Below are 71,585 nucleotides of genomic sequence, written 5' to 3'. Positions count from 1 at the left end.
TTGGTACGCTTGTAAATAATTGGATGTCACCGATAACCAAACTTTGGACCTAAAAAGTTGCACTGTGTCTTCTAATTCTATGCAAATGAGGAATGCATTCCTGGAATGCAATCCTGATTTGTTTGTTTGTTTGTTTGTTTGTTTGTTTGTTTGTTTTGTCGCATTTCTATGCCACCCAACTCCCAAGGGACCCTGGGCGGCTTACAACAGAGAATAAAACAATGCGAACAATCCCATAAAAAATGTTAAAAAGAAAAACATTAAAACATTAAAAACGTTAAAAACGTTAAAACACATGCACTCCAATTCGTGGCCGGGTCTCGCAAGATCATTATAACGAGATCAACGGCCCCAGGCCTGCTGGAAGAGTCAGGTCTTCACCACTTTGTGGAAGGCCAATAGGTTGGGGGCGGTCCGGACCTCAGGAGGTAACTGGTTCCAGAGAGCCGGGGCAGCCACAGAGAAGGCCCTCCCCTGCGGGCCTGCCAGCCGACATTGTTTAGCTGACGGGACCTGGAGGAAACCGACTCTGTGGGATCTTACCGGTCGCTGGGAGCTATGTGGTAGAAGGCGGTCTCAAAGATAGCCTGGCCCTGAGCCATGTAGGGCTTTAAAGGTAATGACCAACACCTTGAATTGCACCCGGAGACCAATAGGGAGCCAGTGCAGCTCGCGGAGAATTGGTGTAATATGGGTGTATCTAGGCGCACCCACTATAACTTGCGCAGCTGCATTCTGGACCAACTGATCCATTTTGTCTAAGCTTGAGTTCTGTAAAACCATAACCAGAAATGTTTGGCCTCTTCCAAGTTTCAGCTGAAAGAAAATTGAGATGGTCGAGGAGGGCAAGTCTAGTCCTCGTTGTTAATTAACATTTATTTCAGGAGTTTGCACATAGTCAGGAATTTGGCTGTCATGATGGTTGTCTTGATGATGAAGACTACCTACCTCTGACACTTCTCTGTTCATTAGTGACTATACAAGCCAGTATTTCTCATCCTTGGCAATTTAAAAATGTATGGACTTCAACTCCCAGAATTCTTCAGCCAGCCATGCTTGCTGGGGAGTTCTGGGAATTGAACTTTGCACATCTTCAAGTTGCCATGGTTGAGAAACACTGACATAAGGAATTATACATATTGTCTTGGCAACAAATAAGAGGGAATGGTGGTTGAATCAATGTTCATATTCTGGTTTTAACGGAATACCAGCTTTTGTGAAGTAACAGCCAAAAAAGATTCCTTGTCAAAATTAGAAATGGCATGGTGGCTTAAGATTTTTCTTGTCTGGCTCAAAAATCAGTCACGTGATTCTTGTAACTCTTTTAATCTACCTAGAGATGGGATACTATCTCCAAGAGCCAACTCAAGAATGTGAAAAAGCTGTGGCAGAGAGAGCAGCAGAAGAGTGAAGCCAGAGAAAAGAAAGAGGTAAGTTGGCAACTATCTTTTGCAATGCTCAAGAATGTCAATGTTCTAGATGTCCTTTTAATTTGTTTTTTGAAACAAATGAGAGAAGAGAGAGAGATTTAAATGAAGTTGGATCTTCTGTAGCATCAAGTAATGTGGAAGTGAACCATTGTAGATTAGTCTTCAAATTCACAGATTTCCATATCACCTTACAGGACAGGAGTTCTTGCAAAGCATCAGCTGGGTTGAAATATTGCCTTAAACCAGGTGTCTCCAAAGCTGGCAACTTTGTGGACTTTGTGGAATTCCTAGAATTCCCTAGCCAGCATGGCTGGCTGAGGAATTCTGGGAGTTGAAGTCCACAAGTCTTAAAGTTGCCAAGTTTGGAAACCCCTGCCTTAAGGCATCTTGGCATTTGTTTTCACTGATGTGAAATGTGATGTGATGTGTTGTGTGAATCTTATTAAACCCAGATAAACAAACCATAATCTAACATGAACGGGGAACCCAGTCATCTGCTGATCCTTGCATAAACCAGCATTCCAGACCAGTAGATCTGAATCCAAGTGGATTCCAGATCAGTGGATCCAGATCCAAGTGGATCTGAATAATATATAAGTCCTTCTGCAGTGTCATCACCATTCAGATTGTTAGCCCAATTTATCTTCTTATCTTGAACCTTCGCATTTATCTTCAAAAGCTCTTGGCAGATACATCAGAGCTCTTGAGTGTAACCATTCAAAAGGAAGCAACTTTCAAGCAAGAATCATCATGGTGTAATAAGTAGTTACAATTGGGCCATTTAGTGTCAGGTTTAAATAGTCACTTGTTCATTAAAGTTGTAGAGAAATATTTGGCAAGTTGACACAACTTGTTCGGGCATAAAATGAAGCAATAATGTGATTTATTTTGGCTCACAGTAAGGTGCAAACCATCCATTATGGGTTGTAACAAATGTGAGAACCAGCTTGCTATGGCTGAAGTTACTTTTCATGCTAAGCTAGTTTTCCCGCACTTGGCACTGTCAGCTCCCAGGATTCTCTGGTGAGCATGACTACCAGAGAATCCTGGGAATTGAAGTCCAGATATCTGAATGGCATCCATAAGACATGGTTTGTTTGAGTAAAAGTGACATTGGTTTCGTTCTCACATTAGGATAAGCCACATATCATAGATGATATCCATCCCCCAGTCTTTTAGGTCAAGTTTTTTTAATTGGATCCCCAAACCTAATCTATAGGCAGAAGATTTGTTGCGACGTGAAAAGAACTTGGAGGAAGCAAAGAAAATTATCGTTAAGAAAGACCTCAGCCTCCCGGAGCCCAAATGTGTGAGTAACATCCTCAGAAAAACAACACACATTGTGAACTTGCAGCATGTTGGGGGAAATGGTATATGATATATGTGGAAATTAGCTTGACGGCAGAAGGGTAGGTAACATGGTATCTGCATGCCCAAATCTGCCTCCATGTTCTTCCCTATCACGCTAGACTCTCATTTATACTTTTAATTTCCTTCCTTCCTTCCTTCCTTCCTTCCTTCCTTCCTTCCTTCCTTTTCCTTCCTTCTTCTTTCCTACCTTCCTTTTCCTTCCTTCCTTCCTTCTTTCCTTCCTTTCTTTTCCTTCCTTCCTTCCTTCCTTTCTTTTTCTTCCTTCTTTCCTTCCTTTCTTTTCCTTCCTTCTTCTTTCTTCCTTCCTTCCTTCTTTCCTTCCTTCTTTCTTTCTTTCTTTCTTTTCCTTCCTTCCTTCCTTCCTTCCTTCCTTCCTTTCTTTCTTTTCCTTCTTTCCTTCCTTCCTTCCTTCCTTCCTTCCTTCCTTCCTTCCTTCCTTCCTTCCTTCCTTCCTTCCTTTTCCTTCCTTATAAAACAGCCTCTGATCTACTGGCACTCTCCAGATGTCTAGGGCGGTTGAGGTGTTGAGATCGCATCAGATTTGGGAAGACTCTACTAGAGTATATTTCTAGCTCTGCAGCCCTTTGTAAAGATGAAAACCCAACTATTTTGAAAATATCCTTTCTTCATCTATTCCCACATATTCCTACTTAATCAACATATTTAAACACATTTTATATCTTATTTTATTCTATACATTAATTATTAGGAGAAACATGTCAGCGTGAAAATATCCTCACAGAGAATGTAAAAGCCTTTCAGATCAGAGTGCCCACCCCAGGGAGGACATTTAATAAGTCAACTGCAATTGAAAATTCAGCCTTTTTAACTGCAGCCGTCGCCATCTTGTCTTTTTTTGATCTTCCCCATATGGATGACCCTATTGACAGATTCTAAGCTGGCATGCTGGCAATTACTCAGATTAAAACTACATTGTGTGTATGCAGTGGAAATAACATGATCTAACTTTGATGGCATGGCTGGGTGATCTGGAGGGATCTTATGCACATTTACTCAGAAAACTGTAATTGGGAGGCTCTGTCAAATTCCTGTTGTGTGGTCTTTGCTGCATCACCCTGCCACAGAAGCTGGCCAACTGATCTTGTGGAAAATTTAAGAAAATCCATTTACCAGCTTAGCCATTTTTTTCTCTGTATCTGGAGCAAAGGCATAAAATGTGTGTGTATGTATAGGGGGTGGCAACAGTTTTTTTTTTTAATGAAGACCAGTGATAGTAATAGAGTAATAAATAAATAAAACTAAAATGATAAATTGATGGTTTTTCTCTTTTGATGATTCTCTGTAACCAAGTGAGAGGGATATGCATGTGTATCAGAAGATGTTCCAGTTCATCATCATCATCTTCTTTTAACGACCCCATAATTCCTTGCGGGGTGGAGTCTGAGCAACTGAATGGAGCTAGCAGAGTGTTGTAATAGCCGGATGCCCTTCCTGTTGCCAATGCAGAGTTTTGTTCAGCAGACATGTTCTCATTGGGCCCAGAGAGAGAAATATCTGCCTCTACCTAGGATCAAACTCACAGCCTCCTGATTGTGAGGCGAGAGCTCCACCTCTAGGCCACCGCACCACTCCAGAAGATGTTATGATATCTATTATGATAAAGATATCCCCCTAACTATAGTGCACCTCTCTGAACCTTTTTGCCACCTTGATTTTTCTCAGTGATTTCATGGAGGCTAACTCTAACCCAAAGTGGATTTCCATGCCAATGGGATTTTTTGCACGCATGTTGCTAATGGTTAATATGGCTATTATTGTGCCTGCCTGTATAATTAATGAGAGAAAATGCCCGATTCCTATTTAGGGCAAGTAGCAGTTGAAGCATCAGCATCCTAAGTTTTGAAAAGGGGTTGTTGAATAACCTCTGGCTAGGAAAACACCAGTAGCACCAGATTCTGAATACGTTTTAGAAGATTCTAGTTTCTTCTGGATTCTGAATCGGCAGCCTGTCTCTTTGTATGTTAAATTACCTGTCTTTTTACAGGTGAAGATTCGTATGCTGGAAGCCTACAGAGGCGAGAGAATAAAGGTGTTTGGCTGGGTCCATCGATTGCGTAGGCAGGGTGAGTACCATCTAGCACAGTGGAAGAGTCCTTCCAGAACAGGGGTATCAAACTGGCAGCCTGCGGCCGGATGTATCATGTGCAGGCTACGCCCACCCCAGGTCCGCAAATGTGAAAAACGTGTGACGGGAACATGATGCAGCACGTTTGACACCCGTGTTCCAGAAGATCTGGATGTTTTGATGCTTGCAAGTGTCACTGAGTCCCAACTGGAAAGTAATGTTTCTTTGCCCCATTAACTCTCCTGTGGGCTGCAGATGTGATGGAATATAAATTGGAGATAGATGTGGGTAAATAGTCTACTCAGCCACATGGCAAGAAATACAACTTTCTCAGAAAAGCTAAACCTATCTGTACAAACTATTTACTAAGTCTGCACTATTAATCCTCTCATCGTTCCCATCACCCATCTCCTTCCACTTATGACTCTATGACTGTAATTTTGTTGCTTGTATCCTTACGATTTATATTGATATTGTTTCCTGATTGCTTATTTGTACCCTATGACTATCATTAAGTGTTGTACCTTATGATTCTTGATGAATGTATCTTTTCTTTTATGTACACTGAGAGCATATGCACCAAGACAAATTCCTTGTGTTGGCCAATAAGAAATAGTGATTTAGAAGATCAAGGAGTGAATGTTAAACTGGGAAAAGATACTGAGAGATGCTCAGAGTTCTGGGGAAGCAGAAGGAAGTAAATTCCTAGAAAGAAACTCTCTCCATGGAATAATTACTTCATTATTATTATTATTTTTTAATTTGATTTATATGCCGCCCTTCTCCGGAGACTCAAGGTGACTTACAATGCGTTAAGCAATAGCCTTCATACTTTTGTATATTTATACAAAGTCAGCTTATTGCCCCCACAAACTGGGTCCTCAATTTACCTACCTTAGAAAGGATGGAAGGCTGAGTCAACCTTGAGCGGGGTGAGATTCGAACTTACAGTAATTGCAGACAGCTGGTGTTAATCACAATGCTATCAGTCTGCTGAGCCACCAGGCCCCTTATTCTTTCCGAAACCCACTGTTTTTGTAGCCCTGTCTACACTGCCTCATACTTACACCCTAATTGCCCCACTGATCACTCTAGGAACGTGATGAGTTATATCCAATCAATACTTGCTCTTTATATCCAGTGTGATCAGATATACCTTGCTGCTATATTCAATTACATGTATGCTTGTAATTTGCATACGTTTATAAAGAGGCCTTCCTTGTCAGGACTAACTTTGCCTCCAGTGGTGCCAATAAATCAATTTGTGCTTCAGTGTAATATGTTTTGGCCTCCAACCCTAACATGCCTCATCTTCTGTCAAAAATGTCAATGTGTTTGCCACCCATTAAAACTTTTCACCCCCTAGTCTAGTTCTTAGGATGCCAGCAGATTTTTTTTCAGCTTCTCCCAAAAGTAATAGTAACAGTTGGAAGGGACCTTAGTCCAACCCCCTGTTCACGCAGGAGACCTATACTAGGGATTCGAACTGCCGATCTTTCTGATCGACAAGCTCAGCGTCTTAGCTACTGAGCCACCTAGCCAGGCATATTTAGTATTTTATCTACTTCTGAAGGCTCTTAATAGAATGAGTTTTGAAATGATGGGTAGGAAGGGAAACAGTTTTCCACTAAGATAGAAATTAAATGATTATACAATTTATGTTCTTTCTCTTGTTATACAGGGAAAAACTTGATGTTTATTGTCTTAAGAGATGGCACAGGCTTCCTTCAGTGTGTCTTGTCAGATGAACTGGTAAGTTCCCTTTTTAGTCCCTTCTGAAACACGTCAAAATTTCATACCCTTGTTAATTTTATTCTAGCAGTCCTAAGATCAATTGAAAGTCAAACACATGGTGAAAGAAAGGTGGAAAAGTTTTCTGAAGGCAAATCATCTTTTCAGTTCTGTGGGAAATCTCCATGGTTATAGGAAGGATATCACTAAACAGCATGGTTGAAGTGACAACATTTTGTTGGCCATTGTGGGGCATAGCCTGGAGATCAGATCTATTTGACTTACAATCCTTATCCCACAAAGGCCAACCAGATGTTCATCATGCAGCCAGATGTTGTTCATCATTCAACCTTGCATCATCATCATGCAACCTTGCTGTCTTTCGTTAGTGACACTTCACCCATCCTTCCAACTTTTTATCTTCTCACAGCTTTTATTTTCTCCCAGAAGGTAGATTCTACAATGTTCCAGCTTTCTGCTAATGCTTTCGGCTTTAGTGTTTCTTCTTCTACATCAAATTACTTTGCATTCCAGTTTCCTGGGCAACATTTCATCCTTTCCTCAAGAGTTTTGGGTATAGACCCAGCACCCTTCCAAATTTGTCCCAAAATTGTAGTTTTCAGTGTGAAAGAACAGAAAAGATCCTAAACACATGAGGAGCAATCACATTATATTACATTTAATATGATTGCTCATTATATGATTAGAATCTTTTCTTTTCATTTTTATCTTGGTTTCGTGTTCTTTAGTCTTCAACTTACTGTAAAAATATTGATCCATTCTGTATACATTTGTATTCCTATATGAAGTTCTGTTTACTATTTTCCTTCCTAATTAGTGACTAGAGGGACTGGCAAATATTGTTACAATATGGTGTGACTGAATCCATTAAAATGAATAAGAAAACAGGTTTTTCCCTGATTATTATTTTTAAGAACCAGCTTGGTGTAATGGTTAAGGCAGTGTTTCCCAAAGTGTGGTACGCGTACCCCCAGGGGTACAGGAAGAGTTTGGTGGGGGTACGCGTTGCACCGGAGTTTGGTGGGGATCACGTGGGAATATCCACTGCACCGTGCTTAGCTGCGCCCACAGAACAAGGAAAAAAATAGGCGCGTATCGCAGTTTTTACACGGGAACTGGGGCCATCGTACATCGTATCGCAACTCATTATGGCGGGAACTTCTGCGCATCCTTCGCGCAGCTCGGGTTCGGCCATTTTTAAACTGCGGGAACATTAACAGTTGACGTTGAGCCGCGGAGCTGTTTAAACGCCGGAGAATTGCAGTGTTATCTAACGGTTAGAGTTAAAGCATATGTTTTTTATGAGGGGTACTCAGCGTTACGAAAATTATAGAAGGGGTACACATGTCAAAAGTTTGGGAAACACTGGGTTAAGGCATCAGGGCAGAAGCCAAGATACGGTGAGTTCTAGTGGTGCCTTAGCCACGGAGGCTGGTCACTTTCTTTCAGCCTTAGGCAGTGGTGGGATTCAAAAATTTTTACTACCGGTTCTGTGGGTATGGCTTGGTGGGCATGGCAGGGGAAGGATACTGCAAAATCCCCATTCCCAACAAAAGAAGACCCAGCCGATCACCTAGGAGGCAGCAATAGACCGACCATGCCAATCGGCTGGGAGTCTGAGAGGCAGCGAATAGATCGATTGGGTGCCCTAACCTTACAGGCTAGACTTCCCTGCAGCCCCCTGGGAGTGAAAATGGGCCGTGCGGGGGGGAGCACCGCACCTCATTTTTGGCCTAGACGGCTTTCCTGCAGCCCCCTGGGAGCAAAAACGGGCCACCGGGGAGAGCGCCACCCCCCGCACCCCGCTTTGGGCCTAGTAGGCCTCCCTGCACTTAACTGGGAGCCAAAATGATGGGCATGGGGACTCCAGGAAGGGGCGGGATGGGAAGGGGCGGGGCCAATCAGCAATTTAACTACCAGTTTGCCCGAACCAGCTGAATCCCACCACTGGCCTTAGGAAGAAAAGAAACAATGGCAAACAACTTTTGAAAACGTTGCCAAAAAAACCCTGAAAGGACTTGTCTTAGCAATTGCCAGAAGTCAAGACTGACTTGAAGCTTTTATTTTCTAAATCTCTGACAGAGTCTAAATGTTCCTTTATTTCTCCCTGTAGTGCCAATGTTACAATGGTGTGGTCCTTTCAACTGAGAGCAGCGTTGCTGTATATGGCACCCTCAGTCTGGTTCCTGAAGGCAAGCAGGTAAGTGCATTTTATTTTTACTTTTTTAAGGACTTTATGTTTGCTCGAAAGTTGCCCGCCATAAAGGCAGGGTGTTTGTTTCTTTACTCCTTTATTCTGTCATTCAATCAGTGAACAATAGGAACGTGCAAACTAGTGTGTCGTGTCACACTAGTTTGACACGACACACTTGACAAAATGAGGACTTTAGATTTTCTGGCATGCTGAACTTTTGAGTGGAATTTTTTAATGCTCAGGAAATATTCATTTTTGGAATTTTCTCTTGCTTGACGGCATGACTTATTTAGTAATCTGGAGATCAAACTTGTGCCAACTTTTTCCAGCAATATATCTTAAGTGACCTTGGTTTCAGAGCACAGCCAAATTTGCAAATTGTGCTGAGCCATGGCTTGTATAATACTGGTTTTTGCATAAGCCACAATTTGTCAGGTTTGTCCGTTGCAGTTAAGTTGCAAACCATGGTTTATGAAGTAATATCATTGGGTCCAGACCGACATTCTAAGTCAAAATAAACCAAGACAACTTAGTATGATATGTGAACTCAAACCCTGATTTGTGGGAAGGGGCTGTTTTAACTTTGAGTAAAAGTCAGTTTTAACTTATTAATGGGTCTGACTCTTGTGAATGGCTCTCATTTTCTTTCTCTTGTCAAGGAGTTGATTCAGTTTTCTTTGGGCTGGTTTGATTTTCTGTTTACAAGTTTTCCCTTTAAAGTTCCTGTCAGGCCTGGAAGCCATCTTTTTCGTTGCATCTTCAGGCCTGTTGGGGGTGTTACTTGGAACCCTGACATTTACATTGATTGTACATGTAAAAAGTTTATCGGTCTCTGAAATCCGCTGATCATTCCAGAAGGGAGAGATCAGTGACCGTCTCCTTTGGTTCAAGGTAGTCCTTGACTTACGACCACAATTGAGCCCAAAATTTGTGTTGCTAAGTGAACCATATGTTAAGTGAATATTGCCTCATTTTACAACTTTTCTTGCCCCTGTTGTTAAGTGAATCTTTGCAATTGTTAAGTTAATAACACGGTTGTTAAGTGAACCTGGCTTTCCCAATGACTTTGCTTGTCAGAAGGTCGCAAAAGGGGATCCCATGATCCAGGGACATTACAACTGTCATAAATATGAGTCAGCTGCCAAGCATCTGAATTTTGATCATGTGTCCATTGGGATGCTGCGATGGTCATAAGTGTGAAAAAGTCGCTTTCTTCAGTGCCGTTGTAGCTTTGAATGGTCACTAAATGAACTGTTGTAAGTCGAGGACTACCTGTAATTGCTAACACGCCTTTCTCACAGCGGTGAGTTTCAGATAGCGCTACGTGAGTGTTATTGTGGTAGCGTTCTTCTGTCTTTAAAAATCTGAAACTCCCACAGGCTCCAGGAGGTCACGAGCTGAGTTGCGACTACTGGGAACTCATTGGTCTGGCTCCAGCCGGAGGAGCCGATAACCTGGTCAATGAAGAGTCGGATGTAGATGTGCAGCTCAACAACCGGCACATGATGATCCGGGGGGAAACCTTGAGCAGAATCTTAAAGGTGCGCTCCACCGTCATCCAGTGCTTCCGAGACCACTTCTTTGACCGCGGATATTATGAAGTAAGTACGCCTCCGGCTTTGCTGCTCTTTAAGCCAGAAATCCTTGGTGTCTCATATTATTCCGTGTAGTAAAAGAAGCTTTTGCAAGTTGATGAGAGAATCATGCCAAAATACTCTTAAGTGTCAACTCGTAAAGCATTCCTGGCCTGTCTCAAGGCTGCATCCTAGGTTACCAGAGCCAGCTGGAGAGACGTTTTCTCTACAGCCCGCGAAAGTGCTCTGTTGGAGAATGTGATTTATGACACACCCTGGGAGGAGGGGGGAAACAGGGTCATAGTTGGGCCGTAAATTGCGTGGGGCAGACTTCACCTGGGTAGGTGCTGACATGTTGCTCCTAATAAATAACTGGATTTCTTTTGAAACTTGGCTCGAGGCTCATGAGTTAATTAATCCATCGGAACCCTGACATAGAGCAGAGTTCCCCAACATTTCTGGGTTGGAGGCCCAGAAGTGGGGCGAAAGGAAAGAGGGGATGGTTTTGTGGAAAGGGTGGGCATGTGTGTGTGCACACATGAGCATCCGTTGATCGCGCTAGTGGGGCCAAGAGCACTCTGGGTGGGGCTGAGCGTGCCCATGATGCTTGCACATCTTGACACCCTGCATGAGTGGGGCTGAGAGCGCCCACAATCCACACGTGACTGAGGCCCGAGCACCCGTGACGCTTGTGTGAGTGGGGACAAGAGTGCCTGCGACACGGAAGTGAGGCCCCAAGAAGCTATGATGCTCGTGTGAGTGGGGCTGTGCGCATGCATGCGTGCCTGTCAGCCAGGTCACCACATGGCCTGCTGGCGAATAGGCCGTGGGCCGCGGCTCACAGATTGGGGACCCCTGCTCTAGAATTTTTTTTCTCTCTTCCCTGCTGCCCTCACCTTCTAAGAAAGTATCTGGCTATTTGTCAGTCATCCAGGTCATGGTTGTCCCAAAGGTGCTTTTTCAGGAGGCAACTGGACTTTTAGCTATACAATTTGGGATGAACACCCTTTGAATGGTGTGGGAGTAGGAATGGATTTCCAGAGAAAAAAATTGCAGACTACAGGAACCAGGAGCACTATTTGAGTGACCCTGAAGACACAGATAAACCTCCAAGTGCTTCAACCATCCTCTAAAAAGATTCAAATCACCAGCTGTCTACAAGGAATATAAATCCCCACTACCCTGTCAGAAGCTGAAGAAGCTTCTTGGATGAGAAGTGAAACATCTTCAAAAGACGAAAAAAAACAAGAAAGTTCAGTTGCCTTCTGAAAAAGCACCTTTGGGATATTTCTGGCTATTTAGTTTTCTATTGATAAAGTCCCCAACAGGTGTAGTTTTTCTATCTTGAACTCTGTGCAAAATGGAATTCCTGTACAACGTTTTCTTTTATCTTTAGATCACCCCACCAACCCTGGTTCAAACGCAGGTAGAAGGAGGATCAACCCTCTTCAAAATGGATTATTTTGGCGAGGAAGCTTATCTGACACAGTCATCCCAGCTATATTTGGAGACCTGCATCCCAGCCTTGGGGGACACTTTCTGCATTGCCCAGTCCTACCGAGCAGAACAATCAAGGACACGCAGGCACCTCTCTGAGTAAGTGCCTATTTCACTTTTTCTTCAACCATAGCAACTTTTAAGATGTGTGGACTTCAACTCATGGACTGTTTTGGAATGGACCGTTTCCCATTTGAGATGAATGGAACAAGGTTAGGGAAGCAATTTAAAACTGAGGAGAATTTTTCTAACGGCGGGAACAATCAACCAATGGAACAACTTGCCTTCAGAAGTTGTGGGTGCTCCCTCACTGGAGGCTTTTAAAAAGAAATTAGACAGCCATTTGTCTGAAAGGGTATAGGGCCGTGATGGCGAACCCATGGCACGCGTGTCATCTCCGTGGGCATGCAAACCATTGCCCAGGTCAGCTCCACCACGCATGCCCACCTCCCGCCAGCCAGCTGATTTTCGGGTCTCTGCCGGGAGACACACGCACATGTGAGGGGTGGGTGGGGGATGCGGCCTGTTTTTGGTTCCAGGAGGCCTGCTAGCACCAAAACGGAGGTCATGCGCAGGGGGTGGGGGGAGCATGGGGGGGGTCGCACATGCATGCATGGGGGGCGGGGCCTGCAGGGGGGGCATTGCATTATGGGTGTCGGCACGCGTACTTGTGCGCACTTTCAGCATCTGAGGAAAAAAAGGTTCGCCATCACTGGTGATCTGTCCCCATCCACACACACAAACACAGCCAGTCGAGGGTTAAGAAAGTACTTGGCACGCACACAGGTCGTTATCTCAAACTTGGCAGCAATATAATCACCGTCTGCCAAGAACTTTTACTGCAACAGATAACAGAAAATTACATACGCATTGCAAATAGTCCAGCAAAACAATATCCCTTTCGGCAGCTTCAGACGTTGTTCAAGTGACTGGCCAAAGTTCGTTTTTGTTCGTCACGGAGTTTTACCAGCCACCACCCTCTCTTATATAGTCTCTGGGGTGTGGTCCAGTGACTCAGTTCTAATCCCTAGCACGCCTCCTTAACTGCTGCAACCGTTTATCACGCCTTCGTTGGCGTGCATCCAGGAATGACGGCTCTCCTTCGCTCTCATCCGAGACACCTGGCTCCTGGCTAATCTCCTCTCCCTCGGCCGGCACCTGAGGCAGTGCCAGAGGGGAGGGGCCTGGAGAGGGAGGCCTGGCTGACTCCTCTTCCTCATGTTCGGAGCTTTCTTCCTCCGATGAGATAGGCTCAGAGGGCGGGGCCACAACAACTGGTATAGGGTCTCCTGCTTGAGCAGGGGGTTGGAGTAGAAGACCTCCAGAGTCCCTTCCAAATCTGTTATTTTATGTTATTCTATGTTAATCTGCAAGATCTGCAGGTTGGGTGGTAGGGCTGGAGCCCAAAGTCATGAGACGTTTCTTGTCTTCTTTTCCTTCCCAACATCCTTCTCTTTCCCTCCCTTTGTTTTCTTTTCATGTGTGTCTTTCCTTCCTTTTCTCTATGCAAAACACCAAAGGAAGTGTCCGCTTGCTAAAAATCTGGATTGTTCGCTTAGTAGACGAAGCATTGGAAATAATGCAGGGGATGGCAATAAAATAACAAGAGTTGGAAATTAAATTAACGATCTGAAGTTCATACCAGAAGAGGAATATTGTGTTACTAGAAGAGGTTTAACTAGATCAAGCAGAAGGGGCAGGCTGCAGATCCCATCATCCAGAATGTTGGCTGTCCGGGGCCAGAAGACGAGCTTTTTCCGCATTGGCCCCTGCTCTGTGGAACATCCTCCTTTCAGAGATCAGAATGGCCTCTTAGTCTGTTAGTCTTTCATAAGGTCTTAAAAACCTGGCTGTGTCCCAAGCTTGGGGCATTGAAAGTGTCAAGGGCCCCATTCCCTGGCCATACTACTAATGGCCAAGTATCTTGCTCCTGTGTATATGTAATTTGGATTTTTAAAACATTTTTTATTGTTTTTACTATTGTTTTAAAAGAATAGAATAGAATAGAATAGAATAGAATAGAATAGAATAGAATAGAATAGAATAGAATAGAATAGAATAGAATAGAATAGAATAGAATAGAATAACAGAGTTGGAAGGGACCTTGGAGGTCTTCTAGTCCAACCCCCTGCTTAGGCAGGAAACCCTACAGCACTTCAGACAAATATTTATCCAACATCTTTTTAAAAACTTCCAATGTTGGAGCATTCACAACTTCTGGAGGCAAGTTGTTCCACTGATTAATTGTTCTGTCAGGAAATTTCTCCTTAGTTCTAAATTGCTTCTCTCCTTGATTAGTTTCCACCCATTGCTTCTTGTCCTGCCCTCTTTGGAGAATAGCTTGACTTCCTCTTCTTTGGGGCAGCCCCTGAGATAGTAGAACACTGCTATCATGTCTCCCCTAGTCCTCCTTCTCATTAAAGTAGACGTACCCAGTTCCTGCAACCGTTCTTCATATGTTTTAGCCTCCAGTCCCCTAATCATGTTTTTATTATTTTTAATTGTGATATATTTTTTGAATTGTAAGCTGCCCAGAGTCATTGACTGAGATGGATGGCGGTAGGGAGGTAGGGAGGCAGAGAGGCAGACAGGCAGGCACAGAGAGAGGAATGGATGGGTAGGTAGTTGGGTGGTTGGATGGATGAATAGATAGATAGAAATGGTGTCAGCGTTCCAAATTATGTTCTCCTCCAGCGCTGACATGAATGAAAGAAGGGAGAAGCTTTGCTTTAATGCTGAGATGAACCTTTACCTAGTTCCCTGCTCTTTAGTAGATAGCGTTACCTGGGCGACAGAGGGGGAGGGAATTCCTGTGAAAAGGAAGTGCTTGGGACGAAGAGATGGATCTGCACGATGGCCAATGAGACATTGGGGTTGAAGAACGGAAAGGGAGGGTTTTGGAAGGAGGGGCCAGTTTTGGCTGCACAAAGAGTTCAGGGATGTCGTTCTCCTATTCTTAAATAAAAAAAAAGATTCATTAGAGACCTTGCATTTGAGAATGAAGTTTATTTAAGATAGCAACGAAACCTGACAAATGGATGGAAAGATAGATGGATGGATGGATGGATGGATGGATGGATGGACGGACGGACGGACGGACGGACGGACAGACAGACAGATAGATAGATATTCTTCTCCCTTCCATCCTTTCATTCTGCCACTCTTCCAAAAATGGTTAACTGATGTGTGCAGACACATAATCCAGTCCAAACCTAAGTGGAGTAATGCTTTCTCCGGATGTATTTGTAAAGGAGCATTCACTGGTCAGGGTCATTCCTGGAGGGGATGAGGAATTGCATGGTGGTTCCCAGCCTTTTTTCTCATGAAGTCACTGGTTTCTTCTTCCAGGTATACTCACATTGAAGCGGAGTGCCCTTTCATGAGCTATGAAGACCTGCTGAACCGTCTGGAGGATCTCGTCTGTGATGTGGTGGATAGGGTCCTCAAATCCTCAGTGTCTGACCTAGTGTATGCCCTCAATCCGGTAAGTGGCTGAGACAAAAAACACAAGTTTTCCTGTTGCAGAACCAAACCTCTCTGTAAAAAAAATAACAGCTTGCCTTTGGAAGTTGTGGGAGCTTCATCACTGGAGGCTTTTAAGAAGAGATTGGACTGCCATTTGTCAGAAATGGTGTAGGATCTCCTGCTTGGGTTGGGGTGGGGGGATTGGACTAGATGACCTACAAGGTCCCTTCCAACTCTGTTAATCTAATCTAAATAATCCAGAATATGGCACAAGGGAGGCCTTAGAAATGAAGAGGGAGGCAGGCACAAATATATGAAATGTTTTTAAAGGATCATTTGTATAGATAGTCTTTGAGTTAGGACCCCAATTACGGCCAAAAGTTATGATCATTGTAAAGCTGGTCATCGCGTGATCGGATCTGATTTTATTATCTTTTTCTTTTCTTTTTTTTACAAAGGTTAATAATTGTTCATTATGCGGTGGGAGGGTTTTTTTTGTTCAGACATCAGAACGAAATGCCAGCTTCTGGGGAAAAATGTAATTTGCAGTCCTGTGAACACAAGGCCCTGCAAACAGCCATAAATGTTGGCCAGTAAAAGCAGAGAATATACCATCGGAGGGAGAAGTAATTAAAATTTTTTTAGATTGTGCAGAAATGAATAGATTAACTATGAAGATAAAAGAAAGGGAAGATTCAGAATATTTTAAGATATGGAATCAATTTTATTATTGGTTAGAAAAAAGATATAAATAAGATTTAATAGAGATAGATAAAATATGTTACAACTAGAATATTAGATTAGTGGGAAATTTTTGTAATGGACTTGGTGAGAACGAAGATCGAAGAGATAACAGAAAAGAAGTTTTTGGAGATAACATCGAGATGTCACATGGAAGAAATGAATGATGTACTAAATGTTTGTCTAAAAAAAATAAAAAACTTAAAAAAAAAAAATGTTGGCCGGTTGACAAGCAACCAAAATGCAGTCATGTGATCACAAGCGGGGAAGGAGACTGGAACTGGGTTTTTAAGTAACTTATGGAGGATCCATCATAGCTTCAAATGGTCACTAAGCAACCCGTCGTACATTGAGGACTATCGGTACGTTTTGGTTCGCTAGTGGTCAGAATGCCTGGCAGTTTCAAGATAGAACGTGACCCAAAGAGGATACAGGTAGTCCTCGACTTACGACCCCAAATTTATGTTGCTCTGTGACACATTTGTTAAGTGAATTTGGCTCCATTTTACGACGTTTCTTACCACGGTTGTTAAGTGAATCACTGCAGTTGCTAAATTAGGAACACGGTTGTTAAGTGAATCTGGCTTCCCCATTGACTTCGCTTATCAGAGGATTGCAGAAGATGATCACATGACCCCGGGTCACTGCAACCGTCATAAATATGAATCAGTTGCCAAGCATTTGAATTTTGATCACATGATTTTGAGGAGGCTGCCACGGTCATAAGTGTGAAAAGTGGTCATAAGTCACTTTTTCAGGGCTGTTGTAACTTCGAATGGTTACCAAATGAACGGTTGTAAGTCGAGGACTATCTGCAATAAAATTAAACCAACCCACTGGTGTAGTTTTTAAAGCCTTGCCATCTTTACCGGTGCATCTTTCACCTGTAATTTCAGAACTTTGAGCCTCCCAAGCGCCCCTTCAAACGGATGAACTACACAGAAGCCCTGATCTGGCTCAAAGAACATGAGGTGAAAAAGGAAGATGACACCTACTACGAGTTTGGAGAGGTAAGTTTCTGGCTTTGTTTTTGAGCACCCATGCTTTCTCTTGTACTCAAAGAAGCAGCAGCAGTAGTTAAGTATCTGGCCCATGGCTTAGGCCCAGGATATTTGTCGGACCATCTGCAACCAGCAACAGCTTCCCATCGTCAGTTGCGTTCTCACAGGGAGGGCCTACTCAGGGTGCCGTCAGCTAGACAATGTCGGCTGGCGGCCCCCAGATGTAGAGTTTTCTCTGTGGGCGCGCCCACCCTTTGGAATCAACTCCCCCTGGGGCTCTGGTTGGCCCCTGACCAACCGCGAACTAAAGACATGGCTGTTTAAATCGCCCAGGCTGGACTGATGGGCTTTGATTATTTTAATGAGTTTTAACATACGTTTAATTTGCATGTCAGCGTCTCAGCGCTGACATAGAAAAGGGAGGATGAAGTTTGAACTTTTGCCTGCTAAATCCCTTTGAAGTTTCGATCTCCTTGGGGATGAAGAGGGGAGGGGGAACATTCCTGTGAACTGACAGGAAAAGAAATCAGGAGAGTGACTTGGAAGATAGCCAATGAGAAGCAGAGAATTGGGGATCGGAAAGGGAGGGATTGGGGGGCAAAGGTCAGTACTGTCCGCGCAGAGTCATGATCCGGTTGCTGTACTCGAATAAAGAGAAAATTTCCTTAAAGATTGGCAATTTGGAAGGTCATTTATTTTGAGATAGCATTGAAGCTTGACATTGTATTTTAATATGTTGTTATCTGGTTTGATTTTAATTTTTGTGAGCCGCCCTGAGTCCTATGGAGATAGGGCGGCATACAAATCAAATTAAATAAATAAATAAACTGGGTAGCAGCATTTAACTGATCTTGGATGGTTTGGGTTACCTTGGATGGAAAACCACCAGATCAGGAGTCAGCAACCCACGGCTCTGGAGCCACATGTGGCTCTTTCATCCCTCTGCTGCGGCTCCCTGTTGCCAGTTGGCTCCACAATTAATAGGGCTTTCGGTTAGGGCAGGTAGAGGAAAAAGGACGTTGCGCAGGAGGAGACTCTATGGTGGGGGAACCGGACTTCCGGTTGGCCCCAGAATTGAACGGGGGGCTTCCGGTTAGGGCCTTTGTGTCTCTTTGAGTGTTTAAGATTGCTGACCCCCACACCAGATGATCCCAGGGTAGACTGGAAACTCAAAAAAAATCTCACTTGAAAGCAGTAAAAATAAAATTCCGCTTCTGTAAAATCACGTGAAGTATTAGTATCGCTTTATAAAGCCTTAGTAAGGCCACTTGTAGAATATTGCCGTCAGTTTTGTTCACCACACTACGAAAAGGATGTTGAGACTTTGGAAAAAGTGCAGAGAAGAACAATTTATTATTTACTGTTTTAAAAAAAAAATTATTATATGTATATGAAATCTTATTCTGTTCACCGCCTTGAGTCCTTTGGGAGAAGGGTGGTATAGAAATTCAATCAATCAATCAATCAATCAATCAATCAATCAATCAATCAATAATTAAGTTTAAAGGCCTGGAGACTAAACAGTATGATGAACGGTTGCAGGAATTGGGTTTGACTAGTCTAGAGAAAAGAAGGGCTAGGGGGGACATGATAGCAGTATTCTAGTATTTGAGAGGTTGTTATAAAGAGGAAGTGATCAATTTATTTTCTAAAGCTCCTGAGGGCAGGACAAGAAACAATGGATGGAACCTAATCAAGGAGAGAAGCAACCTGGAATTAAGGAGAAACTTCCTAACAGTGAGGACAATTAACCAATGGAACAGCTTGCCTTCAGAAGTTGTGGGTGCTTCATCACTGGAGGTTTTAAGAAGAGACTGGACAGTCACTTGTCTGAAATGCTATAGTCTCCTGCTTGAGCGGGGGTGGGGAGGTTGGACTAGAAGACCTCCAAAGTCCCTTCCAGCTCTATTCTGATTGAATTGAATTGATTGAAAGATTATCAAGTTCTTGGAAGGACTGACCTTCAAATTATGGCTGTTGTCCTAATTTCAAAAATCCCCAACAATCAAATACATCAGTTTCTGTACTGTGAGTTCTAGGTCCACCTTAGGCATGAAAAACCAGCTGGGAGAATTTGGGCCGGTCACTGTCTTTCAGGTCATCTGGGTTATTGTTGTGAAAAAAATAGGAGGTTGAATTGTATATGAAAAAAAAAACTTTAAACAAATTCAGATCTCTGTCCCTTTCTCTGTGGGAAAGGATGTGGAAAGATAAAAGAGAATTAGAGTATCAGATGAGAGTATCTGTCAGAAGTGAAAAAAGTCAATCAGAGAAAAAAGCTATAGTCATTCCTTTTTGTGCCTTTGGTTCAGGATCCATCATGATTTATAGATTATCCCCAAATTGATGAAATTTGCATTCTTGCCCCAGATTGTGGCTTGGCTGTGGATCTGGTGGCACATTGTCTAAAGCCATAACATGGTTTGTTTGGACTTGGCTTCATGTGTCATATAAATAGATTGTGATTTAGAGATCACAATGTATGGCTTGGCAAATCATGTAAGCTTAACCAATGGTACTTTATTGAGTAAACAGTAGTTAAGGAAGGCCTATCTTAATTTAACTAAGCTAATCATGAGGGCATCTGAATCTCCAGGAGAATTCAATTGATTATTAATTATACTGGCCCAAGTTGATTTAAATTCTGGTGTTCAAATTTTCCAAAGATATCTTCATTCGGTCAACATCTGATATACATTCAGAAGATATGGGAAAAAGTCATTTTCAGTGGCTGCGTCCACTATAAGACCGGAAAATTCATTGTAAGCAGTGTGGTTGTTAAATGAGACATCATGCAACTGCAGCCAATTTAATGACTTTTTTTTTGCCACAGTCATTAAGTGAGACATGATTGTGACTTGTGACCTCCCTACTGACTTTGCTTCTCAGAAGCTGGCTGGGAAGGTCACACATGGCAATCACATGATTGTGGGTTGCTGCAATGGTCATTAAGTGCAAGGACTATCCATAAATCACTTTCTTCAACACCATTGTAACTTCAAACTGTTTCTAAGTAATGATCGTAAGACAAAAACTACCTGTAAAGTGTCCCTCAAAAGGTTGAAACCTTCTTCTGGAGGGTTTGATCCAGTTTCTTGAAGGATTTGCTCAGGTTGTCTACACGGACAAGCAACACTTCCTCTGTGGACGCTGTTTTGGTCAACCTAACCTTTGATGTGACCACTGGCTGATTCCCCAAATCTAGCTGCTAAAATAGCAGTAAGCTAACTAAGGATTTAGGCTAGTTCCCCCAAAAAAATGTGACTCCAGAGATAGAAGTTGGCTTAATCAGTGGCAGTGGAACAGTTCTAGGCAGAAGGAGAAATTAATTGCTGGGTTTTTTTTTCAACCACAGGATATCCCAGAAGCTCCAGAGAGACAGATGACCGATGCTATTAATGAACCAATCTTGCTGTGTCGATTTCCTGCTGAGATTAAATCCTTCTACATGCAGCGCTGCCCCGAGGACGCCCGTCTTACTGAATCTGTCAGTTTGTGTTCCCTTTCGTGTATTGCATGCAAGATACGGCAGTGGGGGGGGGGGTTGGGGAACTTACTCATCTTCTTAATGTGGAGTCTAAAATTCCCCACCTGGTTAGCAAGGTCTTGAAACCTATTCAAAAACAGGATTTAAAAAAAAGTAACACTTGATTCCTGAGTATTTGCACGGTGTTGCTGCTTTCATCAAAATAGTTGAAGAGCATCATGTCACAAGCTCCTGGGGAAGGAGTAATGGTACGATGCTGTGCTGTCATTTTGCATCTCTTCCTCCCCTGGTGTCTCTTGATTTCTGGCAGCTCTTGGTAGATGAGAGCTCATCCACATGGCGGCAGAATTCTCCTGGGCTGTCCCAAAGGGCCTTTTCAAAAGGCAGCTGGACTTTCTTGGGGTTTTTTTTCCCTTGGAAACATTTCGCTTCTCATCCAAGAAGCTTCTTTAGTTCTTGGATGAGAATTGAAATGTTTTCAAGGGAAAAAAAACCCAAGAAAGTCCAATTGCCTTTGGGACAATCCTATCTGGATGATTGAGACTCTCCATAGACCCTCCTGAGCTGTTTTACTTCAGATTATTGGTACTGTATTTGTTTGGCTTTCTATGCTATAAAGAACATTAGTACATTCGGAAAAGAAAGACTCTATAAGTTCAAAACGGATGTCTCATGACACCCAAAATGGTATCCTGTAGAATCTTAGATAATCCTGTGTAAAGTGTTAGAAGGGACATGGTGGCTCAGTGGCTAAGATACTTAGCTTGTCGGTCGAAAGGTCGGCAGTTCAGTGGTTCAAATCCCTAATGCTGTGTAACAGGGTGAGCTCCCGTTACTTGTTCCAGCTTCTGCCAACCTAGCAGTTCGAAAGCACGTAAAAAATGCAAGTAGAAAAAATAGGGACCACCTTTGGTGGGAAGGTAACCGTGTTCCGTGCGCCTTTGCCATTTACTCATGCCGGCCACATGACCACGGAGACATCTTTGGACAGCGCTGGCTCTTCGGCTTTGAAACGGAGATGAGCACCGCCCCTTAGAGTCGGGAACAACTAGCACATATGTGCGAGGGGAATCTTTACCTAAAGTGTTAGATGGATCCCAAGTCAGTGACTGGCTGGTTAAACCATAATGTGATTGGTTTAGTCTGCTGTCTAAATCCATGCCGAAAGCTAAATTGTGGTTGAGGAGGAATGTTCTACACATATTTGTAACCATAACCTGTAGTGCAGAGGGTAAAAAGAACATTCCAGCATTGAAATGCATCTTTCCTAAATTGGAAAGAGTGATTCTAAGTCATGGATGTCAAACTCGTGTCGTCACATGACGTATCATGACTCCCCCCACTTCACTAAACCAGGCATGGGCGTGGCCAGTACGTGCCACATCCGGCCCGCGAGTTTGACAGCCCTGTTCTAAGTTATTAAATTTTACTCTCCAGGACTCCTTTCAGACTGAAAAAATTCTGGGCACCAGCACAGAGTTTGGGATGTTCTTCCTGGGAGTCTGTTTTACAGGTCATTGACCACAAGATGTCACTCAGACCCACAGCTCACAGGAGATCTCTGTTTGTAATATTTGGCTAGATGTTCTTATGGAGAGTCCACCTACAGTTCCATCTGGTTATTTGACAGGGGGAGGGGAAAAGGAGAAATTTCCCGGAACCCTTGTGTTGCTCATCTCTAATCCTTGGACCATACATGTTACAACCAGTACCTTCTGTTTGGCTTCCCAACTCTGCTGAGTGACCTACTATAAGGTTAATTATTATACAATAATTGTTGTAAGCTAGGAGTTGAAGTTTTGAAAGACCCACTCTAAACCAAGTTACTGTGTTTTTCGGACTATAAGACGTACTTCCCCCCCCCCCCCCAAAATAGTGGGTGGAAATGTCTGTGCATCTTACAGACCGAATACGGCCCTGGTTTTTTGCCTCACAAACTCCCCTGCGCATCCCGTTTTTGGGACAGGCCCATTTTTGGCAAAAACGGGACGTCTGAAGAGTTTGGGAGGCCTGCAGCGTGTTCTTGGGGGCCAAGGAGAACAAAAACCGGATGCGTAGCGGCCAAAAACTTTTTTTTCTTGTTTTCCTCTTTGAAATCTAGGTGCGTCTTATACTCCGGTGTGTGTTATAGTCTGAAAAATATGGTAAGTCATATGCAACTTCTGACTCTCAATGGGCTTTTTTGTCTTGATTTATAGGTTGATGTGTTGATGCCTAATGTTGGTGAAATTGTGGGAGGTTCCATGCGTATTTGGGACAGTGAAGAGCTACTGGAAGGTTACAAGAGAGAAGGAATTGATCCCACCCCTTATTATTGGTATACAGACCAGGTACGTATTAGGTGTTATGAGTTGGTGGCCTGTCTTGTCATTCGTTTACCATGTGGCAGGAACATAGTAATATTGGAAGGCAAACCAAAGATCAAATCAAATCCAGCAGACTTTGGTGGACCAATTAATGTAGAACAGTGATGGCAAACCTTTTCGGCACCGAGTGCCGAAAAGGCAAAGTGCGCGTGGATTTCATGCGCGCACGTCTGGGCCACAACCCAGAAGAGGAGTTGCCCAGAGCGCATGCACATGCCCGAAGCTTAACTTCCGGTTTCAGCTACTGAACTTCCGGTTTCAGCCAGCTACTCTTCCGGGTTTCTGGTGCACCTGCGCACGTGACGATCAGCTGGCTAGTGCACATGCTCACGCAGGAAAATAGAAGACCAGCTCTTCTAGTTTCCGGCACTGCTGCATGCAAAAAGGCCAGCTGATCGTAGCACGCACATGTGCGCCAAAAACCCGGAAGAGGAACGGGCGACGCCGTGTGTGCCAGGTGACATCACGGATGTAGAAAATGCTAAAAAATTTTGGAAACAAAGCTTTTGGAACAGTTCTAGAAAAGCTTCCCAAATTGGTAACATAATTATCAATCTGAAAAAAAAGATGCCAATCATTAAATACATGGGGATAAATCCTATTAATAATCATTAATGTTAATTCCATAAAATGAACATTCAGAAGATTCTAAGCATTTTTGCAGGGTAAACCTAATAGACTACTCTTTAAAACAAAATTCATTCTTCAGCATGAAAAAAAAACAAAAAAACCCATAATATGCTTCTGATCTCAAACTTCCAAACTGTTTTTCATTTGCCTTAGGTTCCACCCCTTACACATTGAATGTGGCACACAGCCTGATTGTTAGATGGCTGCTTCTTATTCCAAAGGGGAAGAGGTTTAAGATTTTTTGACAGGAGGGGGAATTGGCTATGGGGAAAAGCCTATAATCTCTGTTTCTGCTGATGAGTTTTCATTCATCTGTTTTCTCCCTGCCAATCAGGGAGATTCTCTCCCCTGCTGGTGATTTAGTTGAAATATATATTCGAGCAATAATTGTATGAACAGTGTAATGCCTTGTTTGGACTTTGGCCCAAGGATTATGAAACGTCTAAAAAGATTTTCATGCAACAAGATGTCACTCAGAAGCCATTGCTTGCAGGAGATATTTGTTTTAAAATATCAGATGTTATCTAAGAGGCAAGCTTTTTGGAATATATGCAGTCGGTCTGTATGAGCAGACGGCTTACCTGTCCGTCCATCCATCCATCCCTGTCTTTAATACTTTATAAGTAATTCAAGGCAGCAAACATACCTAATATCCCTTTCTTCTCCTATTTTCCCCAAAACAACAACTCTGTTAGGTGGGTTGGACCAAGAGAGTGAGTGGCTCCAAGTCACCCAGCTGGCTTTCATGCCTAGCAGGTTTTCTTAGCGCTCAGCTACTAACCCAAATTGGAGCAAGGCTCCAGAATGGCAGCCATTCTCCAGCCCGTTCTTCTGAGCAAACTTCCCTTGTTGATATCAGCCGGAGAATGGCGCTACATTTTTTTTCAGACTAACCCACAACACAGGCTTGTGTGACAATGGAATCAGTTCATCGTAATCCTGAATTCTTTGGAAGTAGAATGGGAATACCCGCATAAATCCTGAAGGTTAAGTTGTCCCCAGCTCTGAGGTGTTAAAATAATCTCAGGTGTCTTGATTTGCACAACTGTATGGCTTAGCAATGGATGAGGGCTGGCTTTGTAAGCAAACCCCAGGCGAATCACCTTGGCTTATCATGACATGTAAATATACACTATTAAGTCACAGTTCTGGGTTTGGGGTTGCAAGGTGGTTTGTTCATTAGGCATTTATTGACGCCTGTCTCGTTTTTGACTTTGCAGCGTAAATATGGCACATGTCCTCATGGTGGTTACGGATTAGGCCTGGAGCGATTCCTTACCTGGATTCTGAACAGACACCATATCCGAGATGTATGCCTATACCCTCGCTTCGTTCAGCGATGCAAACCCTAATCAAAAGTTTCTTGATGGACAAAGTCTATCCAACCTTAAGCAGTTTCCTCCTCATGGTTTCATGTCTCCATCCCACAAATACGTACAGATGTTGTTGTTTTTTTCCCAAATGAAATTAATTGCTTTGAATTGGAATTTAAATTCCAGACTACTGATTCCAGAAATGTCTTCCCCTCTGATTGTCTCAACCTGGTTTCACTCTCACGTATTCTTTTAACATATTTGAAATCATTGATTGCCGGTGGAAGCTAGCTGTGGGCTCTACTTCAAGGTCATATGATCTGTAACAACACTTTGTAGCCCTGGGCTCTCAGAAAAGTAAAAAGAAAAAAAAAATGCAAGGCATTGCATAATTTTTAGTAGGAGCTGGATTCAGGATTTGATATCGGATTTGGGGAAAATAAACATTAGGAAGCAGACTTTGCTGATGCCAATACGAATAGCAGATATAAATTGTGGCCAAATAAAATCCTGTGGAAAAAGGACAATTCTAGCCCAGTTTTGACCCACTACCTTGGGATCTTAAAAATAGTCTATTGAGCTATCTTGGTAGCATTCAGTACTTTCCTACGGATGACTACTATTTAAGTTCCAGCATGGCTCAGGAGAACGGTTTCTGTATTTTACAGCTAATTAGCTTGTTTTTCAGGATCTGTGAATATGAGTTACGCTAAACGGTTGATTCAGAAAAATACTTGACATCTTTATTCCCTCCAAAGGAGCTGGGAACTGGCAATTGAAGAAAGCTGAATGTATTGCTATTACTTTTGATATTTCCTAGTCTGCAAGTACTTGGGCCGAGTTGTACTTAGCTTTCCTTTAAATGTTTTTACTGACATAGGACGGTTGAAATGTAAACTGCCTCTGAGCCACCAAAACAATTAGGAAAAAAAATGTAGAAGGAACATAGGAGATTCTGGATTGCCAGCTCTGGCAGCATTCTTTGATGTACGTTTTATCTCAACTTTACATGTTTCTGTTAACTGCTGTGTCCCCCTTTCAAGAGCTGCAATCAATAAATTCAGAGCATTGGAGAGGGGAAAAAATGTTCCACATGACTGTCCCATTTGTCTTCCTTTTGCCAGTTCTTAAAATATCTATTTGTCAAATTTATTTGCCACCCATCTTGCAGTTCAGGCGACTCTGAGCGGCTTACTACAATTATAAATGTAAAAACGGATTAAAATAGCAAAACTTAAAACAAGCCAAAAAACAGTGGCTTGGAGGGAGGAGGTGGGGGTGCCTTCACTGTTAGTACCAGTCATCTCCAGCCAACATAGCCAGGTTTTAAGGGCTTTCCTGGAGGCTAAAAGAGGGATATATCCAGGGGTGGGCTGCTGAGGGTTCACAGAGGTTCAGAGAACGTCTAGCTAAGATTCTGTGCAGTTCGGAGAACCCCCAAATCACACTCCTGGCTGGCTCCTTCCACCCTGCCCCTCCCAGGAGTCCCCACACGGCCTATTTTGGATGCAGGTAAGTGCAGGGTGCTCACAGAGGCTTGGGGAGGGCGAAAAACAGGCCTACCGGAAGCCCATTTCCAGCCTCCAGAGGGCCTCTGGAGCCTGGGGAGGCCGTTTTCACCCTCCCGGAGGCTTGAGGAAAGCCTCCGGAGCCCAGGAGGGCAAAAAGCCCCCACCCCCCCGCACGCAGTGGTGCAGGAGGTCGACTAGGCCACGCCCACCATGGCCATGCCCACCCAGCAACCGGGCAGAGAACCGCTTGTTAAAATTTTTGAAGCCCACCCCTGGGGATATCTTAACCTTCTGTGGCAAGTTGTTCCAAAGGATAGGAGCAACTAACAGGATTTTGAGGAAAAAGAGATGATCATGCTGCTTGGGGAATTCCGGGAGTTGAAGTCCACACATCTTAAAGTTGATAAAGCTAAGAAACATTAGTTCTCCCCCAAATGCTCTACCCCAATTAAGTTTTGCCTTCTTTCAAGGCTTGTTTTCAAATAAACCACCATTTTTCTTATGATTTTCTTAAGATTCAAGGCTTACTTGGAACTTAGAGGCATTCTTGAAACTTAAGATGAGCTGGAAGAAAGGGATAGAAATGTAGGCTGCTGGAAGAGGTCAAGACCAATTCCCATTGGTCACAAAATAAAACACCTGCTGAGAAAGGTGTATTGGTCAAAATGGCTTCCTGTTCTCTTCCGAGCTCACCCTTCCTAACAAGGTGGTCACAACTACAACCTAAGACAGGCATTTTGACCTGTGAAGCAGGCTGATACTTGGCAACCTGCTAGTTTTCCATTTATCTTTTGAACATTTGAAATTGATTGAAACCTGTACTATATGAAGACGTTCCCTAAGCCACATTTTACCAACCCAAAATATATTAAATGATTATATGCCATTAAGTCAGTATCAACTCTTCTGGGCAGTATAGATTTTATTAAGCTTGCTTTTATGCTGCTTCAATCATATGAAACGTATACGCTAGCTTCTTTCTCTAGAGATACATCCTGCCTTATAAGGTCATCCAGTCTTCCCACCAGCAACCATGTAAAGCCAGTTGGGATGAAAGAATACGACTGGCCCAAAGTCACTTACAAAGATGGAAAGTGAGAAAGGAATCTAAATCTGTGATCCCCAATGCCAGCCCAACACTTTAACCATTGCAGCATGCTGTATCTCCAAAATCTGTGGGGTAGCTCAGCATACCAAGCTCAATCAAACCATATTATGGCTTAATTAGTATGACAAGAAATGGGCCGTTTGGTTTTTTTCTGCTATGAGGAACCCCCGTGTTTCAGTGAAAACAAGTACTTGACGTATGACCACAATTGAGGCCAAAATTTCTGTTGCTAAGTGAAACATGTTAAGTTGAGTTTGCCTTATTTATTTATTTTATTTATTGGTTCGATTTATATGCCGCCCTTCTCCGGAGACTCAGGGCGGCTTACAATGCGTTAAGTGATAGGTATATACTTTTGTATATACCTGCTTAGTAGGGCTTTTGGCCCGCACTAAGCAGTGTTCTTTTTTATACAAAGTCAGCTTATTGCCCCCACAAACCGGGTCCTCATTTTACCTACCTCGAAAGGATGGAAGGCTGAGTCAACCTTGAGCCTGGTGAGATTTGAACTTGCAGTAATTGCAGGCAGCTGGTGTTACTTAACAGCACTTTAGTCTGCTGCACCACCAAGGCGCAGTTGTTAACAGTTGCCACAGTTGTTAATTGAATCACTATAGTTATTCAATTAGTCCAGGGGTCTGCAACCTTAAACACTCAAAGAGCCATTTGGATCCGTTTCCCAGAGAAAAGAAAACACCAGGAGCCACAAAACCCTTCTCATGCCTGACTATTTCTTGAGCAGCCACAAAACTAGCATAGGTAGTTGAAGTAAATGTTCTGTTTTCTTCTGAAACTTTTCTTGGATTTATCCATGGTTGCCCTACCGGGGGTTGAAAAGCTCAATAAATTGCATGCCAGTGGGTGTCGCACATTGGCGGTTGTGACACATATTTTGAGTGACGGAGCCGCAGCAGAGGGATGAAAGAGCCACATGCGGCTCCAGAACCGCAGGTTGCTGACCCTTGAATTAGTCAAATTGTTGTTAAGTGAATCTGGCTTCCCCATTGACTTTGCTTGTCAGAAAGCTGCAAAAGGGGATCACATGATCCCAGGACATTGCAACAATCATAAATGCAAATTGCCAAGCTTCTGAATTTTGATCACTTCCCATGGGGATGCTACAACAGTCATAAGTGTGAAAACTGGTCATGTTACTTTTTTCAGTGCAGTTGTAACTTTGAACGGTCACTAAATGAACTATTGTAAATCAAGGACTACCTGTACAAATTTTCCCGAAATACATCAGAACTTGGCAGTTCCACTCCTAATACAGTGCATTTTACAATATTTGCTCATGAGTAATATGTATGATGTGTTTATAGATGATGCCATACAATCGTCCCTCAAGTGTTTCCTGGAGTAAAAGACATAAAATTGCCTGTTTTATGTCTGCAGCATCCAATACAAAAATCTAACCTTATGAACAATGAAGAATTTCTGGTTCATCTGCCATTTATTTATTTAATTTATATTATCCAAAGTAACAAAAATCTCCCCGCGCTGTCACAATAATTGTTGCCACAAGCCTTGACAATATGAAACCTTATTCATTTGTACTGAGGGAGCTAATAAACTCGCTAAATATTGAGTGATCTTTGGATAAGCTTTTGCAACAAAGTCTTGCCCACTTTCTGCATTTTTATCTTATAATTCCATTGCAACAGAACTTTCAAGGCAGCTACTGATAGGGGCGAGGACATCAATAAACCTCACAGCAAAGTATATTATTGTTCCTTCAAAAAAATATCTGCACCTTCAAAAAAATAGGCAATTCTTCCAACTGAATGAAGACTTCAGGCGAAGATAAAACACCAATGTTTCTGCTTTGGGATCTTTATTTGGAGGATTATGCTAGAGTTTTCAATAATCATGGGCTGCAAAAATGCACGTCCACGGTTGTATCTGACTTTAGAGCCACCAGTTGGCCATACCAGGTTTGTGCTTTGAAGGTGGAGAAGCACAAACATTGCTGGCCAACTGGGACTCTAAATAGCAAATCTGCATCTGTCAATGGATCTCAATCCAGCTTCTGCACCAAGCAGACTCCCTTATTTAAACTCCACTTGTAATGTCTGTGGAGATTCTCAGCCATCCAGGTCATGATTGTCCCAAAGGTGGTTTTTCAAGAGGCAACTGGACTTTCTGGTTTTTCTTTGAAGACGTTTCGCTTCTCATCCAAGAAGCATCTTCAGCTCTGACAGGATAGTGGGGAATGGAAGGATTTATATTCCTTGTAGACAGCTGGTCATTTGCATCCTTTTAGAGGGTGGTTGAAGCACTTGGAGGTTTATCTGTGTCCTCAGGATCACCCAAGTAGTGCTCCTGGTTCCTGTAGTCTCCAATTTTTCCTCTGAAAATCCATTCCTACTCCCACACCATTCCAAGGATTTTCATCCCAAATTGTATAGCTAAAAGTCTGTAGAGATTCTCAGTCATCCAGGTCATGGTTGTCCCAAAGGTGCTTCCCCCCCCCATCCCCGCCCCCTCAGGAGGCAACTGGACTTTGTTTTTTCTTTCACTTTTTTTTTTGTAAAGTTTTAAAATTTTTTACAGATTTTCCCCTCCCTCCTCCCCCCTCCTGCCCCATCTCTCCCCCCCCCTTCTCAGAGCAAATACAGGGTATAACATTTAACAAAAAACAAAAACAAAACACGCTAACTATCCATAGATTTATCTCCCTCTTGCACTTTAGCTCCCCTTGTTCATATCTAAATATAACTATTTAAACCAATTATTGCTTGAAAGTAATCAATCCACCTTCGTTCTTGTCTGTTCTTCAATAATAAGCAAGTCTTTTTTCTTCCAGTATTACACAATCAGAGCCCAGTTACAATTAACCATCACATCTCCAACCCTTACATATATTAACACCTTAACACAATATTTTAACCAATCTCAAATAAAATATATTGTAAAAACCTTATTTTTACTTTTTACCCCATAAACTTATATTGATTCTTCCTGGAAACATTCCTTACTTAATAACTTTGCATAAACTTATTCATCTTATTCTCTACAAATCCACTACGTATAATCAAATACCATCTTCGCTATTTAATATCTATAAAAAATATTGTAAAAACCTTCCCTCAACCCTTGCACCACTGTTTTTTCTTTCACTTCTCATCCAAGAAGACGAGAAGCAAAACGTCTTCAAAGAAAAAGCAGAAAGTCCAGCTGCCTCTTGAAAAAAACACCTTTGGGACTCCACTTGTAATGATTACTGGACAATGAAAGTTCTGCACTCAGAGTTGTCAAGCTGAAAAGTTCGATACCAGCCACCTAGCAGGATTTTTGAAACTTCTGTATCTCTTTACCACTCTTAAGTGGTAAGTGGTAAGAGTCCCTTGGGAGTTGGGCGGCATAGAAATATGATTAATTAAATTAATTAAATTAAAATGGCCATTTGGATTTTTACTGAGTGCTTTTGTCTACCTAATTCAAGCGATGGATTTCCTAGTGGTCTCTCATCCTCGTACCAAAGTACTTCGTCTCCCACCCACCCCCGCCCGCGCTTGTTGAGAGGCTCAGCTACATCATCAGCCGTAGCTCCCCTCAGCTAGTTCCATGCGAACCCGAAGCGCTGAGTCACTCGGACCGCTCATTGATTCACCGCTTTGCCCCCTGACTCCGCCCTCTTTTTTGTCTTCCGGCAACCACCGAGAGAGAGAGAGAGAGGGGGCGGGGGAGGAGGGAGGGGCTGCCTTGTCTTCCTGAAGGCTCCGCCCCCTCCGCTGGTTTGCCGAAGGGAACTAACATGCCTGGCAGAGCCTAAGAGACTTGGGAGAAGGGATGCAACAAGAGCAATCCGGTTCCCTTTGGAAAGACTTGCTGTGCCTTGCGGCTGCCGTACAGGAGGGGAATCTATTGAGCTTACACAAGTATGGCTGCTGCCTTCCGAGCTGCGAGTCGAGCCTTGCATCCATGTAAGTATGTCAATTGCCTTGTTTGCTTGTTTTTTATTTATTTCAAAGGGGGGAAAAAAAATTCTTGCAGGATTTTCCAGATCCGCAGTTTAAGATTGGGGAAGGCGGAATGCAGGGTGCCTCGGTTGAATGCTGGAGCGCTTGCCTTGCCTCTTGCAGGGGCTATGGGGGAGCTTGGGCATAGTTTTATTTGGGGGAGTGGTCGATTTTCTGTAGGGGAAAAGCTATGGGGTGTGGCTGGGTGGTGTTTGCACCCAGCCGGGCCGCTGTTACCTAAACTGCTGGGGGCACAGAGGCATCGATCCCGCTGGCTTTTTCTGGCATCAAAAGGCGCTCGAGCTTTGGAGCAGGGGTCTCCAACCTTGGCCATTTTAAGACTTGTGGACTTCAACTCCCAGAATTCCCCAGCCAGCCAGCACTATCCATCCTGCAGCAAAGTTGGCTGAGGGGACTCTGGGAGTTGAAGTCCACAAGTCTTAAAATGGCCAAGGTTGGAGACCCCTGCTCTGGAGGGTCCTTGGGATTTCTCCCGCGTTGCATCCAGCCAGAAATCGCGCTAATGTGTTTGGGGTTTGGCAAGCCATGAAAGCCACGCAGGGTGGCTCGAGGCGAGAGGGTAACCTCGCCATGGGAAAGGGACTAAGCAAGGTCCCAATGCTTGTCCACTCACACCCCCCCCCCCGCCACCCCAGGCAGGATTTTGTTACCTCACTTGGCCGCAGGTTGCATAAGGGATCTCCCAAACTTGGCAACTTTAAGCCTTACGGACTTCAACTCCCAGAATTCCTCAGCCAGCCATGCTGCAGGATGGATACACTGTTGGCTGGCTGGGGAATTCTGGGAGTTGAAGTCTATAGGTCTTAACGTTGCGAAGGTTGGAGACTGTTGCTTTAGAGCAGGGGGTCTCCAAACTTGGCAACTTTAAGACTTATGGACTTCAACTCCCAGAATTCCTCAGCCAGCCAGCCATGCTGCAGGTTGGATACAATGCTGGCTGGCTGGGGAATTCTGGGAGTTGAAGTCTTTATTATTATTTTTTTGTATTTTTTTAAAAAAAATTGATTTATATGCCGCCCTTCTCCAGAGACTCAGGGCGGCTTACAAAGCGTTAAGCAATAGCCTTCATACTTTTGTATATTTATATAAAGTCAGCTTATTGGCCCCACAAACTGGGTCCTCATTTTACCTACCGTAGAAAGGATGGAAGGCTGAGTCAACCTTGAGCCTGGTGAGATTCAAACTTACAGTAATTGCAGACAGCTGGTATTAATCACAATGCTTTTAGTCTGCTGAGCCACATGATCTCCAACCTTAACGTTGCGAAGGTTGGAGATTGTTGCTTTGGAGCAGGGGGTCTCCAAACTTGCCAACTTTAAGACTTGTGGACATGGTTAGAAGAAATGCTTGAACAACATACTGATTTAAAACCTGAGCTGTTCCTATTGGCTATCCTTCCAGAGAGAATTAGCAAAGAAAAGGTATATTTGATTATACATGTAATAACTGCAGCGAGGATAGTATTTGTGCAAAGTTGGAAAGTAAGAGAAAATCCCTTCAGAAGATGAAGTAATTAAGAAAATATTAGATTGTGCAGAAATGAATAGACTGACTTTGATAATTAAAGAAAGAGAGGATTCGGAATAGAGACAATTTTACAATTGGTTAGGGAAGAGATATAGATAAATGTATTAATAGTAAACAAGAAAATGTTATAATAAATGAAGTATGGGGAGAATGTTATAATAAAGAAATGGGAAAAATAAAGAAACGCTGAAGATCAGTGGAGTAAGAAGAAGATGAAGACACAATAGAAACATCTAGATCAGTGTTTCTCAACCTTGGCCACTGGACGATGTGTGGACTTCAACTCCCAGAATTCCCTAGCCGGCTCTGCAGAGCCGGCTAGGGAATTCTGGGAGTTGAAGTCCACACATCGTCCAGTGGCCAAGGTTGAGAAACACTGACCTAGATGATACACTGAATGTTTATGTATTGTATGTTTGTTTGTTTATAAAATAATATATATATATATATATATATATATATATATATATATATATATATATATATATATATATATATATATATATATATATATATATATATATATATATATATATATATATATATATATATATATATAAGACTTGTGGACTTCAACTCCCAGAAGTGAAGTCCACAAGTCTTAAAGTTGCCAAGTTTGGAGATCCCTGCTTTAGATGATCAAAATATTTTCAAAACATGAAGTAAAATTATAGGAAGTAAATTGCTTGGTCTCTTGTCTTCCCTTTAGTTGCAAAAAGGAATAGCTGGAATCAGACAAGAGTCCAGTTGCATTGGAGATGGCAGTCAACAGCCGCTGTACAAAAAGCAAAGCCACAGATTCAACCTGAAAAGAGGTAAGGCACACCAATGGAATTGAATGGATGGGCATATAGTACTTTTCACCTGGCATTTAAGGGGTGCTAAAGCAGCCACAGTTGACTGAGAATGAGCAAACTGGTAAATGAGGAAGAAAATCTACTCCTTTTGGTAATCTATTCGTTAATTTATAGGTTTTGGTTTGTCTCAAAGCTGCAGTTCCTGTAGCTGGAATTCTTCATGCAGAGAAAACTTGCTGCAAAACTTTTTTAATAATATGCTTTCTATTCCAATAGAAGAGAATACTTGTAGATCAGGGTTGAACTGTGTAGTCCTTGGTGCTCCCTGAGCCTGGTTGTTTTCTTGCAGATACTTCATTATCTAACTAGGTAATGTTATCAGTGAGAAGAGGGTTTGCTGGCTGTTTATATGCAGAGGCTTGCCGTGCTGGTTTTAATGGGGGTGTAGTTTCTACCTTCACCTACACTGATGATGTTACCTAGTTAGGTAATGAAACATTTGCCAGAAAACAAGCTCAGAGAGATCAAATACTCCATGTGCTTTTTATTCTAATCTCTTGCTGGGAGCATATTTGAGAATACGTCCCAGTGAACTTAGATTCAAAGAATTAACTTCTGAGTGTAAGATTACCCTGTTACTTGCTTTGAGATTTGATGCAGAAGAATATCTTGGGCTTTTTATTTTTTGTTTTTTGTCTTGGGGATTTGCAGCATGCCCAGGATAAAGCTATAGTCAATTTTCTTTTTACTCAGGACAAAAGATTTTGAAGACTTGCCTGTTTGTGCTAAAAGAGAACAGTGTGGTTGGAAGAAATTTAACACAGGTCATTTAAAAGAATTCACTTTTTATTGTTTTTAGAATTATTCCCTGGAATCAGCTTTTCATGATATTTTTAATTTGTGAGACACAAATACTGTAAGGTTAGTGGTCAAAGGATTGATATTTTCCCAGGACTGGTAGTAAAACTGGGATTTCTGTTTTTTTTAAAAAAAGTATCTGTTTTCAGAATGAAAATCTTAGGGGGAAAAGCAGGACTTGGCTCTTTAAGAGTGTTAATTGCTGCACATTCATAACTATTTTGTTGTCTTTATGCCCTAAATGAGATTAAAATATTTGTTTTCTTTTTTCATTAACTTTTTATGTTAAAGGTTTATGACTGTTCATTTCCTGAAAGGCAAGGGAACAAGTGGATGATGAGAAAATTAAACTTCTAATACTTTTTAAAAAGTTGCAGACATTGTCAAGGGGAGGTAGTCCTCAACTTACAACTATTTATGTGGCACACACACAAAACAATGACTTACAACCAGCCCTCACACTTAATGCAGCAGCCCCACAGTCATGTGATCAAAATTCTGGCACTTGGCAACCTACATGTATTTACAACAGTTGTAGCATTCTTGAGGTCATATGATCACCCTTTGCAACCTTCCCAACCAGCTTCTGACAAGCAAAGTCAATAGGGGAAGGTGGATTCGCTTAACAACTGTGGTGATTTGCTTAACAACCATGGCAAAAATTGTAAAAACATGGTGGGACCCACTGACCAATCTCCTTGCTTAGCAATGGAAATTCTGACCCCATATGTGGTTGTAAGTTCAGGACAAACCTGTGTAGTAGTTTTGTGCTTTGATTGGATAGAGACCTGCATATGTGTCTCACACCTGAGTTTTTTCCTCAGCCAGGAGAGTCCATGTTATAGACTTAAGGTACCTGGAAAGAACAGGTGAAATGGACAGATATAGGAAGTGCCAGATTTTATCCTTTAGAACTCTGACCAACTGAATGGTATGGGGTCTTCTGCTCGAACAGGCGGTTGGACTAGAAGACCTCTAAGGTCCCTTCCATCCCTCTGATTCTATGTTGTATGTTCTCTTTCTCCATTCAGCCATAATACTTTCCTCCCAGCGATAATAAAAAATTACCCTGGGATACCTAGGAAAACAACCAAAGACAAAAACAATCTTACGTGATTATCCACAAAAGATGTACCAGTTAGGTGCCATCATCCTGACTGGTTGACCACAAAAAAAGTTGTGTTTTATAGTGTTATTTTATGATATGTAAGTGGCCCAGATTTGCTTGATAATGAGATGGTGGCATCTAAATTTAATAAACAAGCAAACAAGTAAATAAGACCTTTAGGGGAAAAGTCCTGCAAGAAGACAATTAGATACAGTTAACTACAGTTATCAAAAGTAAAATCTGACTTTAATTTATAAATTATAATTTTGTAATTTATTTATTTATTATTATTTATTATTTGAACTTGTATGCCGCCCTATCTTCGAAAGGACTCAGGGCGGCTCACAACGGTAAAAACAAGCAAAATCAATGTTAAAAATACCCAATAAGATTATAAAAAGACCATTTTTAATAGATAATTATACATTATAATTTTAAATTTATAAATGGTGTATGAAAGGCATTTTATTCTCTCTTTTTTTTTTCTCCACAGGAAACCTAAAACAGGGATCTTAATGTTAAATATGGGGGGCCCAGAGACCCTAGAAGATGTCCATGGGTTCCTGCAAAGGCTTTTTCTTGATAGAGATCTAATGACACTTCCGGTGCAAAAGTAAGACAATCCTTCAGCTACTGATTATCCTAATGAACTTCAGAGAGAAGCTTAAGAACGTGTTTAATTGCACAAAATGAGTATAATTAATTTGTTTTTTTAAAAGACCCTTCTTTGCATTTCTGTAGCTTCATGGGTTTTTCCAAGCCCTCTCATGCACATAGAGTGCATTTTAACTATTCCGCTAAGCTAGCAGGATGATTTAGTAGGTCATGTTTTTCCACCTTGAGGCTTGCAGAATTCTTTGCCATTACCTGGGGATTAGCAAAATATCCAGAGAGCACTATAGGGAAAAGGGAGAATACATTTATATCTAAAGAAATGGATGAGTGCTCATGTGCATGTTTTTTCTTTATCCAGTTGCACCTACTTGTGCTTACCTACTTTCAGTTTCTTAATCACGCATTACCCATTAAGCCTGAGTGGCGTAGGAGGCTAATGCCTCCTACTAAGGCAGCATTTAACATCCAGCTACCTGCAATTACTGCGAGTTCAATTCTCACCAGGCTCAAGGTTGACTCAGCCTTCCATCCTTTCTAAGGTGGGTAAAATGAGGACCCGGTTTGTGGGGCCCTGAGTCTTCTGGAGAAGGGTGGCATATAAAAATAATTTTTTTAAAAAATGTAATAAAAGCCATTAATCATTCTTCAGATTATGTCAGCCCTTGCAACATGAAAGAGCTACAGCTTTTGGGTAAAGGCAGGATGCAAAATATTCAGGAATTGCTACATCCTATTATCATTATGGTTGGTCATACTATCAGTCGGATGCTTAGACTGGATTTCGTCTTTTTGTCTATTATTATTATTATAGACATAAACACGTGATGTCACAGCTGACAGCTTTTTTAGATGGTATTGACCTTTATACACAAAGAACCTTCCTAAGAACCTAAGATTTTGTAGTGTATTGGTATAGTATAGTACAGTGATGGCTAACCTTTTTGCCGCTGCATGCCAAAACCGGGGAGGAGCGTGGAGGGGTTGAGTGTGCACGTGCCCACACCCATAATTCAATGTGCCCCGCCCCCGATGAATACATGCATGACTCCCCGGTGCTCCCCTCTGGTTTTGGCACTCGATGGCATGGTGAGCCCGAAAGGCCCATTTTTTGCCTTCCCCAGGCTCCAGAGGCGTTCTAGGAGCCTGGGGAGGCCTGTTTCCCAACTTCCGGTGGGCCTGAAATGCCCGAAAATCAGCTGGCCGGAGCACGCATGCGTGCTGGAGCTGAGCTAGGGCAACATTCATGTGCCCACAGATATGGCTCTGCGTGCCACCTGTGGCATGCATGCCATAGGTTCGCCATCACGGGTATAGTATATGTGAAGATCCAAGCAGTTGTGGCCTTCGGTAATTGACAGATGGAATGCACAATGCATAGATTTTCTAAGTGCTGTCCAAGATTTTTTGGTATAGAACAATGGGAACATCACGGCCAGTTCATGCTTTAATCTTTTGGTTTCAATTTTCAGGTCTTGATACTTGGAAATCTCCAATTTTTCTCCTCTATTCTTCTATTTCCTGGAATCGCTATATCAATTATCCACACTTTTTTTTTCAGCCATACTTAAATCTGGTGTGTTATGAGTCAAGACTCTGTCAGTTTGAATTCAGAAATCCCACGATAGTTTTAACCTGCTATAACCTAATAATAAAAGGGACGTGGTGGTTCAGTGGCTAAGATGCTGAGCTTGTTGATCAGAAGGTCGGCAGTTCAGCGGTTCGAATCCCTAGCGCCGCATAACGGAGTGAGCTCCCGTTACTTGTCCCAGCTTCTGCAAACCTAGCAGTTCGAAAGCACGTAAAAAATGCAAGTAGAAAAATAGGGACCACTTTGGTGGGAAGGTAGCAGTGCTCCGTGCACCTTTGGTGTTTAGTCATGCCGGCCACATGACCACAGAGTTGTCTTCGGACAGTGTCTTCGGCTTAGAAACAGAGATGAGCACCACCCCCTAGAGCCAGAAACGACTAGCACATATGTGCAAGGGAACCTTTACCTTTAACCTAATAACCTAATTTTGTATGGGTAATGTACAGTTAGATTGGCACTCTAAGAACTGGTCGAGACTTAATGAGTCAAATCCTAACCAAAAACCTAAGAAATATTAAGAGACCATCTAAGAATATGGGCAGTTCCAAGCAGGGTATTTTTATAAAAAAATATTAGAGTGTTCAGGTCTAATAAATTCAATATTTCCAGATACTGAGGAAGTCCTATTATTATGGTTGGTTGCAGTTGGTCAGCCAGATGTTTAGATTGGATGTGGCATTTTTATTCAACTATCCAGTCCTTCCCAAGGACCTGAGATAGGCAGATGTTATTGATGGTGCTAAAGATATTGTCACAAGAAATAATTATTATAATATGCAAATGGACTTACATTTAAAGTGATTCTTCAGAGACTTTTTTGGACAGAACTCAGCTGTAGCATAGTAGCACTATATTAGCACTCTAAGTGTGTCTGTATGTTCAGCATTAAAGTTTATTTTTAACCCATCAAGGGGGAAGAAGGTAAAATGTATGGTTATTAACCGTATCTATTTTATGTATTTCAGTAAATTAGGACCTTTTATTGCAAAGCGACGTACTCCAAAAATCCAAGAGCAATACAGGCGGATCGGGGGTGGATCACCTATTAAGAAATGGACTGAGACCCAAGGGGAAGGCATGGTGAAGTTGCTGAATGAAATGTCTCCGGAGTCTGGTATTTCAGCTTTTTATTTTTTCTTGTTGAAGCTGCTGCTGTGGGAAAACATGTTCAGAAATCTGAATAGCAGTTGGATACCCTTACTGACGGGTTTCAGTGAAGTGTAATAATGCAGAGTTGCTTTTAAAATTAAATTAGGTTGGAGTTGAATTGGAAGGTTTAGTCCCTAGCCTTGAAATTATTTATTGATTTATTTACAGTTAAATTGGATTTGGGAGATCTCTTATCTTCTCATATGGGAGCTCTTACCTAGAAGAGCAAGTCACATTTTCTCACATTTTCTTCATGTAACCCGAGCAATCTTGTTAGAGCCACACAATCAAACTCAAGTGTGGCTTTATCTTTGCTCCAGTGAAGGTTATTTTATTGTCTGTCTGTTTGTCTGTCTACCATCCATCCATCCATCCATCTATGTATCTATCTATGTATCTATGTATCTATGTATCTATGTATCTATGTATCTATCTATCTATCTATCTATCTATCTATCTATCTATCTATCTATCTATCTATCTATCTATCTATCTATCTATCTATCTATCTATCTATCTATCTATCTATCTATCTATCTATCTATCTATCCATCCATCCATCTATCTACCTACCTACCTCCTGAAGCAATTTACATACAGTATAACAACCAAAAAAGAGGGGGAGATTTTCAGAGTATTTTAAAAGGTATGCCAGTGTTTACTCTTGTAATACAGAGTTTCTAGCATTTTCTTGAGATCATCTAAACTAGTTAGTTAAATTTGTACAATGATTACAAGTTCCCTGAGGCCTCTGAGTGTTTTTGTCATTTTAATGAAAGCATCACACTTGTATCACAAACTCCATGATACATGCCCCAAATAAGTAAGGCTTACTGCTTTCATAGTTCTGTGCCCTGCAAAGACATGGCTGACAAATTCCTAATTTAGTTTTCCAGCAGCAACAGCTGCTTGCTAAAACACTGTCAGTGTGGCTTCACGAAAACCTTGCTCAACTTAGATTTAGTGTAAAATGATTTTTAGTTAGTAAATACCATCCTTCCCCTTCCCTGCTCAATATCCTTCATAAGAGATCTGTAGTAATCATTGTATGTTCTTAGAGTTATGCGATCCTTCAGAATAATCCAACCAATATGTGGACAGGGAAATAAAATGTTTAATTTGTCCAGAAGGAAGAACATGTTCACGCTATTTGTAAAGAGGTCAAGCATCAGAACTTTTACTTCTTTCCTCTCACCTGTGCCAATGAGAACTCTGTTGGTGACTTAGTGATTACTTCACACACCCCAGGATGCTCCAAGTGTAGGTGCAGTGAGAAGAACTATGTAAGATCTGGCAGGACAGCTTTCCTTAGGAAAGTGTGATTAAGAAAAAAAAATATCCCAAGTATTTCCCTCAGAATATTTTCTGAAAAAGACAGGTTTAAGACATCTCTTCTTAAAGAATAGAATGGAATGGAATGGAATAGAATAGAATAGAATAGAATAGAATAGAATAGAATAGAATAGAATAGAATAGAATAGAATAGAATAGAATAGAATAGAATAGAATAGCAGAGATGGAAGGGACCTTGGAGGTCTTCTAGTCCAACCCTCTGCCCAGGCAGGAAACCCTACACCACTTCAGACAAATGGTTATCCAACATCTTCTTAAAAACTTCCAGTGTTGGAGCATTCACAACATCTGGAGGCAAGTTGTTCCACTGATTAATTGTTCTAACTGTCAGGAAATTTCTCCTTAGTTCTAAATTGCTTCTCTCCTTGATTAGTTTCCACCCATTGCTTCTTGTCCTGCCCTCAGGTGCTTTGGAGAATAGCTTGACTCCCTCTTCCTTGGGGCAGCCCCTGAGATATTAGAACACTGCTATCATGTCTCCTCTAGTCCTTCTTTTCATCAAACTAGACATACCCAGTTCCTGCAACCATTCTTCATATGTTTTAGCCTCCAGTCCCCTAATCAATGAAATGTGAGGTGTTCTCATTAGGAATGTTGATGTCTGCATATGCCTCTGCGTGATTAACAAGGTTCCCATTTGGCTGTAGTTTACACACACAAACATACACACACCCTGTATAGTTAAACAAAGAGAGTGTCATTGGTTACACCCAACAGCTAGTCCGTTCCTCCCTTGAATATGGACCAGTTGATAAGAAGGAACAGCTCCAAGTCACTCTGTACAAGTAGCCAATACCAGTTTTGGAAATGACAAATGACAGCTCATTTAGACATGAAGACTGTGTGTGTGTGGTGTAATCCATCTGGTCAATGCTGTTGATAGAGGAAGAATTGGCTCTATCTTCCCATGGTTGGGAAAGTTTAACCTGCAAAGTCCCTCTATCAAATGGTTCCATCACCCTTCCACATGCTGAAATAGATTTCATAGGTTAGTAAGTGGTTGTTCGGCTAAGATCATCATTTGAACAACTGTAAGCATCCAGACAAATAGGGTCATGTGGCAGTCGTAACTCGCTTTTTTCAGAGTCGTTGTAGCTTTGAACGGTTGAATGGTTGTAAGATGAGGAGTATATGGGAGTACATGAATATTTTTCTTTCAGCCCTCTCAGTGCCTGTGCAAGGAGACAGAGAGCCAGAGCTGTTCTTAAACAATGAAGACAATGGCTTCATTGTCATTGATTTTTTTTTTTTTAATTCTGTCTGGGTTTGTATCAGTAGTGGTATTCAGCTGGTTTGCGCGAACTGATAGCGGTGGCTGCGGGAGGCTCTGCCCACCCGCTCAGATGTCATCATGTCTCGTTTTTGATGTTATGTGCATGCGTGGAAGGCACTGCGCGTGCGCAGAGGTGGCGCAAGCGAATGTACGAAGCACATGCGTTCATATTTGTGAACCAGTAGTGAAGGTAAGTGAATACCACTTCTGGTTTGTATGTATTAATTTTTTATTAATACAATTTTCCCTTTTTTTTATAATGACTTTTTATATTTTCATAATGAACATTTTTACATATTTATGGTGCTTATTGCTTGTTGTATGCTGCTCAGAGTAATTTCTTGTGAGAGGGGCAGCCGTATAGATGTGGTCAATAATAATCTGACTGACTGTGTAACTCAATGCCATAATTGAGTTCATTTATTATTTTATTTATTAAATTTATATGCCATCCAATGCAGTCAGATGACTCTGGGTGGTTTATAATTTATTAAAAGCAGCATTACGAAAGATTAAAACAGTAACTATAACATTAGATTAAGAATGAGCTAAAATGGCAGTATACAACAGATGGAAGTGGGATCTTCCATTTAATCCAATAAACACCTCCAGAATGGTGCGCACGCGCGCACACACACACACACACACACACAATCCGGTCCCTAGGCCAATTGGCAGAGCTAGACTTCAGAAGGCTAAGTGGGGAGTGAATCTCACCTTGAAGGGGTATGATGTTCCAGAGTTCAGGAGCCATGGCAGAAAAGGCCTTTTTCCCGAACCCCACCAGCTCAGATTCCCTAGCCGACGGGACCTCAGCATACTTTTTCTGCCAGTGCAAGTGAGGCCTACCTCATTAGGGTGAGACAGTTCCTTGAGTAACGTGGACTCACATTGTTCCATGTAACTTGGACTCAGGTTGTGCCATGTTGTTCCTTTGCTGCAACATCAAGCAAGGGACGATGAATGTGAGTGTGAGTTGTAAGTGTGGACTTAGTGGGCAATTCTAATTTTGGGATGCAGGCTGGGAAACTGAAAGGACACCAGGAACATTTTCCTAGCATCCTTAAACAACCAAGCTCAGGGAGCACCAAGGACTCTCCATTCTTCAACATCCAAGCCAGACACTTTTTCATCAAATTAGGCAGTTAAAGGGTTGGGACTTCAGAGCAGCAAGTTAATGGTTTAGGAAGTATTATCTGCGCTTGTCAGACCTTCTCACTCCTTCTTACTTCACAGTGTGGTTTCCCAACTGAAAGCCGCCCTGACTTTTATCTGTTTGAACGTCTCTTGCATCTTAACGCGGACTCTGATTATGTCACGGAATTTTTTTCTTCTTCTAAATTATACACCACGGCAAGCATGCTAATGTCTTTGCAGGAGAAATTTTCAGGACAGCGAGGAGAAATTACTGCTTAGATCAAGGCAGAGTTTGTGATGTTCTTGGTTGAGCTGTGGGGTTGCCCTGATTTTTTTTTTTTTTAAAAGAAGTGAAATTTTATTATTGTTAGAAGCTGTTGCAATATTATATTTTTCACCTGGATGAAATGCATAATTCCACCATTTTTCCTTGTGGAGGAAAAGGTTGGAATGGAGGAGTTAGAGTTCTGTGTTGCAGTTGTACCAAGGATTTTAAAAAAGTAAATATTCACTCAAGTTGAGTTTAACGGTTGGTGACTTTAGAGACACATTGTAGTTTTCTTGGAAACCATTTGGAAGTGGCTTGCATTGACTTTATAATTTTTCTTTAAAAAAAAATCCCAGTTTAGCCCATGATCTAGGACAGGGATGGCTAACCTTTTTGCCATCGCGTGCCAGGAGGGGGGGGGCAAGGGAGGGTCGCGCGCGCATGTGCCCATGCGCATGCGTGCGCAACCCCCTCCCCCCCGCTCCTGGCACATGATGGCCTGGTAGGCCCATTTTTCTTTCTTACCTGGTTCCAGATCCTCTCTTTGTATCTGGGAAGGGCGAAAACAGCCTTTCCCACTCCCTTGGAGACCCTACGGAGGCTGAAAGGGCCCATTTCCCAACTCTTGGTGGCACAGGAAGTGACATTTTTTGCTGTCCCCAGCCTCCAGAACCTCTCTAGGAGTCTTTAGGAGCCTCTCTAGGAGTGTCTAGGAGCCTCTCTAGGAGTCTCTGGAGGCTGGGGACAGGAAAAAACGTCACTTCCTGTCCCACCAGGAGTTGGGAAATGGGCCCTTTCAGCCTCCGTAGGGCCTCCAAGGGGGTGGGAAAGGCTGTTTTCGCCCTTCCCAGATACACAGAGAGGATCTGGAGCCAAGTAAGAAAGAAAAACGGGCCTTCCCCACCCCCCCTCCAGGCCCTCCAGAGGCAGGAAACAGCCTGTTTCCCTACTTCTGGTGGGCCCAGAAGGCCCGAAAATCAGCTGCCCGGCACGCGCATGCGCCCCAGAGCCAAGCTGGCATGCCCACTAATATGGCTCTGTGTGCCACCTGTGGCACACATGCCATAGGTTCGCCATCACGGACCTAGGATTTCTTGGTGATTTCCCATCCAATCCTAGGTAAAATTTTACATACATGGCTGGATGGATGGATGAATTTGATTTAGTGATTAAGGCATTAGGTTAGAAACTGGGAGACCGTGAGTTCTAGTCCTGTTTTAGGGACAAAGCCAGCTGGGTTACCTTATGCTGGTCACTCACTCTTAGACCTAGGAAGCAAGCAATGGCAAACCCCTTCTGGAAAAAAAAAAAAACTTGTCAACAAAACTAAAGGTATTAGTCCAGGCAGTCACCTGAAATCAGGATTGACTTACAACAGCTTCTAGCAGTTAAAGCCCATTGATTTCAGTAGGAGAGCTGAGCGCTGAAAGGTTTAATTCTGATTAGGCTATCTCCAGTGTCCATTTCTTATCTCTTCCTCCTGTGGAAAACGGGCTGCACACTTTCTCTTCTGGAATTAGAGTTTTTATCACCTCCAGTAATTGACTTCCTGGCTTCTAGAGCAACGTTTCTCAACCTTGACAACTTTCAGAAGTGTGGACTTCAACTCTCAGAATTCCCCAGCCAGTGTGTTGGCTGGGAAATTCTGGGACTTGTAGTCCACATGTCTTAAAGTTGCCAGAGGTTGAGGAATACCGTAAATAATGGTCATGAAACAGGTCAGCATTGTCCATTTTCTCACAGCTTGGAAACATTTTATCTCTCTCTCTCTTTTTTTTAAAAGGGTGTAGCTCGTCTTATACTTCTCTAGAGAATGATGCATCTATTTCTCCAGGTTTCCATTTCCAGGAATGGCCAGCCAGATGCCCTTAGAAATGCCGTAAATGAGATAGTAGGAAATAGCGTCTGCCTATTTGTATCTTCCATCATATAGTATGGAAAGGCACTGCAACAGCAGTATCATGTATAGCAGGGTTTTTTTCTGGTTTTCCAGCCGCCCTGGAAACAGTGAAGGACAGGCCCGCAGTGCCTCTGCCAGTGAAAATATAGCTAGGAAGGGCCGTGTGTGGCCCTCCCAGGCTCTGTTTTCCGCTGTGACAACCTCCTGCAGCCCTCTGCCAGTGAAAACGGAGCTCGGGGAGGCTGCATGTGCCCCCTCAGGCCCCGTTTTTGCTGGCAGAGGGCTGCAGGAGGCCATCGCGGCTGAAAATGGAGCTCGGGAACCCCTTTTTCACTGGCAAAATGCTCAGGCCACCACAGGCGCCCTTGACATGAGTGACGTCAAGCTGGCCACGCCCACCCTGGCCACGCTCACTCTGCCCCCCTGTGGTCAAACACAACCCTGATGCAGCCCTCAATGAAATCGAGTTTGACACCCCTGATGTATAGCCATTGTGGCTGGTAGCATGTTATGCTTTAATCGCTGAAATATATATATATATATAGTAGCTGCATTTGCAAAATGAGCTAAATCTGTTCAGTTTTAACTCAGGTAGGGTTTTTGTCTGCTCTGTGGCTTTTATATATTACAGTAATCCAGCCCATTGGTTAGTTGATAATTCAATGTATTGTTTAAATCCAGAAAATACCTTAATTTAGTAAACGGGTTAAATGCGATGTGCAAATAATAGGCTTTGCCTTTTCCTCTAGGTCCTTTTCTAATCCTCTTTTGAGATCTCTCCAGCACTTTCTAGTGTAATCCTCTGGAGCAGTGTTTCTCAATCTTGGCAATTTTAAGATCTGCAGGCTTCAACTCCCAGAATTTGCCAAGCCACATGCTGATCGGGGAATTCTGAGAGTTGAAGTCCACACATTTTAGAATGGCTGAGAAACACTGTCTAGAACAGAGGCGTCAAACTCAATTTTATTGAGGGCCGCATCAGGATTGTGTTTGACTTTGGGGGGCTGGGGGAGGGGGGCATGGCCAGCTTGACATCACTCGTTGAGGCTCCGTTTTCTGCCACGACAGCCTCCTACAGTCCTCTGCCAGCAAAAACGGAGCCTGGGGAGGCTGCATGCAGCCCGCCGGGACTCTGTTTTTGGCCGCGACGGCCTCCCAGAGCTCTGTTTTTGCTTGCAGAGGGCTGCAGGAGGCTGTCCCAGCTGAAAATAGAGCCTGGGAGGACTCTGTGCTTCCCTCCCGTGCTCCATCTTTACTGACAGAGGCACCACAGGCTGGTCCTTCGCTATTTCCAGGGCAGCCCTGTGGGCCAGATCTAAGCATCCTGCATGCCGGATTCAGCCCTCAGGCCTTGACTTTGACACACCTGGTCTAGAAAGAATGAAACCAAACCTATTTTTATTTTTTTGCAAAAGAGAAAGCTCGGACAGTCCTTTAGCCCATAAATTACCTTAAACCAGATCAAACAGCTTTATCAACCTCAATATTGACAGCAGGACCTGAGAAGCTTTCTAGCAAATCCTCCTAATTGTTAATGCTGGATCCATTTCCTGCCAGTTCTACCTGACAGGAAGTTGCGGGGGGGTGGATCTGTTTTGAAAAGGGCCGATGCTAAAGCAGTTTTGTCTCAAAGTTGCTTTTTTTTTCTCCCCTAAAAGCAACCAGACTGTTTCTTCCTTGAGAAAGAAGACGTTTTGCTTCTCAGCTAAGAAGCTTCATCAGTTGCGATGGTAGGGGGGAATGGGAAGATAAATAGAGACCATTGAGACTGGATGGTGGGGTGGATGGAAATATAGACTCTGACAGGAGGATGGGTTTCGGTGTGCATAAAAATTGTGTTTCTTTGCAGTCATCAGGTCGTTAATTCTCTCTCAGAGCCAGTTGAGGTCACTTGGAGTTGAGGACGCTGAGAGCTGTTTTTCTCCTTAAGAAAAAAAAAAGCCCAGTCCAATTGCTTTTTGGAGAAAAAAAAAAAACACCTTTGAGACAACTATGTCCTGGATGACTGAGAATCTCCATAGACATAAAGCAGTTTTGGTTCAAAGTCTTTGAAGACCCAGATAGCATCCTTGGAATTTTCTTTCAGTATGGGTGAAATGTCTCTAGATCAGGGGTGTCAAACTTGATTTCATTAAGGGCCGCATCAGGGTTGTGTTTGACCTCGGGGCGTGGGGGTGAGGGGCCGTGGCCACCTCGACGTCACTCGTGTCGGGGGCACCTGTGGTGGCCCGAGCACTCTGCCAGCGAAAATAGGCTCCTGAGCTCCGTTTTTGGCTGCGATGGCCTCCTGCAACCCTCTGCCAGTGAAAGCTGTGGGAGAGCTGTGTGTGGCTCTCGTGAGCTCCGTTTTCACTGGCAGAAGCACCATGGGCCGGTCCTTCGCTGTTTCCAAGGCGGCCAGATCTAAGCACCCCGTGGGCCGGATCTGGCCCACGGCCTTGAGTTTGACACTCCTGCTCTAAAGGTTCTCAATCAATGGTGGTCCCAAAGATGCTTTCTCAAAAGGCAATTGGACTTACTTGATTTTTTTTCCCCCTTGAAAACATTTTGCTTCTCATCCAAGAAGCTTATTCAGTTCTGAAGTCAACAAAGTTGCCAAGATTGAGAAGCACTGGTGTAGATTGAGGAAAATTGCCTTAGTCGATATGCCTCCAAGAAAAAGCTTTGTTTCCATAGACTGGCAAAGAGCCACTCGTTCTCCTTTGCTTCCAGCTCCACACAAGTATTATATCGGCTTTCGCTACGTCCATCCACTGACGGAAGAAGCGATCGAAGAGATGGAAAGAGATGGTATTGAAAGAGCCATTGCTTTCACGCAGTATCCACAGTATAGCTGCTCCACCACAGGTGAGTTCGCTTGCAGAATAAGGTCATTTGCTAAGTTTCAAAAGGAGGGGTGGGTCAAAAGCCAGGGATGGACAGCTTAAGAATTTAGGCCAAAGAGGACATCATTATGTCTCCAGAAAGAGGGCAGAAATGGATTCATTGTCTACTTTGGGGATGATAGATTAGGACAGCATTCTCAAACCTGGCAACTTTAAGACAGGTGGACTTCAACTCCCAGAATTCCCCGGAATTCTGGGAGTTGAAGTCCACCTGTCTTAAGGTTGCCAAGTTTAAGAAACACTGTAAATAGTGGTCATGAGACACTTTCCATTTTCCATTTTCTTACAGCTTGGAAGCAGTTTCATTCTTTAAGTGTGTAGCCCATTTTAGGGCTTACACTTTAGTTCTTATCTCTGTCCCACCTCAAAACATCATTTTAGTGAGTTATTGGTTGGGGCTCGGGTTTGGTAATGGTTGCAGCATAATTTGCAGAGGACTTGGGGTAAGAGATTTGAAAGAAAGACTTATAAGAAGGGGGAGAGATGATCTGCTCTTGGGTTAGGCTTTTATCTGAGTTCATTATTGTGCATCCTTCAGGAAGCAGTTTGAATGCAATATATCGCTACTATCACCAAAAAGGAGAAAAACCAAAGATGAAGTGGAGTACGATTGACAGGTGGCCAACGCATCCTCTCCTCATTCAGGTATTGAGAAAGATATTTTATGCATTGAAAGATATTTCAGATTTCTCAAAGAGTCTTGTCATGCCTTCCTCAATATCTTCTCCTCCCACTGCTCCTCCCAGAAGGGGTTTCTATACTGATAGGCTTGTCTGGATGCCCTTTGTTTTCTCTGAGCCCTTACGGGTAGTCCTCAACTTACGACCACAATTGGAACTGGAATTTGAGTCATAAGTCATTGCGTTCAAGGCACCCACATGACCAGATCTGATTTTTAGAGAGTTTTAATGGCTGTTGTGGCCCGTATGTGGCCTGTGCAACTAGTAGCTGATTCAGACAGTGAGGGGGCTGGTGTAGTGCTGCGCCAGCAGCCTGTGCAACTGGCACTCGAGTCGGACAATGAGGAGGCTGGAGAAGATGTGGTGCCAGAGGCAGGGATTCAGCCAGGGCCTTCAAAACCTCCAGAAGCTTCCATGGGTGAAGAGGAAGAAGAGGAGGAGCCTCTTCTCGATGCATGGGCGCGCAGAGCTGCCAAAAGGCAGGAGTGGCTCCTCAGGAGGAGATCTCCTCGAGAGTAAGGTTTGGGGCTAATTGGCCACTCCCTTAGCCTATTTAAGGAGGAACGCCGATTGAAGCAATTTGCAGGGAACAACTTAGTTCACATACCTTCATGTCTTGTCTTGATTATCTTATCAGCTTCCTGCAAATTGCTTCTGGGCATTCTGCCAACCATAGTAAGCTTTCAGTTATTATTCTTTGAATTCTTGGCGGCTGTTAATGCAATTAATTAACAGCCGTTGTTGTAAAAGACTGGTTTATTTAGTAAACTAAGGTTTGAACGGACTTTGTGTGTGCTGCGTTCTTTGGGGTCCGTAGTTGGGGCAGAACAATGGCAGTCATAAGTGCGAATCATGTGATTGTTAAGTGACACTGCCACAGGACATTGCAAGTGGCCATAAATGTGGGCCAGTTGCTGAGTGCTTGAAATGCAGTCACATGACCACGGGGGGGGGGGTGAGGAGCGGTTGGAACTTTGGAATGTATTTATTACTGTACTTATTGTAATCTCAAACATTTGCTAAGTGACCGTCAGAAGTCGAAGACCACCTGTATTTAATGCTCTTAAATTCTTAATTTTCTTATTTTTGCTTTTCAGTGTTTTGCAGACCACATAAAGAAAGAACTAGACTTATTTCCACCGGATAAGAGAAAAGAGGCGGTGATCCTTTTCTCTGCCCATTCTCTACCAATGTCAGTGAGTAACAACAGTCAATTTTTTGACCCTGTTAAATCTTTGCTTTAAAGATGAAAGTATTTTCTGTCTGTCTAATAGAAATCTACCTTGTACTTGATCCATTCATTAGTTTCCCTGTTCAGGATAACAGAATATAGCAAAGCGCACACGCACACAACATTGTTAGAATCTCATGAGATTCTGGGATCTTTTATGATTTCAGCAACCTTGGTTCTATGTTTTTGCATCGTTGTGTGTAGACCTCAGAAAGGTCTCATAATCTCATGTGAAAACGATGGAAACCTTGCAAGATTTCAGTGATAAAACAAAAGTTTTCAGCCTGAAGAACATTAACTAAAAGCACATGAAACATGCCTCTAGGTGCCCTGTTCTTGATGGCAGGCTGGAAACAGACCTGCAGAAATAGGAATAAACAGAAAGATCTAACAAAAATCATGTTGATGTTCTCCTGATGTCTCCTTAACAGCTTTCATATCCCTTATTTTTCTGCTTCCGACTTAAACCTGAATTCTGCAGTTCCTTAGCTTCTCTCATACGGTTCATTATGGGTTAGGAATATTTATTTTTTGATCATTTTGATGTTTTTATGTTGTAACCTGCCCTCAATCGCTTTGAAATGAGATTGTCCCACAGGGTTCTTTTTCCAAAAAGCAATTGGACTTTCTTGGTTTTTTTTTCCTTGAAAACATTTTGAAGCAAAACGTTTTCAAGGAAAAAAACTTCTAAAAGGAAAGCCCAGTTGCCTTTTTGGAAAAAGCACATTTGGGACAAACCATGAGTTGGATGAGTGAGAATCTCCAGAGACTTTTGAAACAAGATGGATGCCGAATGATTTTTTTTTTAAAATTTGATTTATATGCCGCCCTTCTCCGGAGACTCAGGGCGGCTTACAATGTGTTAAGCAATAGCCTTCATACTTTTGTATATTTTATACAAAGTCAGCTTATTGCCCCCACAATCCGGGTCCTCATTTTACCTACCTTAGAAAGGATGGAACCTTGAGCCTGGTGAGATTTGAACTTGCAGTAATTGCAGGCAACTGATGTTAATAACTGTTAATAACTGTTAATAACAGTGCTTTAGTCTGCTGCACCACCAGGGCTCTTGTGAATGAATGAATGAATGAATGAATGAATGAATGAATGAATGAATGAATGAATGTATGTATGTATGTATGTATGTATGTATGTATGTATGTATGTATGTATTTCATTATGGTAGCAGACTCAGACAGACCTCTATTCATAGTAAATATTGCCAAGCATAGTTTCACTTAAGTAGCCAATGATGAAAAAAAGGCACCTTTTACATCAGGTGCCTTCTCTATAGGTTAGGTAAAGGTTCCCCTCGCACATATGTGCTACTCATTCCTGATTCTAGGGGGCGGAGCTCATCTCCGTTTCAAAGCTGAAGAGCCAGCGCTGTCCGAAGACGTCTCTGTGGTCATGTGGCCGGCATGACTAATCGCCAAAGGTGCACAGAACTCTATTACCTTCTCACCAAAGGTGATCCCTATTTTTCTACTTGCATTTTTTACGTGCTTTCGAACTGCTAGGTTTGCAAAAGCTAGGACAAATAACGGGAGCTCACCCTGTTACGGGGCTTTAGGGATTCGAACCGCTGAACTGCCGACTTTTCTATCGACAAGCTCAGTGTCTTAGCCATTGAGCCACCGTGTCCCTCCTCTATAGGTTACATCAGCCAAAAAGTCAGCCCTGAAGGAAACAAGGAATGGAGTGCATTTTTTTCACCCAGTGTTACACTGAGGTAACCTGGTTGAGATGTGACACCCGTCCTCAAATAGAGAGTTCTTGGGAAACAGAGAAAGAACAGAGCAGGACTCAGCAGAGAAGGAGAACAGCATGTGTCTTAAAGTTATATACTGATATAATGTGCATGTTTGTTAGGATGATTGCCAGGTCTGAGGATAATGTAATGAAATTCCAGATAATAATAATTCTTTTTGGAAAACAATCTGCAAACAATTAAAGCAGGAAACTTTTTTTTTCCCTGTGCTGAAAATTTAACATAAGTGATACTCATTTGCAGGTATTTGGTTAGGCTGTTCATGTCCTTCTTATAAAAAATATGCTTCGTGCTTGAATCCGTGTTCTTGGTTAGAGTCAATTTTTGTAACTTAAAAGAGGGAACATGAACTCCAAATGTTAATTCTGGTTTTTTTTTTTCTGGAAGTAATTGGCAAACGGTTTTAATAGCGTAATAAAATAGAGTAAAGCAGAACTGATAATGTTCCGTTTATGGAAAGAAATATGGCATTAAAACTTGAACTGGTCTCCTGGCGCCTCACGTTTTGCAATTTTTGGAAACCTGGCGCCATCTAGTGGTCTTTGGCAGTTAACAGAAACAACTCCTAACACAATAGATCCAAAATAGGTTTGAAAACTGAACCGCGAATAATGCTGCTGCTGCTGGAGAATGACTCCACTTAAAGCAATTCTGCATATTAAAAATGAAAATATATAAATATATTTCTTTCCTAATCAATGTGGCTTCACGGCTAGGAGAAACTGTAGCTGTTTTTAATGGACTTTGGAAAAGCATGAGCATTTCAAAACAAAACAAAACAGGCAGCTGTCTGGTTAGACAGATCTTTAACCAGACAGTTATGCAACTTCACTTTGCTAGAGATGATTGCTTTATCTACTGGTAGTGTTCAACATAGCATCCCAGTGGTCACTTGATCCAAATGTGGGTGCTTGGCAACCAGGCTGCAGCATCCTGGGGTCATGTGATCGTCATTTAAAACAGTGTTTCTCAACCTTGGTAGCTTGAAGATGGGTGGACTTCAACTCCCAGAATCCCCCAGCCAGCAGTGCTGGCTGGGGGATTCTGGGAGTTGAAGTCCACCCATCTTCAAGCTACCAAGGTTGAGAAACACTGATTTAGAACCTTCCCAGCTGGTTTCCAACAAGCAAAATCAATGGGGAAGGCTGGATTCTTTTAACAACTGAATGAGTCACTTAACAATGGCAGTGCTTTGCTTAACAACCATGGCAAAAGGTTATAAAATCGGGCGTGATTCATTTAACAATTGTTTTGCTTAGCAACGGAAATTCTGGTCTCGATTTTGAGGGCTAGATGTATGCTTCAGTGGATAGTTGAGCGTCCCTGAAATATTTTTAGTTTGATCCTACCTGTGCCACGAAAGTGGTGAAGTTCAGTGGAGCATGGGTCTCTAAAATCAAGTTTGAAATGTTCCAATGTAACATGGGAAGCAGAGGGTTCTTTTCTGCTTCTTCTCAATCACCTAAATTCTGGATTAGATTTCTGTAGCATGGTTACTTCCTGGTTTTAAAGTTAACTTAGAGCCATGGTTGTGCGGTGGTTAGAATATAGTACTGCAGGCTTTTTTTACTGACTGCCGGCTGCCTGCAATTTGGCAGTTCAAGTCTCACCAGGCTCAAGGTTGACTCAGCCTTCTATCCTTCTGAGGTGGGTAAAATGAAGACCCAAAATTGTTGGGGGCAATATGCTGACTGTGTAAACTGCTTAGAGAGGGGCTGTAAAAGCACTGTGAAGTGGTATATAAGTCTAAGTGCTATTGCTATTACTTTTAAACATTAGAAAGTTTCGACTTTAAAAAAAAGTTTTTTAAAAAGTTTAGCATTTTTTTAAAAAGGGTGGAAAAAAAGGGTTTTTTTCCTTCCACAGTAAGGTCAAAGAAATTGAAAGAATACAATGAATCTTGTTAATATAAATGGTGACAGTTCAAGGAAGATTATTAGGTGCAAATAGAAATACATACTATTTCCATAGCAAGGAAGATAAAGCAGGAATGGTTAAATTGATTATTTTATTCAAAGAGGAAAATATATTCTCATTTGGCTACCACGTCTGGATTTTGTGCTTGTGATGGGAAAAAAAATGAAAAATTGGTTTTGTTGATCAGAAAGATTTGTCGTTATAGAAATGGCTAGTTATATATTAATGTGTAAAAGCAAAAAGTTGAGGTTGGAACGTGCTAAGAAGAGTCGGAAGTCAATGCCTTCTTTTCTTTTCTTTTCTTTTCTTTTCTTTTCTTTTCTTTTCATTTCTTTTCTTTTCTTTTTCCCCCTTGTATCTCACACACCCCTTTCCCCACTCCTTTTCCTTCCCTTAATTTCCTATTTTATTTTTCTTTGTATTTTATATAATAAAACAAATAAAAAAAGAAATGAATATTAACTTTTTACACATGTGAAAATCATAAAGCTTAAGGGACTTTGGCGGCTCAAGACTAGAAAATCATTTAAGGTCTTCACTTTAATTGAATAAGTGCTTTTCTTCTTTCAGAAAATTTGCTTGTCTTCTTTCTTGTTTCTTGTGCTGCAGGTAGTTAATCGTGGTGACCCATATCCACAAGAAGTGGGAGCTACTGTTCAAAAGGTGATGGAGAAACTTGGCCATTGTAATCCATATAGGCTTGTGTGGCAGTCCAAGGTAGGTCATCCCAGGGAACTCTGGTAAAATGCTTCCCCATCATTGAATTTGTTTGGGGCTTATTCAGTCTGAGTCTGGCTTTAGCTTCATCTGCCAATTGTTATAAAGTATGTTCAGATTAAACAGATTAACAAAGTTGGAAGGGACCTTGTAGGCCAGTGATGGCTAACCTTTTCCAGACAGAGTGCCCAAAGCGCACGTGCGCGCGAATCCCCAAAATGCAATGCGTGTGCGGTCCCTGCGCATGTGCTCCATCCCAATGCATGCGCCCTATCCCTATGTATGCCCCCCCCGGTGCATGCGGGCATGGCCCCCCTGCACGCATCCCACCCCCATGCATATGAGGCAGAGACTCAACGACCAGCCGGCCAGCAGGAGGCATGCGAGCATGCGCGGCAGAGCTGAACTGGGGCGACGGCTAACGTGCCCACAGAGAGAGCACTGCGTGCCACGTGTGGCAGACGTGCCATAGGTTCGCCATTACAGTTGTAGGTCATCTAGTCCTCCCCGCCCAAGCAGGAGACCCTACATCATTTCTGACAAATGGCAGTCCAATCTCTTCTTGAAAGTCTCAAGTGATGAAGCTCCCAAAGGCAACTTCTGTTCCACTGGTTGATTGTTCTCACTGTCAGAAAATTTCTCCATGTTCTGATATTATACATCAGTCAAATATGATAAGCTTCTGTTTCAGCTGTTGGGCACAGAAGAAGTTAAGGATGGTGATGGCCGGTTAAGTACTTGTATAAGAGATTACCGAGGAAATACTAGGGTTGCAGGCTAGACTAGGAAATTTAAAAATATCATAGAAGAATGAAAGGACACTATTTATCTTTTGCTATCAAGAAACTGCAAGAACGTGTCCACAAAGTTGACTCTATCTTAGTAGGCCCCGGAGTGCCCTTGTCTGGGCTCCAAACTAAGCGGTGTCAAGTAATAATTGGATGGGAGAGTCTTAGTGGAGAATTCCAAAACTGGAGGCTAGTTCACAAATGTTTCCTAGAAAAAAATGCGGTTGAAAAATCCCAAGAAAACTCTAGGGACGTGCCCATTAAATTGTCAGGAATTGAGCTTGACTTGAAGAAGGTTCCTTTGTAGTTGAGAAAAATCTAACAAAATGGAGACTTCATCTTCCCTCCCCATCCCGGTCTTGAGGAAGGTTGGACTAGAAGACTACCAAGGTCCCTTCCAACTATTCTATTCTATTCTATTCTATTCTATTCTATTCTATTCTATTCTATTCTATTCTATTCTATTCTATTCTATTCTATTCTATTCTATTCTATTCTATTCTATTCCATTCCATTCCATTCCATTCCATTCCACTCCACTCCACTCCACTCCACTCCACTCCACTCCACTCTGATGACATTTTTAACTCCCTCCCCCCCACTCTGCCAGCTCTTCTACACTGTGTAGCTTCCCCATGGCCAGCAAATCAGATCTCTAGGATTTTCAGCTGTGTAGCCCTCAACTTCTATACAAATCTTTGCTTTTTCATTATTTGGGATCTCTCTTTCTTATAAAGCATATTCTCCTGTGTCAAACTTTTGTGTTATGAGATAATCCTCGATATACGATCATAATGGAGTCTGGATTTTCTCTCGTAAGTCTTGACAGTCATAAATTGACTTTTTGTGGTGGTTGTTAAGCGAACACCATAATCATAAATGCCACAGTCATAAAGTGAATCCACTCATTTCTGTGGGTGTTTTTTTTTTTTTTGCTGGAAACTGGCTGAATTGAAACTGGCAAAATAAAAAAAAAGTCTTAAATTGAACTAGGAGCCCTGGTAGCGCAGCAGACTAAAGCACTGTTATTAACATCAGCTGCCTGCAATTACTGCAAGTTCAAATCTCACCAGGCTCAAGGTTGACTCAGCCTTCCATCCTTTCTAAGGTAGGTAAAATGTGGACCCGGATTGTGGGGGCAATAAGCAGACTTTGTATAAAATACAAAAGTATGAAGGCTATTGCTTAATGCATTGTAAGCCGCCCTGAGTCTCTGGAGAAGGGTGGCATATAAATCAAATTAAAAAAAAAAAAAGGTCAATTTGGGGAGACTTGTAACTTTGAACTGTTGCTAAATGACTGGTCATTAAGCAAGGACTACCAATAGTTTTGCAATACCAACAAAGCCTGGAGCACTAGAAGTTCTCCATGGTCCCTTCCAAGTTTGTTATTCTGTTAAAATTATTTTCCTTGCTGTGTTGGTTTTCACCTAATCTATATGTTTTTAGGCCACTGTCATCTTCCTCATAACATAATGGAGACCTTGTGGTTTATTCAGAACCAGATACGGGGATACAAGTCCACAGCTAATTTAGAAGAATGTCTAGGAGTTTCCCACCTGCCTCTAACCATTGTTTGGAAAGAAGTGAAGCTAATGTCTTGCGAGGGGAGTAGAAAAAGCAGAGACTCACTGGGAAAGATCTTGATGTTGGGAAAGATTGAAGGCAAAAGGAGAAGGGGATGGCAGAGGATGAGATGGTTAGATAATGCAATGAACATTGAAGAGCCTTGGTGGTGCAGCAGACTAAACTGCTGTTAAAGTAGCACTTAGCTGCCAGCTGCCTGCAATTACTGCGAGTTCAATTCTCACCAGGCTCAAGGTTGACTCAGCCTTCCATCCTTCCGAGGTAGGTAAAATGAGGACCCGGTTTGTGGGGGCAATAAGCTGACTTTGTATAAAATAGAAAGCCTCGGGGGGAGGGGGCGCAAAAAGCCCTACTAAGCAGGTATATACAAAAGTATGAAGGCTATTGCTTAATGCATTGTAAGCCGCCCTGAGTCTCCAGAGAAGGGCGGCATATAAATTGAACTAATAAATAAATAAAATAAAATAAACATCAATTTGGGCAAACTGCAGGAGACAGTGGAAGACAGGGAGTGTGGCCTGTTGTGGTCCATGAGGTCACAAAGAGTCAGATACAACTCCGAACAACCACCACCACAACAATAGTAAATTGTCCTTTCTAAAAACTCTTTCTTTCTTTTGTTGTTTTAGGTCGGCCCGATGGCTTGGTTGGGTCCTCAGACAGATGACACTATTAAGGGACTTTGCCAGAGGGGAAAGAAGAACATTTTGTTAGTTCCAATTGCATTCACCAGCGATCACATTGAAACACTCTATGAGCTTGACATTGAATATGCACAGGTCTTAGCCAATGAGGTAAAACCGTAATTTTTTTCATCACTGTTTGCCTGTAGCTCCTTAACAGGAAACAAGTGTTCCAACAAGGTTTAGGATTATTACAGGTTGGGTTTTACCACACCCTTTCGACAGTTGCAATATTACACAAAGGAGCTGTAAGTTGAAAGATAAGAGATGCATGTTTGACCTTGGCTCAGAGAGTTGAGGACACAGAGCCATTTCTGACTCAGTGGTTTTCGGCCTAGTGATTTCTAAAGGTGTTGGAACTACAACTCCCAGGATTCCAAGCCAGCCTACCCAATGTTCATCTATTGTTGGAAGAATAGGATAGTCCTGTGATGGGGAACCTATGGCACACGTGGCACGCAAAGCCATGTCACCTGGCACGGCAGCTCAGCTCCAGTGTGCATGCGTGTGGCGCCCAGCTGATTTTTGGGCCTTCTGGTCCCACCAGAATTAGGGAAACAGGCTGTTTCTCCGGAGGGTCTGGGGTGGGGGGGGAGGGAAGGCCCATTTTTCTTTCTCACCTGGCTCCAGATCCTCTCCATGCATCTGGGGAGGGTGAAAACAGCCTTTCCCACTCCCTCGGAGGCCTGAAACAGCCCGTTTTCCAACTTCTGGTTGGACAGGAAGTGACGTTTTTTGCTGTCCCCAGCCTCCAGAGACTCCTAGATAGGTGAGAAAGAAAAACGGGCTTACTGGGCCATCGCATGCCAGGAGCGGGGGGGAGGGGGTCACATGCACCGGGCAGGGCGCATAGCATTATGGGTGTGGGCATGCATGCATGCGGACCTCCCCTGCCCACCCCTCTTCCTGGCATGCGATGGCAAAAAGGTTAGTAATCACTGGGATAGTCCATGGGGGCAGATGGAATTTTGAGGAGATGTTGTTCGTGCAGTCACAGATGGCTGCCAGAATGACAATAGACAGTCAGGAAACAACTATTTCCCCAAGGGCAAGAAAGTGAGGTGGCCCTACACCTTCCTTTCTAGCCTGCATAGCAGTGTTTCTCAACCTTGACAATTTTAAGATATGTGGACTTTAATTCCCAGGGTACTTCTTGTCCATCACTGTGTACATTATCTAAGAATTTTAGATCATTATCATTATTTTAAAAATGATAAAAAATGGATGGAGCACAGAACCTGGCTGGTGCCAAAGGCAGCGTCTGCAGGCATTGTAGATAATACTCCCATGCTATTGATTGGATATTAGTGTTACCATTAGTAGCATTACATTACAACTACTACTGCTGTTACTTAAATTTCTATTCCATCTTTTCTTAAGAGTCCAAAGTCACATACATAGTATATCCTCTTTAGTTTTTTTTTCCCAGAATAGAAATTCAGAGCTAAAAGCACCACTAAACTCAAGTCACTTAATGAGCTTCCATGACTAAGTATGAGCTTGAACCCAGATTTCCTTAATCCTTGTAAAAACCTGAAGCATTTAATCATATTGACGAAAATATTTTATGTATTCGTGTGTTAAAAGAAATCTTGGGGTTTTTTTGGCGTGTGGTGAATTGGGTAGGATTAAGCAGTGTTTCTTTACCTGGACAACTTTACGATATGTGGACTTCAATTCCCAGAACTTCCCAGCCAGTATGTTAATTGGGGAATTCTGGGAATTGAAGTCCACATATTGTAAAGTTGCCAAGGTTGAGAAGCATTGGGATAAACAATTGATGTTAGTCTCTAACCTCATGGTTTGGGACCAGGTTATCTGAGGGACCGTCTCTTGCCAGTCACATCTACCTGACCCATCAGAGCGGGGAGGCAGGGAATGTTGCGGGTCCCATCCTCAAGGAAGATACACCTGGTGGGTCCAAGAAGAAGGGCCTTCTTTGTGGAGGCTCCCTCTCTCTGAAACATCATTCCCCCAGAGATTAGAATGGCCCCCAATCTAATACTTTTCTGGAAGGCGCTGAAGACCTGGTTCTGCCAGCGGGCCTGGGGAACCCAGAGAGGGATGGAGCCCATTAAATGGCTCATGTGATCTGCTGTCGCTAGGGTGGGGGGATGGGTGTGGGAGATGGTGGGGAGGTGATTTTGTTATATTGTACTATATTACTGTATTTGATTCTTTTTTGTTAGTTTTTATTGTTTTAAATGTGGTCTTTTATTCTGTAAGCTGCCTTGAGTCACCATGGTCGAATAGGTGGCAATATAAATTCAATACAAATAAATAAATGAATGCCCTGTTTCCCCCAAAATAAGACATCCCCTGATAATAAGCCCAATCGGGCTTTTGAGCGCATGGCAATAAGGCCAAGCGCTTTTTTCAGGGTTCAAAAAAATATAAGACAGGGTCTCATATTCGGGGAAACACAGTAAATAAATAAATAAAGTTGAACTGTGAAGAGGGACTTAGGAGGACAACTGTGAAGAGAGATTTTATTTTATTATTTTATTATTATTTTATTTTATTATTTATTTTATTTTATGTCTCAATATCTATAGCCAACCATAGCAAATGACTCTGGGCGGCTATAGAAATCGAATAAATAAATAAGTGAGAACAAAATATGGGAAAACTGCTTTTTTGTGCCTGTGAAATGAATTGAATTGAGCTCCAATTCCATTCCTATTGCTTTAGCCAAAAACCAATAGGATACTGTGGCTCAACTGTTTTCCTTCTCTTTATTCTTCAGTGTGGAGTTGAAAATATCAGAAGAGCAGAATCCTTGAATGGAAATCCATTGTTCGCCAAGGTACCGGTTCCCTATTTCTCTGAGAAAATTTTTATTTTATTTATTTTTCACATTTCTGAACCGTCCATCTCCCTCAGAGAGGGAGAAATGTGGGATTCTCCAGAGAAGCCACCAAAAGTAGACTCCTGTTTCTCTGGCAAGAATGGCTTTCTTTTGATGGACACATGTAACATTTTTGGAGGGCTGAGGATCACCAAGTGGGTGGGATCACTTTATCCATGCAAGCAGGCCTTTTAGATGGAGGAATTCTGGCAGCTTACAATGCTTCTGCTAAAGTGTGATATGCCTATTATAGGGTTTTCATGGTAGTAGGCAAGTCTTCTATCATGTTGTGGCCTGTCGGCCACCAGCCCCTCCACCAACCGACTCAGAGGAAGAGGAGGCATGGGAGTCAGGGTCAGCATCAGGGCAACCTGGGAGCTCTGAGGCGGAAGAGGGAATGGAGCTGACAGAGAGAGAGAGAGAGACAGAGGCGGATCCTGAGCCATCTGTCAGTCCTCAGATGGAGAGTCAACAGCTCGCAGGTCTGGAGGTGGCTGATGAGGAAGAGGAAGAACAGCTGGGTCCAGTGCCCAATGCATGGATGCGCAGAAGGCAGAGGAGAGGAGAGCAGTGGAAATACTTGGGTCGATCCTTGGGAAGAAAGAGCCACTGCTGCTAGCTAAGCCCCACCCTAGCTCTGGGGATAAAAGGCAGGTGGCGGAGATGAATAGATGTGGCAAAGACAACTATTTATCTTCCGGCCAGCCGGACTTGTTAGCCTGCGTTGAGAGAGAGATTTTTTTGCCGGGGTTGCTGGCGCTTCTAATAAAAGAACCTTTGAGTTCACTTCAGAGGGTTTGTCGTGTTTAGGGAGCTGGGTCAGAACATACCAGTTCTCTGATTGGCCGGCTCTGATGGCCGCAGATATGGGGCCCAGTGATAACTTAGCTTCCCAGAGTTGCTCCATTTTTTTTCTTCAACTTACTAAGGCTACTGTTCACTCTCATTTACATTTCCTATTTTGGGATTGGTTGCGTTTTCGTGTTTATGCACTCCGATCTTGCATATGCTCAGTCGGAGTCAAATCCAATTTGGGGCCCTCCAGATATGGTGGAAATGTAATTAGAATTCCTAATCCCAGAACATCTGGAGGATGCTCACTTAGACAGAGCTTGTTTTGGCTCACTACTTGCTACTTCATCGAGTTCTTAAACATAGAAATTATGAAAACAAGGGTATAAATAAATGATTGCAATATTGTACTGAAAAATGAGGGAAAGCAAATTCTTGCATTTTTTTATTTTTAAAGTATTAGTTGGTCTTTGGTGTTCTCCCTCCCTCCTCATTTCAAGTACAGTAGTCCTTGACTTACAACGATTTGTTTAGTGACCAAAGTTGCAACGACACTAAAAAAAAGTGACTTGTAGCTGTTTTTCACATTTACGACCATTGCATGGTCACATGATCAAAATCCGGACGTTTGGCAACTGACTCATATTTATGACGGTTGCAGTGTCCTGGGATCATGTGATCACCTTTTGTGACTTTGTGACAAGCAAAGTCAATGGGGAAACCAGATTCGCTTAACAACCCTGTTACTAACGTAACTGCAATGATTCACTTAACAACTGTGATAAGAAAGATCGTAACATGGGGCAAAAACTCACTTAACAATTGTCTCACTTAGCAACAGAAATTTTGGGCTCAACTGCGGTCGTAAATCAAGAACTACTTGTATGTATGTATAGATATATGTATATTAATCACACTAACCATCATCATCATACTATTATTTGCTCATAGAATAGTTTGCTAGCAGATTAGAAAGTTATTGTGATCATTTTACTTAAACGTATTTTTTCGTATTTTTCAGGCTCTGGCAGATTTGGTCTGCTCACACCTCAGGTCGAACGAATTATGCTCCAAGCAGTTAACACTGAGTTGCCCGCTTTGTGTGAATCCCACTTGCCGAAAGACCAAATCCTTCTTCACTAGTCAGACACTGTGAAAATGTACACTGGCAGTCGGTTCATTGGCAGGAAGTAGACAATACAGATTCTGTGAAACGTGCCCATTTATTCTGCCTTCTTTTGCCCCTCTCAGGTTTGCGTTTTGCTCTCCAAATGAGATTCGCACAGGCGTGGAAGAGATACCGTTGAAATCTTTTCCCACAGCTTTGGTTTTCTCTTGAGGAATTTTTGCATTGGAAGGAACACCACATTTAAGGGCTTCATCCTCTGAAAATCCACATTTTATAAAATTAAACAGAATGCACGAGGTTCTTCGTATTCAATGGCCTCTGAAGGAGAGCAAAATTTTGGTTGCTTGGACAGGTTCTCTAGCCTTGCTCTGCCAGAGTGATGCTAAAGAAAATCTGTTCACTTTGCAGGAATTAACCCTTCCTCAAAATGGTGAAGCTTGGTTCTAAAAGAACTGTGGCCAAGGTTTTGAATCTAAGATGCAGGTCGAGTGTCTTTGCAGAAAACCTTTCGTAAAAATACCGTGTTTCCCTGAAAATAAGATCCTGTCTTATATTTTTTTGAATCCTGAAATAAGCGCTTGGCCTTATTGCCTTGCGCTCAAAAGCCCGATTGGACTTATTATCAGGGAATGTCTTATTTTGAGGGAAACAGGATACTTGTCATAAAAATATTTAAGTTAAACCTTCCTGGTAAAATTCTGCCATTTTGGTGGGTGGGTGTTTTTTTTTTAAGGCAAACACACAGTAGATCTGGTATTAGAGCTTTGTAACTAATAACAGTCTGATGATGAAACTACTTTAGTTTTCCAATAATTTCAGCTGACATCTAGTGTGTAGATAAATAATTTGGTTTTTATTTTTAAAGAATAGTAGGTATATATATTTTTAATTTGATATTTCTTTTTGTACGCGATCACCATTTCCTATTTCCACCATGCAGAACTGAAGCAGTCTCCCAATTGTGTTTGCAAAGTTGTGTTTCCTAAGGCATTGCTATATTAGTCTTTTGTCATGAAAATAGCAGGAGGTCTTGCATTAGCTCAGTGTTTCTCAATCTGAACAATACTGAGAGGGGTGGACTTCAACTCCCAGAATTCCCCAGCCAGCATGCATCCATTTTAGGTTCAGTTTGAGAAACATTGCATTAGCTTAAAGACCAACAAACTATGTTTAACTGTCAACGGTATGAGCAGCACACGATCACACTACTAAAAGTGGCACTGAAAAGTTTGTGAACCCGTTTGACTTCTCAATATGTCTGCATAAATATGATCTAAAATCATAAATATGATCCCTTCCTACATCCTCCAGAAGTGCCTAATATCTCATCAGCCTTGTATCAGGAAAGCTGGCAAGGCTTTAAATAGCGGTAGGTATGGAAAATTGGCAGCTGGCAAGCCTTTGGCAGTGATTTTAGTCATAGAAGTTTTGGATTATCTAGCTGCTCTAGAACGCAAACTCTTTTCCTTGGAGGACTGAATAGACCAAACTGGGCAATTGCTCTATCTTTGATTGCGTGATGACGTTCCTTCCTTGGTAAGGCATTGGCAATACACATCAATCCAAACCAAACCAGGTCTGTTTGGGGGTTTTAAGCTCCCCACTTTAACGACACAGACCTCTGGATTGTAGATACCTGCAAAGCACAGGTAATCCTGTTTGTGTCCTAGTCAAATTATATCATGCGAATACAGCCATTCTTGCAGGAAGTGTTTAAGGGTAACTCTTCACTTCATTAGAATGTAATTCATGAAAGTTTACGTGATAACGTTTGTTAGTCTTTCAGGCGTCATGAGATTAAAGTTATTTTTCTGAAAAATTTAAATATGGGCTTTTGGTGTTTGTATGAAGGATTCTCTTCCCCCCCCCCTCCCGCCCCCAGATTCCTTGAACAAGGGTATTGTGAAAGAAACCGGCAGTAAACACCATTTTCCAGCAAATATATATATATATATATATCGTAAATTGCAGTCATGTGACTATGGGGGGGGGGCCACTGGAACTTCAAATATGGGTTATAACTAACCCTAGGGAGTTCTGTTGTAACTTCAAAAGGTCACTAATAAGCAACCAATTGTAAGTTGGGGACCTACTGTTTCATCCAGAACGGGAATCTAGATAAAAACATCACCCTTTGTTCAAATTATCACAAAGTCTCCGAAGCATTCCAAGAGGACATTCTAAGCTTCCTTACCGTATTTTTCAGAGTATAAGATGCACCGGAATATAAGATGCACCTACCTTTTTTTGGTGAGGAAAAGAAGAAAAAGAAATCTCCCTCTGCCTCTGAGCAATTTTGTCTCTTTGCAGCAAACAGCAAACATCCTGCTTTACTTTCATTTTCGTTTTCAGCATAGCTTGATTAGCACAAGGGAAAAAAAATCTACTCCAGCAATTTGCCTCCTAGCAGCAGGCAGCAGAGGCCCGAACAAAACAGCTGAGAGTCGGGAGGCCGGTCCAATCAACTTGTGCTAATTAGGCTGTGCTGAAGCTGAAAGGAGCTGTTTCTTCTTGCTGCTTGCTGCAAGGAGGTAACTGCTGCGAGGCAGAGGCCAAAGGGTGGGGGCCAGTGGGTGGGCGGGGCTATATTCAGTTTTAGGGGGCGGAAGTGCGTCTTATATTCTGAAAAATATGGTAGTTTTTTAAAAAACATAACAAACTACACTTCTAATATCAGCTGTGCTTGGAACTGATGGTTGTTAATTCCTAACGATAAAGTTGTTTTAAAAAGTTCAGATTTGTCTTCCTTCTAAAAAGCTATAGAAGCTTCTTTCGAGTAAATAAGAATGAGAGCTTATTCTTCAGAGATGCTTTATGGATCTATTTATCACTTCCAAGCTGGCAGCCCACTATGGCTTTCAGGAAGAAAAAAAAATCTTAATGGTTATCAAAATATTTTGGGTTTTTTTTTATCTGGGCAGCAAAAAGGGAAGAAAAAAAGTTAGTAGGCATTAGTTTTCTCATGTTTGTTTATTTAGTCCATTTATATAGCTGCCCTGCCAAGAAACAACTCAGGCTGGCCTGTAATTGAAACAACAAAAAGCTAGAAAAAAGTAATCACCTTTAATAATAAAACGTGAAATAAATTATGCTCAGAGCAATTCAGCAATTGAAACAGTCAGTCCAGATGGGTTCACAAATGCTCCTCACCCAATGTCTGCCTGGGGGATGGGTGAGTGAGGGGATGGATGGAAACCAGGTTTTCAAGGCCTGATGACAGGCAGGCAGGCAGGAATCTGAATTTGAATATTATCTCTGAACTACGACTCATTATGAACAATCGTCGTTCATCCGAGGCTCCAGGGATTTATTTTATTTATTCAATTTATATGCCGCCCCTCTCCGAAGACCCAGGGCGGCTTACAATATACTCAAAAAATCATTATAAAAACACTTTATTAAAAACATTAAAACCCATTCACACCATTCATGGCCGGATCCTGTCAGATCGCAAAGCGAGATCAACGGCCCCTGGCCTGCCAGAAAAGTCAGGTCTTCACCGCTTTTCGGAAGGCCAATAGGGTGGGGATGGTCCGGATCTCAGGAGGTAACTGGTTCCAGAGAGCTGGGGCAGCCACAGAGAAGGCCCTCCCCTGCGGGCTCGCCAGCTGGCATTGTTTAGCTGACGGGACCCGGAGGAGATCAACTCTGTGGGATCTTACCGGTCGCTGGGAGCTATGCGGTAGAAGGCGGTCTCGAAGATAACTTGGCCTGAGCCATGTAGGATACAGTATTTAAGGCTTTATTTTTATGTATAATTATCCACAGTGATCTAACACCAGTCGGCTTGGTAATATTTGGGTTTTTGCTATTAGTCCAGACAGTGGGTAACAATTTTCCAGCAGAGAAGACAATGATATAGAGAGAAGATTGCGGGTAGCTTTTTTGATTAGAAGGGAGCATGTAATTAGTGTGCACACATTTCTCTTGCCACAGGGCTGTGGCTGGCATCTTTTCAGCAATCTCGATATAACTTTTCTCTATTTGTATTTGAAAAAAAAGACAGAAGAGCCAAGAGTGACCATTATGTGAATTGCCTCTTCAAATATTTTCCTCTTTTTAAATAGTCTGGCTTGTAAGGAAGAGACGGTTAGTATGAGGAACTCGGACGTCTTCCCAACTATCTTAATGAGTGGTATATCTTAGAAGATGCTGGATGCTCGTCCTTCTGAGCCCACAGGTAGTCCTTGACTTACAATAGTTCATTCAGTGACCATTCAAAGTTACAACGGCAATGAAAAAAGTAACTTACCGGTACTTTTTTTACAGTGGTTAGAGTGCAGTACTGCAGGCTACTTCTGCTGACTGCCGGCTGCCTGCAATTTGGCAGTTCGAATCTTACCAGGCTCAAGGTTGACTCAGCCTTCCATCCTTCTGAGGTCGGTAAAATGAGGACCCAGATTGTTGGGGGCAATAGGCTGACTCTGTAAACCACTTAGAGAGGGCTGTAAAAGCACTGTGAAGCGGTATATAAGTCTAAATGCTATTGCTATTATGATCATTTTTCACAGTTATGACCGTTGCAGCATCCCCATGGTCACGTGATCAAAATTCAGATGCTTGGCAATTGGTTCATATCTATGACGGTTGCAATGTTCTGTGGTCATGTGATCACCGTTTGCAACTTTCTGACGAGCAAAAGTCAACAGGGAAGGCAGATTCACTGAACAACTTCATTACTAATTGAATAACTGGTGATTCACTTAACAACTGTGGCAAGAAAGATCGTAAAATGGGGCAAAACTCACCAAATGTCTCACTTTACAACAGAAATGTTGGGCTCAATTGTGGGCATGCATCAAGGACTACCTGCTCTCAGATCCTTAGGGGAAAATTTAAACAACAAACAGTTGCAAAAGTCTCTGAGACACAGCTACTGTATTTTTGGAGTATAAAACGCACCTTTTTCCCCCCTAAAAGGGGGTGAAAATTTAGGTGCATCTTATACACCGAATGTAGCCCCGCCCACCCACTGGCCCCCACCCTTTGGCCTCTGCCTCCAACAGTTACCGCCTTGCAGCAAGCAGCAAGAAGAAACAGCTCCTTTCAGCTTCAGCACAGTCTAATTAGCACAAGTTGATTGGATCAGCCTCCCAACTCTCAGCTGTTTTGCTCTCAGCTGTTTTGCTCGAGCCTCTGCTGCTTGCTGCTAGGAGGTAAATTGCTGGAGCAGATTTTTTTTTTCCTTGTGCTAATCAAGCTATGCTGAAAATGAAAATGAAAGTAAAGCAGGCTGTTTGCTGTTTGCTGCAATGAGGCAAAATTGCTGGGAGGCAGAGGCAGATTTCTTTTTCTTGTTTTCCTTTTTCTTGTTTACCTTTCCAAAAAAGGTAAGTGCGTCTTATAGTCCGGTGCATCTTATACTCCGAAAAATACGGTATTATTTAATGCATTTAGGACATTCCTGCTCTGACCTTCGAAAGATTCCAAGATGCAACGGAGTTGGACTGTGAAGCAAATGTTAAGTTGTACCAGGATGTGTGTGAGTGTGAAAGAATCTCCTGTAGGGATTCTACCATTATAAGGGTCTTTGTGTGCTCAGTTTGTTGGGTGAATAAAGTAGACTGCATTTGGTTCCCTAAAGATTCTGGGAGTTGAAGTTCTCCAGGCTTAAAAGTTGCCAAAGTTGGAAACCCCTGCCCTAAAGCATGTCGCCCAATCTGTTTGGTTTCAGCTTAGCGTGTCATGCTGCCGTGATTTATAAACTCTTGACTCATGACGTAGCATGAACATGAACCAGATGATGATGGCTTATTCAACAAATTACAGTTAAGTAGACTAGCTTCATATTATACAACCACCCAAAGTACTCTATCAGGCCTAGGTAGCCTTGCCAAACCTTACTGAAAATATACATTCTAGGGGTGAAATCATGACCCTCCAAATAATTTTCTACTGCAGTACTTTCAGAGGTGGTAGTCAGCAGGTTCTGACCAGTTCTGGAGAACCTGTAGCGGGAATTTTGAGTAGTTCGGAGAACCGGTAGTAAAAATTCTGACTGGCCCTGCCCCCATCTATTCTCTGCTTCCCGAGTTCCAGCTGATCGGGAGGAAATGGGGATTTTGCAGTAATCTCCCCCTGGATTGGGGAGGGAATGGAGATTTTACAGTATCCTTCCCCTGGAATGGGGAGGAATGGAGATTTTACAGTATCCTTCCCCTGCCACGCCCACCAAGCCATGCCATGCCCACCAGGGGTGGGTTCTAAATTTTTTTACTACCGGTTCTGTGGGTGTGGCTTATTTTGTGGGTGTGGCTTGGAGGTCATGTGACTAGGTGGGCGTGGCTAGCTGGTCAGAGTCATTTCTGGAAGGTCCTTGCACTTACGACCAGTCCTCGCACTTACAACCCAACTCATTTGTTTGCTTTTAACACTGATCAGCTGTAGGACGGCCCTTTGAAGCCCCGCGGCAAGAGTTTAAACAGTTTTTTTCCCTCTAGTCATCTGCTGGGACTCAGGAGGCAGCAATAGATTGGGGTGGGACCAAATAAAAGGTAAGAATAATGTGGGTGGGTGGGTGGGAGGGCGGGGGGGGGGAGAACCGGTTCAGTGACATCATATCGTCACCGCTACCGGCTTGGCCGAACCAGACCGAACCGGGAGGAACCCACCACTGACGCCCATCAAGCCATGCCCACAGAACCGGTAGTAAAAATTTTTGAAACCCACCACTGAGTACTTTGTTGAAGCCCCTTAGGCTAAGGAACTAGTCCTCATGAGGCAATGAGAGGATCTGAGTTTGAGACCTTGCCCTTAAAATGTGAGTGCTTCAATGCAGCAGTGGCAGCTGTAGAGAAGAGAGAATTTCAGCTGGTGGCCCCTGCTAAAATCTCTTCTCTTGTACAGCTGCTGCTAAGCTTTTCTCCCTTTGTGTCCAACCACCTTATCAAACTTTCTGACATCCCCTTGAAGCAGTGATGGGATTCAACCGGTGTAACAACCAGTTCACTAAGCGCACGCACTCGCAGTGTGTTTGAAAACAGCTCTAAAACTTACCTTCTACTGCAGCCCTGGTGAGTAAAACAGCTGGGGTACAGCAATCCGCTCTGCCGCGCCTATCAGCTGGGCTTCAAACAAAGGAAATATAGGTCGATATAGCACCGGGACAGGTGGGTGGGTCCAGCTGATCGTCGGAGCAAACCGGTTCGCTCTCAGCTGATCGTCAAAGCTACCAGTTTTCCCGAACCGGCTGAATCCCACCCCTGCCTTGAAGCTGAAGCCAGCATGGGAAAGTGATAAGAGATGAGCAAAGGAGATCTTTTTTCTGGGAAGCTGCTCCCCTATTCCTAAATTTCTGGCTTTTGTAGACCTGTCAAGAGGAGCTCTCTGGAAAAGGAAGCCCCATCCAGTTTCCCTAGCCTCTTATCAAAAATCAGCTTCACCCCAAGGACAGCATTCAAAAAAGAGCTTAAAAAAAAAAAGATGGCAAGCAGGGGTATGTGTGTGTGTTTGTGATAGGAAGCAATTTGACCTTGCTTCCAACGAAAACCCACCCACAACTGTTAATTTATTTGGTTATCTATTAACAGTCTCTAGGCAGCTTAGTTTTTACACTTAAAATTAAGTGCTTGATTGATTGTTTTCTGGAACAGTGATGGGATGTTGTCCTATACTTAAGCCAATCCATTAGCAAACTCTCATTACTGATCTGTGCTCTGTGTGTTTATGGAGCAAAGGCATTCTGGGAGTGAATTCAAATTCACTCAGCCCTTGGATGGCCTTTTACATTTAATCAGGAGTATAGGTAATGTTGTCTGCTTGTATGTCGTCTTTAATTCTGACACTGCCAAATTGTTCCCCTGGTTACAGGTCAGGGGAGAAATTCAGCAGGTTCTGACAGGTTCTGGAGAACCGGTAGCGGAAATTTTGAATAGTTCAGAGAACCGGCAAATGCCATCTCTGGCTGGCCCCAGAGTGGGGTGGGAATGGAGATTTTGCAGTATTCTTCCTCTGGAGTGGGGTGGGAATGGAGATTTTGCAGTATCCTTCCCCTGCCACACCCACCAAGCCACACCATGGTCACCAAGCCACACCCACAGAACTGGTAGTAAAAAAAGTTTGAATTCCACCACTGTTACAGGTAGTCCTTGAGTTATGACCATAATTGAGCCAGCAATTATGGTTGTAAGCCATGACAGTCGTAAAATGAGTCACTACATCAGGTTTGGACCTGATTTTATGACCTTTTTGTGGCGATCGTTTACACTGCTTTGTTAAGCAAACCCATTGTTCGCTGCGGAGTGTTCTTTGCTGGAAACTAGAAGTAAATGCTGGTTTGTGGCAAATACATTGTAAATTGCAGTTGTATGAGTGCAGGTCACTACAAATGGCCATAAATGCAGGCTGGTTGCTGAGCACCCAAAATCCAGTCAGACAGGAGTGGAAGATGGGGGATTGGATGTTAGAACTTCAGAACCAGGTCGTAAATAGCTTTTGGGAGTGGGCTCTGTCATAACTCTGAATGGTCATTAAGTGACTGGTCATAATTTGAGGACTACCTGTACTCTATTTATTTATTTGATTTTTATCCTGCTTTCATTAGTTGATAAATAACTTGTAAGTAAACTGATAAGTAACTCATTAGTTTATAAGTAAATATATCTATTATTATTTCCTCCACCTATTTTTCCCACAACAACAATCCTATGAGGTTGGGTTGAGAGAGAGAGAAAGTAACTGGCCCAACATCACACAGATGACCTTCATGCTTAAGGTGGGACTTGAACTCATAGTCTCCTGGTTTCTAAGCAGTACCTTAATCACTCTATCATTTCTCTCTCTCTCTCTCTCTCTCTCTCTCTCCCTCTCTCTCTCTCTCTCTCTCTCTCTCTCTCTCTCTCCCCCTCCCTCCCTCCCTCCATCTCTCTCTCATCTCCCCTTTATTGTTTTTTATAAATAACTCAAGGTGGCAAACATATCTAATATTCTTCCCTCCTCCTATTTTTCTCCACAATAACAACTCTATGAGGTGAGTTGGGCTGAGACGAACTGATTGACCCAAAATCACCCAGTCAGCTTTTCATCTTCAGGCAGGATTAGAACTCATTGTCTCCTGGTTTCTAGGCCAGCATTTTAACCACTATACCAAACTACCAGCTCTAATAAAATGTGTGCAGCTCCCCACATCAGTCCTGATCCCAACAGGTGCGTAGCTTGGGCATGATCCCTTATATATTTCCCAAATTTCCTACTTCCACATTCTCCATTTCCTTAACAGGAAGAGCCTTTGACTGGTTGATGTTTTGCAAATATGTTGAAGTACAGTTCCTATAATTCTGGACCATGGTGGTGATATAGTCCAACATTTCTTGATGACAGCAGATGAGAGAAGGAAAAACAAAACCCTATTGCTGTCCAGTGTTGAGAAAAGGCTGTGCATAATCCCCTTTAATAATGCTCTGAAAACCAGACCAAGGTTTAACACATGGACCATGAATAGTCTCAGCCTGTTGAGAGCTTCATTCGCTAATTTTGGC

General features: G+C 42.6%; 2 protein-coding genes across 3 annotated transcripts in view; both read left to right on the top strand.

The window, feature by feature from the left end:
* Positions 1–26,001, top strand: part of NARS1 (asparaginyl-tRNA synthetase 1) — a 33,096-nt gene extending 7,095 nt beyond the window's left edge. The window contains exons 4-15 of the mRNA XM_034442480.3: positions 1,338–1,430; positions 2,650–2,739; positions 4,807–4,885; positions 6,569–6,639; positions 8,753–8,839; positions 10,213–10,434; positions 11,804–12,003; positions 15,253–15,388; positions 17,007–17,120; positions 20,467–20,598; positions 22,797–22,928; positions 24,815–26,001. Of these exons, the coding sequence (XP_034298371.2) occupies positions 1,338–1,430; positions 2,650–2,739; positions 4,807–4,885; positions 6,569–6,639; positions 8,753–8,839; positions 10,213–10,434; positions 11,804–12,003; positions 15,253–15,388; positions 17,007–17,120; positions 20,467–20,598; positions 22,797–22,928; positions 24,815–24,946 (1,488 nt within the window). The 3' untranslated portion in view covers positions 24,947–26,001. The remainder of the gene's footprint in view (positions 1–1,337; positions 1,431–2,649; positions 2,740–4,806; positions 4,886–6,568; positions 6,640–8,752; positions 8,840–10,212; positions 10,435–11,803; positions 12,004–15,252; positions 15,389–17,006; positions 17,121–20,466; positions 20,599–22,796; positions 22,929–24,814) is intronic.
* Positions 26,002–31,083: 5,082 nt separating this feature from the next.
* Positions 31,084–63,934, top strand: FECH (ferrochelatase). Of its 2 annotated transcripts, none has more exons than XM_060690727.2 (11): positions 31,084–31,452; positions 33,746–33,851; positions 36,293–36,412; positions 38,968–39,116; positions 47,795–47,929; positions 48,506–48,612; positions 49,745–49,843; positions 54,176–54,283; positions 57,287–57,451; positions 60,087–60,146; positions 62,002–63,934. In XM_060690727.2, the coding sequence occupies exons 1-11, from the start codon at positions 31,410–31,412 to the stop codon at positions 62,134–62,136; spliced, it is 1,227 nt and encodes a 408-aa protein (XP_060546710.2). In that variant the 5' UTR covers positions 31,084–31,409; the 3' UTR covers positions 62,137–63,934. The 2 variants fall into 2 exon arrangements, with proteins under 2 accessions (XP_060546710.2, XP_060546711.2); XM_060690728.2 differs by having other exon boundaries at positions 31,256–31,456.
* The last annotated feature ends 7,651 nt before the right edge of the window (positions 63,935–71,585 follow it).

The sequence above is a fragment of the Pantherophis guttatus genome, chromosome 2 (genome assembly GCF_059756535.1).
Source record: "Pantherophis guttatus breed Tessera chromosome 2, ASM5975653v1, whole genome shotgun sequence".
Lineage (NCBI taxonomy): Eukaryota > Metazoa > Chordata > Lepidosauria > Squamata > Colubridae > Pantherophis > Pantherophis guttatus.
This window is presented reverse-complemented; position numbering and strand designations above follow the sequence as displayed.

What these genes read in the sequence shown, in the direction of transcription:
- FECH (XM_060690727.2), top strand. Translation starts at nt 31,410, where the DNA reads ATGGCTGCTGCCTTCCGAGCTGCGAGTCGAGCCTTGCATCCAT. An exon ending in TGAAATGTCTCCGGAGTCTG is followed by an intron (nt 39,117 to 47,794) that starts GTATTTCAGCTT and finishes CTTTGCTTCCAG; the next exon opens with CTCCACACAAGTATTATATC. An exon ending in GTATAGCTGCTCCACCACAG is followed by an intron (nt 47,930 to 48,505) that starts GTGAGTTCGCTT and finishes TGCATCCTTCAG; the next exon opens with GAAGCAGTTTGAATGCAATA.